This window comes from Lacerta agilis, chromosome 12 (genome assembly GCF_009819535.1).
Source record: "Lacerta agilis isolate rLacAgi1 chromosome 12, rLacAgi1.pri, whole genome shotgun sequence".
In the NCBI taxonomy this organism is placed as follows: Eukaryota; Metazoa; Chordata; class Lepidosauria; order Squamata; family Lacertidae; genus Lacerta; species Lacerta agilis.
Window position 1 is genome coordinate 53,077,370 of NC_046323.1, and position 69,880 is coordinate 53,147,249.

At 47.4% G+C, this 69,880-nt stretch overlaps 5 protein-coding genes across 5 annotated transcripts in view; 2 read left to right on the plus strand and 3 right to left on the minus strand.

Annotated features, from left to right (window-relative positions):
* The first annotated feature begins 8,108 nt into the window (after positions 1–8,108).
* Positions 8,109–13,951, plus strand: LOC117056158 (cathelicidin-3-like). The gene is made up of 4 exons (XM_033166330.1): positions 8,109–8,295; positions 11,314–11,421; positions 12,286–12,369; positions 13,808–13,951. Exons 1-4 carry the CDS (start codon positions 8,125–8,127, stop codon positions 13,895–13,897), a joined length of 453 nt encoding a protein of 150 aa, XP_033022221.1. The 5' UTR covers positions 8,109–8,124; the 3' UTR covers positions 13,898–13,951.
* A 5,047-nt stretch (positions 13,952–18,998) lies between these two features.
* Positions 18,999–33,521, plus strand: LOC117056149. The gene is made up of 4 exons (XM_033166316.1): positions 18,999–19,206; positions 23,548–24,213; positions 30,465–30,671; positions 32,406–33,521. The coding sequence occupies exons 2-4, from the start codon at positions 23,742–23,744 to the stop codon at positions 33,497–33,499; spliced, it is 1,773 nt and encodes a 590-aa protein (XP_033022207.1). The 5' UTR covers positions 18,999–19,206; positions 23,548–23,741; the 3' UTR covers positions 33,500–33,521.
* Positions 33,522–38,648: 5,127 nt separating this feature from the next.
* LOC117056022 (zinc finger protein 814-like) lies at positions 38,649–41,308 on the minus strand. Its single transcript, XM_033166040.1, has 2 exons — positions 41,305–41,308; positions 38,649–40,579 (listed from the first exon to the last, which is right to left on the minus strand). Exons 1-2 carry the CDS (start codon positions 41,306–41,308, stop codon positions 38,649–38,651), a joined length of 1,935 nt encoding a protein of 644 aa, XP_033021931.1.
* A 1,220-nt stretch (positions 41,309–42,528) lies between these two features.
* On the minus strand, positions 42,529–52,438 carry LOC117056160 (KRAB domain-containing protein 1-like). The gene is made up of 3 exons (XM_033166332.1): positions 52,362–52,438; positions 44,144–44,270; positions 42,529–42,723 (listed from the first exon to the last, which is right to left on the minus strand). The coding sequence occupies exons 1-3, from the start codon at positions 52,395–52,397 to the stop codon at positions 42,584–42,586; spliced, it is 303 nt and encodes a 100-aa protein (XP_033022223.1). The 5' UTR covers positions 52,398–52,438; the 3' UTR covers positions 42,529–42,583.
* A 9,131-nt stretch (positions 52,439–61,569) lies between these two features.
* Positions 61,570–69,880, minus strand: part of LOC117056151 (zinc finger protein 282-like) — a 16,752-nt gene continuing 8,441 nt past the window's right edge. Inside the window, exons 4-7 of the mRNA XM_033166320.1 lie at positions 67,373–67,492; positions 64,429–64,539; positions 63,277–63,396; positions 61,570–62,332 (exon numbers count right to left, since the gene is read on the minus strand). Coding sequence (XP_033022211.1) covers positions 61,608–62,332; positions 63,277–63,396; positions 64,429–64,539; positions 67,373–67,492 — 1,076 coding nt within the window. The 3' untranslated portion in view covers positions 61,570–61,607. The remainder of the gene's footprint in view (positions 62,333–63,276; positions 63,397–64,428; positions 64,540–67,372; positions 67,493–69,880) is intronic.

Genomic DNA, 69,880 nt, shown 5'->3' on the forward strand with positions numbered 1-69,880 from the left:
GATGCCAGCCACTCTCTCCAACAGTGGAGGGAGAGCCTAGCCCTCTTGGCTAGTAGCCTCGAGAGGTCCGGAGGGTGGCAATAAGAAAACGGGGCCTTTTCTACAGTGGCTCCCCGTCTGTGGAATGCTCTCCCCAGGGAAGTTTGCCTGGTGCCTTCATTATACACCTTTACGTGCCGGGGGGAAACGTTCCTTTTCAACCAGTCCTTTGGTTGATCTGATCAACACCCCATACCCTTTTAAAATGTGGCTCTTTTGGGGGGGGGGTTATTGGGTTATTCTTTTTATTTTGATTTTATATATCGTGATTTTTTTGTGACCTGCCCTGAGACCTCCAGGTATAGGGCGGTATTTAAATTCAATTAACAACAACAACAACAACAACAACAACAACAACAACAACAGCCACTGGTACCCTTGTTTCAAATTTAGAAAGATGACTACATTTCTGTTTGTGGTTCCAAAATTGGTAAATGTGAACTGTTTTGAATTTCTCCCCATTCCTAAGTGCCGCACTTTTTAATCTCTGACAAAAAATTTTTTTAAGAAAGCAGGGAGGCATTAGACATAGTTAGCTGCCAGAAACCAAGTCAACCCCTTGGTCCATCTACTGTCCAAGAAGTCAAGTAGGGGGTCTTCCCAGACCCTACCTTGAGATGCCAGTCAGGGCCGGCTTACCCATAGGCGCTAGGGGTGTGGGGCACCCGGGCATCGAGCTCTCAGGGGCTCCATGCCAAGAGTCCGGGGCTGAGATTTGGAGTCCGGGGATTGAAGAGCCAGGCCAGCCGACAGTTGCTGCCGAGAGGAGCGGAGCCCGTCGGAGCGCCGCATGCTTTTCTGCTGCGGACACTGAGGGTGTCGGCTGGCTCCGCCCTCCTGCGCACGTGGGATTGGCGGGCCATCGAGAGTCCCGCCCCCCCACACACACATTGCTCACAAGAGGCGTGCACCTTCCCTCCCAAGCCTCTGTGAAGATTGCTCTCCTCCCTCCACCCGCAGCGGCATGGGAGACAGTTGTGTGTGCCCCCCAACCAAAAAAGCTCAGCGACTCTGAGCTGCCCCCCTGAAAAAAGATTGGGGGCGCTGGGCGGTTTCTTGCACCCCGGCGCCACATATGCTAAAGACGGCCCTGATGCCAGTGAAGTTTGAATTCAGGACCTTTTACCCGCAAGGCAGGTGCTCTCCTACTGAGCTATGGCTAAGTACGGAAGCATGTGTCAATTGCGATTCTCATGTTTCCAATCTTAAATTCAGTTCCTCACATCTTGCAGAGATTTGTGGTCTTTTTGAAAATTCATCACCATTTTAGTGAAAATCTCTCCTAATAAGCAAATAGCAAGAATAATATTTATACATACATACATACATACATACATACATACATACATACCCTGGCAGCCATTCCTACCCATCAGTCTAGCATTTTTGGTTTTGACTGATGTACACAATTTTGCAATCACGTTTCCCTGATACGATGCATTTTTGTTTGTTATTTTCACCCATATCTTCTTTTTTATGCCACAAATACAGAGCTTTCCAAACATTTCATGTTGGTGACACACTTTTCAGACATGCGTCATTTCACGGCGCAGTAATTCAGTTTTACTAGCAAACCGGCGGTTAAACTTCCAGCCCCAGGAGTAAAGCGGGGAGCGTTCACAAGACACACCTACACACTGCAGCCAACACACTAATGTGTTTGGAACGCTCTGCCCTAATATACGCATCTAGTGTTTGGTGGGATAACGGCACCACAATAAGAGATGACTTTCGAAGGAGAGCTGTGTCTCAGTTTGTATATTATTTTGGAAAGCCCAAATTCAATTAGACTTAAAATGTGTATCGAATTGAATTTGTCCTCTGTCCCTCACTATGGTGCATCCCTAAAGCTGATGTGTAGCCATCAATTTGCTGAAGCTAAGCAAGTCTGAATCTGGACAGAATCTAGATGGATGGATGGATGAATGGAACCACCCAGCAACCACTTTGGCAAGATAGAGTGGTACCTCGGTTTACAAACTTAATCCATTCCAGAAGTCCGTTCTTAAACCAAATACATTCTTAAACCGAGGCACACTTTCCCTAATGATGTCTCCTGCCGCTGGTGCCCTTCCATCGTTCGGCTTCCGTTCGTAGACCGAGGTAAAGTTTGCCAACCAGAACATTACTTCTGGTTTTGCGGAGTTCGTAAACCGAATACTTCGTAAACAGGACTGTTCGTAAACCGAGGTACCACTGCACAAATGTAAAGGATAAAGGTAAAGGGACCCCTGACCATTAGGTCCAGTCGCGGACGACTCTGGGGTTGCGGCGCTCATCTCGCTTTACTGGCTGAGGGAGCCGGCGTACAGCTTCCGGGTCATGTGGCCAGCATGACTAAGCCGCTTCTGGCGAACCAGAGCAGCGCACGGAAACTCCGTTTACCTTCCCGCCGGAGTGGTACCTATTTATCTACTTGCACTGTGTGCTTTCGAACTGCTAGGTGGGCAGGAGCTGGGACCGAGCAACGGGAGCTCACCCCGGTGCGGGGATTCGAACCGCCGACCTTCTGATCGGCAAGCCCTAGGCTCTGTGGTTTAGACCTCAAAAATGCAAAATGATACAGAATTCCTACATGGCTCTCAGAGTCACCTTTAGGAACTGCAGCCAGTGCTTGCCAGATTTTCAAGGGGGTGGTGGGAATGTACCGTATCCTGCAACCAGATTTGCATAAATCCCGATCCTCCGCATATTTCACATGTAAACGTGGAGATGAGACCTTTCCCCGCTAGCCAGTAATTATTTTCTGGAACTTTCCCAGAGTATGTTTGGCCTTTCCAAACCCTTCATCCATCATTTAATGGGCTGGGCTCTGTAATGCAGGCAAATCGTTCCTCCGCCAGGGACACATTCTTCTCTCCAGAGGTGCTTGAAGGCACGTGAACACAGTTACTACAGAATCTCTGGGAGGAGGAGGAGTGCAACTTTTCAGCCCCTCCTGGGCTTTCCCCCACGCCATCATTTCCCAAGTCGATAGCAATGGCTTCCCCACCCCAAAAAATTCCACATTTATATCAGAAAAACAAGCTTCTTTGTGTTCTGTTGCATAATCAGAAGCCCTGTTCTCACCCTGGTGCTATGCATTCGTGACTGGTGTTTTCTCTTAAATCGTTGAGATTGAGTCAACAAGGAAGGACATGGCAGAGATTATCTGAGGCCACCTTTTGTTTTATATCAGTTAATGCCTTTGTCTGCATTTTATTACGATCTTCAAGTTGGAGGGAATGAGGAAGTTCCACAAAAGTGAAGTCACGGTAAATGTACAGATGGAGGTTTCCATTTGGCTGGATGGGGCTTGGCAAATGATGGGGTTTCCATTGAAGAGAACTGATCTGTAGAAAGGACTTTATGATCTGAAAAGAGAGACAATGCATGTACTTTTGTAACCCCCAAAAATCTTTAATGCAAACAGAGAAATTCCTCCTCCTCCCCTGACAATCAACAGTGAATATGGAGGCTGCCGTGCCATGACATATGAACAAACCACAAGGCGTGTAGAGAAGGGAGACCAAGATGATCAAGGGTCTAGAAACCAAGCCTTTGGAGGAATGGTTGAACAAACTGGGTATGTTTAGCCTGGGAAAGTATACCTGAAGGAACGTCTCTACCCACATCGTTCAGCCCGGACATTGAGGTCCAGCTCCGAGGGCCTTGTGGCGGCTCCCTCCCTGCGAGAAGTGAGGTTACAGGGAACCAGGCAGAGGGCCTTATCAGTGGTGGTGCCCGCCCTGTGGAATGCCCTCCCATCAGATGTCAAGGAAATAAACAACTCTCTGACTTTTAGAAGACACCTGAAGGCAGCCCTGTTTAGGGAAGTTTTAAATGTTTGATGTTTTATCATGTTTTTAGTGTTCTGTTGGGAGCCGCCCAGAGTGGCTGGGGAAACACAGCTAGATGGGTGGGGTATAAATAGTACATTTTTTTCAAGTTGTTGTTGTTGTTGTTGTTGTTGTGACTGAGAGGAGGCAGGACAGCCACCTTCAAATATCTGAAGGGCTGACCCATGACAGAGGGAACAAGTGTGTCTTCTGCTGTACCAGCGGGGAGGACACAATCCAATGGATTTTAATGGCAAGAAAGGAGATTCAGGATGAGCTTTCTCGTGGTAAGAGCTGTTCGACAGTGGAACGGGATCCCTGGCAAGGCGGCAGGCTCTGCTTCGTTGCAGACAATGTGCCTCTGAATACCAGCTGCTAAAAAACACTTGGAGGGGAGTGCTTTTGTGCTTGGGTCCTGCTTGCAAGCTTCCCTTTTGGACCCCTTGCGGTCAGCCACAGTGAGAACAGGATGCCGCTGTCAGGGACTGGGCAGAGGAGGAAGGGGAAGACAGTACCGATTTCCAGGGGGGGGGGTGAGGAAGGTCGCAGCTCAGAGGCAGATGAGGGGGAAAGCTGGGAAATAATGGGAAAAGCCAGAATAACATCTGGCTGACATGTTGTCATTTGAAAGCCAGTGTGGTGTAGTGGTTAAGAGCGGTAGACTCGTAATCTGGTGAACGGGGTTCGCGTCTCCGCTCCTCCACATGCAGCTGCTGGGTGACCTTGGGCTAGTCACACTTCTTTGAAGTCTCTCAGCCCCACTCACCTCACAGAGTGTTTGTTGTGAGGGAGGGAGGGAAAAGGAGAACGTGAGCCGCTTTGAGACTCCTTCGGGTAGTGATAAAGCGGGGTGTCAAATCCAAACTCTTCTTCTTCTTCTACTGTCGGAGACAGCATGCGTCTGAAATCACAAGTGGGAAGAGAGCTGTTGAGCTCAGACGCTGTTTACGGGCTTCCTGTGTGCATCTGCTTGGCCAACATGGTGCTCTCTACATGTGGCGGACTACAAATCCCATGAGGCAGTGATAGCCACCAGATAATAATAATAATAATAATAATAATAATAATAATAATAATAATAATAATATTTGTATCCCGCCCTCCCCGGTCAAAACCGGCCTCAGGGCTCAAGGCGGCTAACATCAAATATTTAACATTGGTATAAATTCTAACAATAATTAAATTGCCTCCTAAAAACAAGGATCAAATTAAAATCTAATTAGATGGCTTTCTGCAGGATTAGGGTTGGGAACAGTAAATGCTCATCAGTTTAAAGGCTTTGTATGAGTATTAGACATGATGACTATGCTCTCTGCCTCAGTGAGCATCCTGGATAGGTCAATCAGTAGAGGCTCTTAATCTCAGGGTTGTGGGTTCAAGCCCCACTTTGGGCGAAATATTCCTTCATCGCAGGGGGTTGGGCTAGATGACCCTCAGGGTTCCCTTCCAACTCTGCAGTTATTTGATTCTGACGGTCACAGGCAGCAATGCTTCTGAATACCAATTTCTGGACACCACAGGAGGGGAGACGGCTCTTGTGTTCGAATCCTGTTTGCCGGTTTCCCGTAATGGGCATCTGGGTGGCTGCAGTGAGAACAAAATGCTGGACTAGAGGGGCCCTTGGCCTGATCCAGCAAGGCCTTCTTACTTCTTAATATTGTACAATCCTTCAGCATACCGATGGAAATAAACAGTTTATAACTGGTTTGTTGCTCAAAGGTACAGGGAGCAGATCGCTGGGGGTCGTCAGCAGCAAACTTGACATTTCATTTACCACAACCAACCACCCTCCCTTTGCAATCCTGTCGCAAGGATTTTCTGCCAAACGATCTCTTGTCGATATCGTTGGAGAAATTTCCAAAGAGGAACGGGGACTTCTCCTTCCCAACTGTCACAATATGGAGAGAGGGGGCTTCGTTCTGTGGGATACCCACTAACCGAATAGGATGTTGCAACCGTGGCAGGGAAGAACCTGACTGTATATAGTTTTCTGGAACATTCTTCAGGTCATCAGACACACACACACACACACACACACACACACACCCCACCGGGTGAAACTTTGTGCCAAGAGACAATTGCCTTTATGTATTTGTTGTAAGAATTCTATATAGAATAAATGTTCGTAAATGTACAAGGCAAAGACATACATAAGTATATAAACCACGTGTCTGAAATAGGACAGGAGAACAGCCCTAAGGCCATTTTGACTCTCCCAAATTGAGCTCAAATATTTCTCTGCAAGGAGGAAGGAAATGGGAAAAGCTTTCCAATTGTCTTTCAACTGTAGGGGCTTACACCTCCCTTTCCGAATACAGTCGGAGTGACAAGTATCTGTTAAGCCGAGCACATGATCAATATGCGTGAGAGCATGGGTCGGCAAACTAAGGCCCGCAGGCCGGATCAGGCCCAATTGCCTTCTATATCCGGCAGGCGGACGGTCCGGGAATCACCAAGTGGATCGCCAGTGCGGGAGTGTTCTTTCCCTCTCCTTCACAAGGCGGCGCTTTTCTCCTCAGGGACGGAGCAATCTTGTCCCACGCTGGGCGCCGTCGACGGCAGGAGTCGGCTCGCCCGCCTGCCCGCCTCAGCAGGGTGGCGCTGTGAAGGGGGCGTGTGACGCCGGCTGCTGCTACGTTTTCCTCCTGCTCCTCCTCCCTCTCCCTCAGTCTTCCCTTCCTTCCTTCTCCGGGCCGCTTCCTCACACACTTTCTTTGCCACTGCCTGTCTGCCTGCCTCCCTCCCTCCTTCATTCCTCCCATGGCGTTCAGGCTGGTCGTTGCAGTGGCCGTGGCCGCCACTTCCGTGTTGGCGGGCAAATCTATCTTTCGGGAAGCAGCAGCAGCAGCAGGTAGTGGGTAAAAGCTCCGGCGATGCCCCGGTTCCCCTAACTCCGTCCGTGGCTCCTCTGCGGGGGCTGCTGCTGCTGTCTTCGCCAGCCAGCACAGCCTCCTGCCCCGCCATGGTGCCTGGCTGGCTGGAGAAGCCCAACTGCGGCTATTGGGATGACAACTGGGACAGTTAAAGCGAAGCATCTTCAGGCCTCTTTGCAGGCAGGTGAAAATCGTTCATCCCCCCCCCCCCAATATAGTCCGGGCCCCCCACAATATCTGAGGGATAGTGGACCAGCCCCCTGCTGGAAAAGTTTGCTGACCCCTGCGTAAGAAATTTAGGAACTGTGATAAGTTCAACAGTGTAAATAAGTTTTGGTGGAAGTAATAATAGTTTGTGTAAAATATGCAGTCACGAAATTAGAAGACGCCTGCTTCATGGGAGAAAAGCAATGACAAACCTAGACAGCATCTTAAAAAGCAAAGACATCACCTTGCCGACAAAGGTCCGTATAGTTAAAGCTATGGTTTTCCCAGTAGTAATGTACGGAAGTGAGAGCTGGACCATCAAGAAGGCTGATCGCCGAAGAATGGATGCTTTTGAATTATGGTGCTGGAGGAGACTCTTGAGAGTCCCGTGGACTGCAAGAAGATCAAACCTATCCATTCTCAAAGAAATCAGCCCTGAGTGCTCACTGGAAGGACAGATCCTGAAGTTGAGGCTCCAGTACTTTGGCCACCTCATGAGAAGAGAAGACTCCCTAGAAAAGACCCTGATGTTGGGAAAGATGGAGGGCACAAGGAGAAGGGGAAGACAGAGGATGAGATGGTTGGACAGTGTTCTTGAAGCTACTAACATTAGTTTGGCCAAACTGCGAGAGGCAGTGAAGGATAGGCGTGCCTGGCGTGCTCTGGTCCATGGGGTCACGAAGAGTCGGACATGACTGAACGACTGAACAACAACAACAAAATATGCAGTGATTTATGATATGCAAAATGAGCCAAGGGAAGTGGAGAAGGGAAGTCATGGATATTTTAAGGTTGTCAAAATGAATATTCTAAACTGTAAAACAGAAAATGTAATAAAAATTATATTTAGAGAAACCCCACACAAAGTAAATAAATAAAGCACTCTCTTTTCAAAAGATATCCCAGACCTTTGAAATGTTCCATGCACCTCTTGCACCCAACGGTCTCCCCTCAAAAAAAAAACCCACCCTGAAATAACGCTTTATGCCGTTTGCAGCCCACGTCTGAATATGGGCCAATCTATCTGCAGATGTATGTGGGGCGGGCAGGGGGGGCGAAACCACAGGTTTGAGGAAGCTCCCGTTCCCTGGGTCCCTCTGAGCCAACGGCTCCGCAGCCCCTATAAAAAACAGCATCCTTGCCAGGGCAACCTTCAGAACTCCCCGGCCTTGAACCCAGGGCTGAAAATGGCGAGCTATTGGGGCGTCCTGCTTCTGATCAGCCTGGCCACGGCTCAACCCCAGGGGACTCCGGGGGGCTTCCAGGAGGCTCTTGCCCAGGCCGTCTACTTCTACAACCAAGGGCCCCAGGTCCAAAATGCCTTCCGCCTCCTGGATGCAGCACAGCTGCCAAGATTGGTGAGTAAGGATGGGAGAGGGAGGGAGGGTCCATAGCCAATTCTGCTGCACATCTGGCTCAGAGCTAGGACTGAAAATAACTATTCCCACTTAGGACCAAAAGAAGAGCCTGCTGGCAGAGGTGTAGGAAGGTCAGGTGGTACCCGGTACGGAAAATTTATTGTCACCCCCCCCCCATTGATTCCCCACCCTTGCAAAAATGCTTTTACGTTATTTCATATTTTCTTACAAAGGAATAATAACAAGTAATAATAATAAAAAACCTTTTATTTATATCCCTCCCTCCCCGGCCGAAGTCGGGCTCAGGGTGGCTAACATAAGGTACATAACATTGGTATAAAAATCAAACAATAATTAAATTACCTCCTAAAAACATCTCAGAATCAAATTAAAGTCTAATTAGATGGCTTTCCACAGGGTTAGGGTTGGGAGCAGTAAGTGCTCCACTGAACTGAAATTTCACAACATAGGAAAACAGCCAAGTGAACAGCTATTTTGGTAGAGGAGGGTCAAGATATTAACCGGTATGCATGAAATTTCATATATAGCTATATAATCCCTAGTATAGTAAGATAAGACCTTTGGAGCAGGCATTTATTTTTTAAAAAAAGTTTTTTATGAACCGCCATAGTAGGGCAGTAATTGTTCCTTGATAATTTGTCACCCCCTCCATTATGGAATGTGGGGCAAACCGCCCCCTATGCCCCCACTTGCTACGCCCCTGCCTGCTGGATCAGGCCAATGGCCCATCTAGTCCAGCATCCTTTTCTCACAGTGGCTGACCAGATGCCCGTGGGAAACCCGATTTGAAAAGCCCTCTCCCCTCCTGCGGTTTCTTGGCTAGTAGCCATCAGTAGCTTCCTCCTCCATGAATTTATCTAATCCTCTTTTAAGGACACCTAAGGTGGCGCTGTGGGTAAAACCACAGAGCCTAGGGCTTGCCGATCAGAAGGCCGGCGGTTCTAATCCCTGTGATGGGGTGAGCTCCCATTGCTCGGTCCTTGCTCCTGCCAACCTAGCAGTTCGAAAGCACGTCAAAGTGCAAGTAAATAAATAGGTACCACTCCCGCGGGAAGGTAAACGGCGTTTCCGTGCGCTGTTCTGGTTCGCCAGAAGCGGCTTTGTCATGCTGGCCTCATGACCCGGAAGCTGTACGCCGGCTCCCTCGGCCAATAAAGCGAGATGAGCGCCGCAACCCCAGAGTCGTCCGCGACTGGACCCAACTTTGAGGGGTCCCTTTACCTTTAAGTTGCTAGCCATCGCTGCCTCCAGTGGGAGGGAGTTCCATAGTTTAACTATGCACTGTGTAAAGGAACTCTGTCTTTCCTCCATTCTTCCAACATTCAGCTTTAATTGGATGCCTGTGAGTTCCAGTGTTACACTGGAGGGGAATAAAAAATCTCTATCCGCTTTCTCCATGCTATGCAAAAATTTACAAAGTTCAATCGTTGCTCCTTATCTTTTCTCAAAACTGAAAAATCCCAAATGCTGCGAGTTTGCATCATAGGGGAGTCAGATGGGTCTGCCCCTGTTCCCCTGAAACTGATCATAATTCCAGTTACAGGTGGGTAGCCGTGTTGGTCTGCCATATTCAAAACAAAATAAAATAAAAAATTCTTTCCAGTAGCACCTTAGAGACCAACTAAGTTTGTTCTTGGTATGAGCTTTTGTGTGCATGCACACGAAAGCTCATACCAAGAACAAACTTAGTTGGTCTCTAAGGTGCTACTGGAAAGAATTTTTTATTTTATTTTGTTCTGATCATAATTGTCTGAGTATAAAGGACACATTTTTTGGCATTCGCATGCAGCAATGGCTCAGAGTCACCCTTAGGATTCCCAACCTTTAAACTGGACCTCGTGCCTTTGGCCGCACCCCGTCAGCCAGAAATTAAAGAGGAAAAGCTTTTCCTGACATGGTGATGAAAAAGCTTCACCTGTTTAGTTTCTGCCTGTCGGGCTGCTTTTTAAGACACGGCAGCAGGGCTTTGCGGGAGAGGAGGAGAGGTTTGGCCACTCTACCTGTAATTGCTGCAGGTAATACTGGTGTAAACGGTTTATGCAAAAAATGTGCAAAAGGCAGGATATACACATATAAACACATGCCTCTCTATGCACTTTGGGAAAATCGATTGGTCCAAGCAGTGCTTTTTTCCTGGGGGACGCAGGGGGGACGCATACCCCTAAACATTTTGTGAATCTTTGTACTTTTGTCCATTGACTGTATTTATTTCCCCCGATTTGGACTATAAAATGGTGATTCTCTTGAGTCAAATTGAGAGTACCCCTAAACATTTTTTTAGAAAAATAAAAAGCACTGGGCCCAAGTTGATACCTGAAGGAGCCTCTCCACCCCCATCGTTCAGCTCAAACACTGAGGTCCAGCTCCGAGGGCCTTCTGGCGGTTTCCTCCCTGCGAGAAGTGAGGTTACAGGGAACCAGGCAGAGGGCCTTCTCGGTGGTGGCACCCTCCCTTCAAATGCCAGGGAAATAAACAACTACCTGACTTTTAGAAGATATCTGAAGGCAGCACTGTTTAGGGAAGTTTTTAATGTTTGAAGTTTCATTCTGTTTTTAGTGTTCTGTTGGGAGCTGCCCAGAGTGGCTGGGGAAACCCAGCCAGATGGGCAGGGTAGAAATAATAAATTTATTATTATTATTATTATTATTATTATTATTATTATTATTATTATTATTTATCCAAGCAGGTGCTCTGCCGCTGAGGGACAGATCCAAAGGCAAACTTCCTCACGCGAGGCATGTTGCTCCTGTTACATATTTTCTTAGTTTATATTTCCCACCTTTCTTTCCAAGGAGCTTGGTGTGACATAGGTGGTTCTCTCCCTCCTCAACAACAACAACCCTGTGAGGTAGGTTAGGCTGAGTGAAGACAGTGGTTGGCCCCAAGCGAGATTCATGGCCGAGTGGGGATTTGAACCCAGCCCCTGCAAGTCCTGTTCTGACACTCTAACCGCCACAACCCCGTGGCTCTCGTTTCGCTTTTAATTTTTCCGCTCAGAATTCAAGCTCTGGAAATCTTCAGCGGCTGAACTTCACCATTCAAGAGACGGTGTGCCCAACCTCAGGAGGAGCGGCCGCGGAGCAATGTGACTTCAAACCTGACGGGGTAAGGAAGTGCTGAGGCAGATTAAAGCCATTGCAAAAACTTTATTTCCATTGCCCCTTAACAAAATAACGGGTTTGGTGGCTCAAGACAAGGCCTGCCTGGAAACCCTGTTCTCCCCCTTCCCCAAATCTCAGGCGTGTGTCAGGGGGAGGCTCCTGGTCGTTATTTGGTAGCAGGGGTGTAGCAAGGGGGCAGGGGGGGGCCTCTTAAGATTTAGTGTCAGGAGTATAACGTATTCCTGGACACAGCAGAGTTAACCGCAGACTTTTCTGGAAGCTTCTGGCTGTTGTGTAATTAACTGGACAGCACAACGCAGGAACTCAGCAACTCACTGGATAACTATATACAGTATTTATTGAAACAACTAGTATCCATAAGTTACTATGTACAGACTTTACAAATAAAAGAAACAAAACATAAAATCTTTCCTCACTGTCTCTCTCTCTCTACACTGACCACTTTCTCCACACTAACACAACCAACACTAACCACTAACCATACTAACAAGCTCTCACACAGAGCTCACTCTTTAGGAACTCACTGACCAATCACAGGTCGTTGCTAAGGGTCTAGAGAGAGAGCAGATCTGGGCTTTCTGCCAACTGGTAATTGCTTGAAGATGGACAGCTGAATTTCTGCACGTAGGCAATTTGAAATCTCTAACAGGGCCGCCCCGGGTTACATAATGTAGGGGGTGACAAATTATCAAGCAACAATTTTGGGGGGGGAAATTTTTTTTCGAAAAAAAAATGGGGAGTTGTAGTTCACAAAACGTGGAGAGCACCAGGTTCTTAGCAGAGGGTGCCTGAATTTCTGAAAAGGATGCCTTCCTAGAGGATTAACCCTTTCCTCTCATCTTCGCAGCTGGTGAAAGATTGCTCTGGGTACTTCTCTAACCAGCAGGCAAATTCTGTTATCGTCGTCACATGCGATGCTGCGGTTCGGAAGGTACGTTTTCCATTCGGATAATGCCAAGCGGCTGGCAAGGGAGAGCAGCGGTTTCCTATCCAAGGGGGCAGGATAGCACACCCTCCAACAGTTCTCCGATGAAAATAGGGACGTCCTATTCCATCATCATCATCATCATCATCATCATAACAATAATTTATACTCTGCCCCATCTGACTGCGTTGCCCAAGTCACTCTGGGCGGCTTCCGTATATAAAAACGTAATAAAACATTGAACAACTTCCCTATACAGGACTGCCTTCAGGTGTCTTTGGAAGGCTGTGTAGTTATTTATCTCCTTCTCACCAGGGGTGCGTAAACTCCATACCCTCCAACAATTCTCCTAAGGAAAAGTGGGACATTCCAGGATCAAATCAGAAACTGGGACTGGGCTTCTGTAAATCTGGGGCTGTCCCTGGAAAATAGGGGCACTTGGAGGGTTTGTGCTTGCAATCTTAGGTGCCTCTAGAGCAGGGGTCAGCAACCTTTTTCAGCTGTGGGCTGGTCCACTGTCCCTCAGAGCATGTGGTGGGCTGGATTATTATTATTTTTGGGGTGGGAGGGAAATGAATGAATTCCTATGCCCCATAAATAACCCAGAGATGCATTTTAAATAAAGGGACACACTCTACTCATGTCAAAACACCAGGCAGGACCCACAAATAACCCAGAGATGCATTTTAAATACAGTGGTGCCCCGCTAGATGAATGCCTCGCTAGACGAAAAACTCGCTAGACGAAGGCATTCGTCTAGTGGAAGGCTGCCCCGCAAGACGAAAAAGTCTAAGGGGCTGCCTCGCAAGACGATTTTTTTTTTTTGTCTAGTGAAAACCGCGGTTTACATTGCCGCTTCGCTAGACGAAAAACCCGCTAGACGAAAATACTTGCAGAACGAATTATTTTCGTCTAGCGGGGCACCACTGTAAAAGCACATATTCTACTCATGTCAAAACACCAGGCAGGCCCCACAAATAACCCAGAGACGCATTTTAAATAAAAGCACACATTCTACTCATGTAAAAACAACAGGCAGGCCCCACAAATAACCCAGAGATGCATTTTAAATAAAAGCACACATTCTACTCATGTAAAAACACCAGGCAGGCCCCACAAATAACCCAGAGGTGCATTTTAAATAAAAGCACACATTCTACTCATCTAAAAACAACAGGCAGGCCCCACAAATAACCCAGAAATGCATTTTAAATAAAAGCACCCATTCTACTCATGTAAAAACACGCTGATTCCCGGACCTTCCATGGGCCGGATTGAGAAGGCAATTGGGCCGCATCCAGCCCACGGGCCTTAGGTTGCCTACCCCTGCGCTAGAGGAATTCAAGTCAACACATTCAGGCACAAGTCTTTCCCCAGCCCTGGCCCAATATGCTCTACCACTGATGTCCCAGGCTAACATTCTGCATTTATGCCTTCTTGCCAGCCTACACCCGTCACCAGATTCCGATTTCTCGGCGGACTCTTGAGAGGACTCGGCAGAGGGTTTAAATTCTGGGGCAATAACAATAATTAATGGGGAAAGACGTCGTCCAGGACGGAAGAAGAAGAGCAGAAACGCTGAAGATTCCCTAAGGATAAGGAAGAAGGCAAGCTTTAGAAAGCTCCCCTTTGTAGATCTTGTTTTTGCTTATGCAGCTGCCGTCTCCCAAACTCAGTTGCAGCAGAATATTAAAAAATATATGGATTCTGATATTTTGCAGTCTCTAGTTCTTTTGCTTCGTAGATTGTGCCCGGTTGCGACAGATGCGCTTCTGATATTAGTGGTTGCACAAATTAAGGCTTGGGCTGTAAGTAAGAAACGCAAAAACAGATCTCCAGATCTCCAGATTCCTAAAGGTAAAGGGACCCCTAACCGTTAGGTCCAGTCGCGGACAACTCTGGGGTTGTGGCGCTCATCTCGCTTTTCTGGCCGAGGGAGCCGGTGTACAGCTTCCGGGTCACGTGGCCAGCATGACTAAGCCACTTCTGGCGAACCAGAGCAGCGCACGGAAACGCCGTTTAACTTCCCGCCGGAGCGGTACCTATTTATCTACTTGCGCTTTGACGTTCTTTCGAACTGCTAGGTTGGCAGGAGCTGGGACCGAGCAACAGGAGCTCACCCCGTCATTGCGGGGATTCGAACCGCCGACCTTTTGATCGGCAAGCCCTAGGCTCAGTGGTTTAGACCACAGCGCCACCTGGTTTTCCTTAGGACATCCCTATTTCCATCGGAGAAATGTTGGAAGGTATGGAGTTATGCGACCCCCAAGCCAAGGAGATAAGTAACTAGACAACCTCTAGAAGACATCTGAAAGCAGCCCTAGACAGGGAAGTTTTTTTAATGTTTTATCAAGTTTTTATACATGTTGGAAGCTGCCCAGAGTGGCTGGGGCAAGCCAGTGAGATGGGTGGGGTATAAATATTATTGTTGTTGTTGTTGTTGTTGTTGTTGTTGTTGTTGTTGAATAGGTACAGGGGTCAGCAAACTTTTTCAGCAGGGGGCCGGTCCACTGTCCCTCAGACCTTGTGGGGGGCCGGACTACATTTTGAAGGAAAAAAATGAACGAATTCCTATGCCCCACAAATAACCCAGAGGTGCATTTTAAATAAAAGCACACATTCTACTCATGTTGTGGGGATTCAAACCACCGACCTTCTGATCAGGAAGCCCTAGGCTCTGTGGTTTAACCCAGAGATTCCTACATCTCCCCTTATTTGGACATCCACATACATATTGTGACTGTTATGTATTGAAGTTCTCACCCTAGGCCACTAGGGGTGTGTGTATATAGTTCATTCTGCTGCAGTTTTCACTCAGGTCCGCACATGCAAATGAAGGCTTGAAAGTGACGTTCAGGGATTGGGTAACTACAGAAAGTTGTTACTGTGGCTTGTAGCTGAGTTCTATATAAGCAGGCTGCTGAGCCCTTCAGATCACTTCTGCTCCAGCCTGAGAATAAACAAGAGCTGCATGAAAATCACTGTGTCGTCTGCTGTGTCCACCTACTACCTAACAGTGACCATCCAGTGGCTGCAGTCTGCTGCTTCGACTCGCAGCATGGTCTCCAAGTTAGCTTTTCTCACTCGGATGTTCTCCAGAAATTTTCGACTGGAAGTGATTACGATGAACAAATAACGCAGACAAAATCTGGCAGAGCGAGGGCTGTGAGCTTGACTTCTCTGTCTGGTGGGGGAGGGCCAGGACACCTTCTCTGGAAATCCTGATTTCCCCTCCTCTCTGTGTCTGGCTCTGCAGCAGATTCGTGTCAGAGAGTCAAACATATTCATGAGGATAATAATCAAGGACCACTGTGCTCAAAAAAGATGCAGCTAACTGAAAGCATCTTGAGGTTTACATATCCTCTTCCTGTGGGTAACTGATAGTCTCTCTTCATCAAATGTTCTGCCTTTATATTTGTAAATAATAGTGGTACCTTGGTTCTCAAACACCTTGGTTCCCAAACACCAAAAACTGGTTTACAAACGTTTTTTTCGGAAGCTGAACGTCTGATGTTGCTGTTCTGGGGCACCTGCACCAATCAGAAGCCGTGCCATGGTTTCATAACATTTCGGAAGTCAAACAGACTTCTGGAACAGATTAAGTTTGAGAACCAAGGTACCACTGTATTTATAGAATCATAGAGTTGGAAGAGACCACCAGGGCCATCCAGTCCAACCCCCTGCCAAGCAGGAAACACCATCAAAGCATTCCTGACAGATGGCTGTCAAGCCTCCGCTTAAAGACCTCCAAAGAAGGAGACTCCACCACACTCCTTGGCAGCAAATTCCACAGCTCTCACTGTCAGGAAGTTCTTCCTAATGTTTAGGTGGAATCTTCTTTCTTGTAGTTTGAATCCATTGCCCCGTGTCCGCTTCTCTGGAGCAGCAGAAAACAACCTTTCACCCTCCTCTATCTGACATCCTTTGATATATTTGAACATGGCTATCCTATCACCCCTTAAGCTTCTCTTCTCCAGGCTAAACATACCCAGCTCCCTAAGCCGTTCCTCATAAGGCATCGTTTCCAGGCCTTTGACCATTTTGGTTGCCCTCCTCTGGACACGTTCCAGCTTGTCAATATCCTTCTTGAACTGTGGTGCCCAGAACTGGACACAGTATTCCAGGTGAGGTCCGACCAGAGCAGAATACAGTGGTACTATTACTTCCCTTGATCTAGATGCTATACTCCAATTGATGCAGCCCAGAACTGCATTGGCTTTTTTAGCTGCTGCATCACACTGTTGACTCATGTCAAGCTTGTGGTCTACCAAGACTCCTAGATCCTTTTCACATGTACTGCTCTCAAGCCAGGTGTCACCCATCCTGTATTTGTGCCTTTCATATTTTTTTAATGCAGGTGTTAAAAGCACAGCTGCGCTGCTTGGGAAAATCAGCTGGCAACCTGATGTTTTTGAGGGATAATGCCAGCAGAAGCTCGGTTTAAGAGGTGGGCTTATGGTGACACCTGGAGGTCATTCTAGAAAGTGACAGCATTGAAGTTTTAATAATCAATAAATAAATCAGGTTCTGGGATCATCTGGTCCTAGATGTTGCTGAACTGCAGCTCCCATCCTTCCTGACCACTGGCCATGCTGGCTGGGGGCGATGTGGTTTGTCGTTCGGCAACATCTGGAGGGCCAAGGATTTCCTAGCCCTATAAAGAGAAAGATGGAAACTTGGACTCGAGCAGATTGGAGACCAAGAGTGGGTCCGAGTCCGACAGTCAACAAGGCGGTTTCCGGGAATTGACGGGCAGGTGGGGCTCGTCCACCTGGAAAGGGAGCCCATCTAGGAGGGGGGAAACTCTGATCCAAACCTCTAGAAGGATACCTTTGGCAGAAGAAAAGACTCAGGAGTAAACCCTACACACCAGGGGTCAGCAAACTTTTTCAGCAGGGGGCCGTTCCACTGCCACTCAGACCTTGTGGGGGCCAGACTATATTTTGAAGGGGGGGAATGAATGAATTCCTATGCCCCACAAATAACCCAGAGATGCATTTTAAATAAAAGCACACATTCTACTCATGTAAAAACACGCTGATTCACAAACCATGCATGGGCCAGATTTAGAAAGCGATTGGGCCGGATCCAGACCCCGGATCGTATAAGTATATCCTGTTATTTTCTACGTTTCTCAGAGATAACAACTAAGTGTGTGAAGATCAACGTGCATCTTGAGCTTTTCTCTGAGAAACGTAGAAAATAACAGAATATACTTATACAATTTCTTCAAACTTATACGACCCTTTAAAACTTAGCTGCTGAAGGTGAATACATCAAAATAGGGCCCTGTCCTGGTTTCTGATCCATAACTGACTTCTGACTTCTGCTCTATAATTGAAACTAAGATCTTCATATCAAACCTGACTATGGACTAACATGAACTTGCCTCTATTCAAAGACTCTCATTTCCAATAGTGTAACAGATTATTGTGTTGTACATATCCCTGTGAGTTTGAGTTTGTAATCTCTGTTTGAGTTTGTAATCTCTGTCTGAATATATGTATTTGAATGGATTAGTTTTTGTTATAATTTACTATTGATTTGCGAGTAGGGACTACTCTCACTATTGAAACATATTGGCCAGAGTTCTTGGTGTGTTTTTTTTCCCTTGGTCCTCTGAGACCAAACACTCCAGTTCACCCATCTGGGCTCAGAGACTTCTAGCATTGTCACTTATATTCTTTATTTATTCAATTTATATACTGCACTTTTTCAAAAGATTCCGAGGATGGTGTGTGCGACATTAAAAAAAAATACACACCTTTATTTAAAGGTGGTATATAAATCAAACAAGGAAAGCTGGTATTGTGATGTTAAAATGGTTTATTTTAGAAGAAAACATTACCAAATAAGAAACAACAAGGAAATTAACAAGTTAAATGTTATACATGAATGTTATGTTTATATTTTGGTTAACTGAATATATAGTCATATGTATAATCAAATAAAATCTGAATAAACAGTAATAATAATAATAATAATAATAATAATAATAATAATACACGCAATAAAAATAAAATCCAGCATCCGTGCTGTGACATGGAAGGGGGGGGGGGAGCTTGTTTTCTCCAGCTCTGGAGGGCAGGATCCAAACTAATGACTTCAAGTGGCAAGAAAGGAGATTCCAACTCAACATCAGGAAGAACTTTCTGACAGCAAGAGCTGTTTGAGGGAGGAACAGTGATGGCCTCTCCTTCCTTGGAGGCTTTCAAGCAGAGGTTGGATGGCCACCTGTCATAGATCATAGAATTGTAGAGCTGGAAGGGACCCCACAGGGTCATCTAGTCCAACCCCCTGCAATGCAGGAATATGCAGCAGCCCCATATGGGGATCGAACCTGCAAACCTTGGCCTTTATCTGCGCCATGCTCTAACCAACTGAGCTATCCAGGCTGTCATGGATGCTTTAGCTGAGATTCCTGCATTGCATGGGGTTGGACTAGATGACCCTCGGTGCCCCTTCCGAATCTTCGAGTGTATGATCCGCGCACCCGCGTATCGTGTGAAGTCTCCTCGGGGCACCCAGAGTGCCGGGAGCCAAGGTGAGGGGTGGGGGGCGGGCCAAAGCATCGGCGGAAACCTCCAGGCCCCTCCGGATCCAGCAGAGGGCAGCGGCAAGTGGCGGCCGCGGCTGGGCGCAAGAGGAAGCGCCGCCGCCTGGTTCCTGCGCCTCCTCGACGCGCGGAGTCGGGAGGAGCCATTAAGGCGAGAGCCAAAGAAGGCGGCGCGGGCGAAGGGAGACGCGCGCATCCCTCCGCCCAGCGTTGGGGGCGCGCAGGAGGAGACGCGCAGGCGGCGGGGAAGCTGGCGCGCCCGCGGAGACAAGGAGCTTTGCGCGCGGGTAAGGAAGGGGGGCGCTTGGAGAGGCTGCGGTTCCCACGCCGCCCAGGGGCCCGGGGAGTTGCTGCCGGGGTCGAGGGAGAAGCGAGCACGAGGGCGGCTCCTACTCCTCCTCCTCTCTCGCTCCCTCCGCTCCTGCGCAACCTCCGCCCCTGCCCGGATCCGCGTTGCGCAGAGCGCGCGGTTTTGTTCGCGCGCGCGCGGCGCCTTCGCTCGCCCTCCGCTGGCGACTCTGGGGTCCCCGCGCGCCTCCTCGGAAGCAAGGCCCCTGGGCCGAGCACGGCAGCTCGCTCGCTCCCGCGTGAGTTTCCGCACCGGATCCGCGGCCTTTTCGGGGAGAGCCGGGAGTTTGGAAGCGCGCGACGTGGTTTGATCTCTCCTTTTTTTCGTTGTTGGATTTTCCCCAAACCCCAAAGGTGGGCGGGATCGCGGGTCTTGCATGCAGCCCCTGGTGCAGGCGCGGGGTTGGGGGTGGGATCCGGATCCGGATCGGGCAGGCAAGAGTTGTAAACAACTCCATACCCCCCCCCCATCCTTCCGCGCGCGCGCGCGCGCACCCTTCCGCAGGCGCCGAACTAAGATGTGGCGGCGTCTATTGTCCTTCGGTGGTCATCTCTGCAGGCTGAAGGACCTTTTGAAATGGACCAGGCCGCTGGAACTCGGACGGATTGCGCCCCCTGCTCCGCATCCCTCTCCGGCTTGGGTGGTTTTAAATCCGAATTAGATGCGTGCTGAGCGGGCTCCGCGTGGCCGAGGAAGGGGAGCCTTGCAATGGAGATCTTCTTAATTTCTGCATGTGCCATTATTAATTTCCCTTCTGTGCGGAAAGGGGTAGGCTAGGGCGCAACTCCGCACAAAGGAGCTTTTTTCCGTTTAGTTACTGCAAACGGCTTCTGTCCGGTTGCGCTTAAGGACAACGCGATCCGATCTTGGAGGTCCTTCCTAGCCGCCACCCCCACCCCCCAGTAGGATCCCGGGGCCAGTGCCACGCGGGGAAAGAAACGGTGGCGCACCGTTTTGGCCCTCAAGCGCCCGGGAGTGAATCCGAATTGGCACATGTGTGTGCAGGCAGCAAAATGAAATCTGGATCCGGAGTGGACACGCCTCTCCGGCGGGGAGATTTTTGTTTCCTTGTTAATCTTTTGGGAAGCAGAGGGGAGGCCTGAACCGGATCCAGGGAGCGTTTGGGCCTCCCGTTCCCCCTGTATGAGGAGGCAATGAGGCCCAAGTGTAAACACAAAACCCTGTTGCTGGTTGTGGGTTGATGCTGGAGGAGGCCTGGGGTGCTATTTTCAGCTGAGATTCAATCCCATGCTGGGAGGTCTTGCAACTGTTCCCCCCCAAAATTGACCCTGAGATGAAGAGCTTTTTGCTCTACTGATTTGAGCTACCCAAGGAGTCTAAAGTTTACTCGTAGGGTCATGGGTTCGAGCCCCTTGTTGGGCAGAAGATTCTTGCATTGCAGCGGGCTGGACTAGATGACCCTTGAGGTCCCCTTCCAACACTATGATTTTGTGACAGGCAGTGGCTCTCCTGGGTTTCAGGCAGGGAAATTTCCCCATTCCTACCTGGAGACGCTGCATACTCTGCCCCTGAGCTGAGGCTCTTTACCTTTGAAGCAGCCATTTAATCTCTCGGCAAACAAATCTAAATGGATACTCATCAGATAGCCGGTGTTGTCTACCTTTTGCTCAGAAGCAAGTCCCGCTGAGCTGTCTGGTTCTTTCTTAACTTTCTAGCCAGTGTGTACTCTTTGCAGACTTCCTCTGTGTTTTTCCTGTATCGGACATCTGAATGGAAAAATCTGTATTGGCTTACCACGGGCATTTGATATGAAATGTGCTTCTACTCTGGCTCTTTTTGAATTTCTACCCCACCTTTCCTCCTGAAGGAACTCGGGGTGGCAAACAGCAAGTGGCCAGAACAATAAAAGCATCTTTTTTAAAACATTCCAGTACAGCTGCAGACTGGAGGCCATTAACGGCATTCATACATGCAGAGGAATAGAGTGGTCGTTTTAAAAGGTTTTGTGGAAATGCCTAAAATGTAAGAAAAACAGCGTAGGGCTCTGAGTTCCTCAGAACTCTCCGCTCATTTCCAAAGCCCAATAGGTTAAAAGAGAAAGAGCATTTCTCCTGCCACTGATTTTGTATATGTTGCAGTCACGGTGGCAATGAGTGCCGGATATCAGTGGTGTGTACTGCATGAGGAAATCTTCCCTTCTTGCTGTTTCCCCCCCGGGAAAACTCACTCTTTACTGCTGAATCGGAGCCCCGATTCATTGGTAAAAGAGAGGGTTTTCCCCGGGGCAGGCAAACTGAAAACTGTTTGCACCCGTGCTTTCTAAGCACAGAGTCAGCGAAGTGTGTACGAGTCCTCTGTTGCATGCGTCTGTTTCCCTCTCCCTCTCTCATAATGCTAGAACTTGTGAACATCCGAATGTTGGAAGATTCAGGACTGAGAGAAGGAAGTCCTCCTTTGCACAGAGCGTAGTTAAACTATGGAACTGCCTGCCACAGGAAGGTGTGATGGCTGCCAAATTGGATAATAATAATAATAATAATAATAATAATAATAATAATAATATTTGTACCCCGCCCATGTGGCTGGGTCTCCCCAGCCACTCTGGGCAGCTTCCAACAAATATTAAAATACATTAAAATACCACAGATTAAAAACTTCCCTAAACAGGGCTGCCTTCAGGTATTTTCTAAATGTCAGGTAGTTGTTTATCTCTTTGGCCTCTGATGGGAGGGCGTTCCACAGGGCGGGCGCCACTACCGAGAAGGCCCTCTGCCTGGTTCCCTGTAGCTTGGCTTCTCGCAGTGAGGGAACCGCCAGAAGGCCCTCGGCGCTGGACCTCAGTGTCCGGGCTGAACGATGGGGGTGGAGATGCTCCTGCAGGTATACAGGACCAAGGCCGTTTAGGGCTTTAAAGGTCAGCACCAACACTTTGAATTGTGCTCAGAAACGTAGTGGGAGCCAATGTAGGTCTTTCAGGACCGGTGTTATGTGGTCCCGGCGGCCGTTCCCAGTCACCAGTCTAGCTGCCGCATTCTGGATTAATTGCAGTTCCCGGATCACCTTCAAAGGTAGCCCCACGTAGAGCGCATGGCAGTAGTCCAAGAGGGAGATAACCAGAGCATGCACCACTCTGGAGAGACAGTCTGCGGGAAGGTAGGGTCTCAGCCTGCGTACCAGATGGAGCTGCTAAACAGCTGCCCTGGACACAGAACTGACCTGCGCCTCCATGGGTAGCTGTGAGTCCAGAATGACTCCCAGGCTGCGCACCTGGTCCTTCAGGGGCACAGTTACCCCATTCAGGACCAGGGAGTCCTGAATGGATGCCAATAATAGAGGACTGGGCAAATTCATGGAGGAGGAGAGAGCTATTGGGGGCTACTAGTTGGGGTGTCTATGCTCTGGCTCCACAGGCAAAGGCAAAGATGCTTCTGAATACCACTTGCTGGAAGCCACAAGAGAGGAGAGAGGGCTCTTGGGTTTGGGCCCTGATTGCTGGAGATCAAATGGGCAGGTATGGGGTAAGGCAGTCGGTCTCGCAGGTAAACAGGTCCTGAGTTGTTCAGGGCTTTATACCCTAATACAGTGGTACCTTGGTTCTCAAACTTAATCGGTTCCGGAAGTCTGTTCCAAAACCAAAGCGTTCCAAAACCAAGGCATGCTTTCCCCTAGAAAGTAATGCAAAATGGACCAATCCGTTCCAGACGTTTAAAAACAACCCCTTAAAACAAAAATATCAAAATGGATTTTAGTATTTAACTAAATCCATAAAACGAAAGCAATAAACAATGGTTCTCTTGCCTTTGCTGCTTTTATCCATTTCCGCAGTCGCACAACCAACCAACCAACCAATCAGCAGCTGAACTGGCTTCCACACAGTCACAAAAACAAAGTCCCAAGTCGCAGTCACAAAAAACGCCACACAAACAATGCAAAAAAATAATCGCAAAAACAAAAGCACCAAGCATGAGCTCCAAATATCAGCTCAGAGCTCTGCAGTCAGAAACGGAAGACTTCTCTCGGAATGGTAGGGTGGAAATTAGCAGCGAAACACTAAAAACGGAAGCTCAGGACTCAAAATGGAGCACGCTCGACTTCCCAAACAAAGTTCGAAAACCGGAACACTCACTTCCGGGTTCGCAGCGTTCAGGTTCCAAGTAGTTCGAGAACTAAGCTGCTCGAAAACTGAGCTACCATTGTAGTAATACCTTGAACTTATCCTGGTAGCAGATGAGCCACCATTGCAGCCCACCACTCATGTCAGCAATTGTGCCGCAGCATTCTGCCCTTGACCCATCTCACTCTCTGCCTTCCCTTCCAGGTGCCCTTGGGACGAGACTGCATGACTCCGGAGCGAGTCCCCAGTCCTCATTCGGTCGACGACGACGCCCGCAGACTCCCACCGGCTTTTCCTTGCGGGGTGGGAGAAGCCTCGGCCCGTAAGCCTTGCCCCCGCGGACCCCCCAGCCGCTCTGGCCCCTGCTTCCTCCCGCTCTCGCTGGCTCGCGGACTCCAATGTTTTCCTCCGCAGCCGAGAGGGACAAATGGGGACCTCGCTTTGACTGTCCCCCTTCCACTTCCGCCGCCGCCGCCGCAGCCCAGGCCAGCGCGACAGGACGGAAGAGGAAAGCCAACTTCTCCAACGACGAGACGGAAACCCTGGTCTGGAATGTAGTGCGGCACTTCAGTGCCCTGTATGGGTCGGAATCGTTCCGGGCTCACCCCGTCCGCCGGAAGCAACTCTGGACCCAGATCCAGAGCCGCGTCAACTTCCTCGGTTACACGGAGCGCTCCATCGACGATCTCAAGCACAAATGGCGGGACTTGAGGCTGGACGTCAAGAAAAAGATCACGGCCAAGAGGCCACCCCCAGTGCACCGGCCAGGGCCCCCCCACAAGCCCCGCCTCACGCCCCTGGAGAAGATGGTGGCCTCCACATTCCTGCAGCCCACGCATGACTTGGAGCCCGAAATCGTCTTGGACCCGGGTAAGCTTCCGTTTATTATTATATACAGGTGAAACTCGAAAAATTAGAATATCGGGGAAAGGTTCATTTCTTTCAGTAACTGAACTTAAAAGGTGAAACTAATATATGAGAAGGGAAGTAATAGTACCACTGTATTCCGCTCTGGTCAGACCTCACCTGGAATACTGTGTCCAGTTCTGGGCACCACAGTTCAAGAAGGATACTGACAAGCTGGAACGTGTCCAGAGGAGGGCAACCAAAATGGTCCAAGGCCTGGAAACGATGCCTTAGGGAGCTGGGTATGTTTAGCCTGGAGAAGAGAAGGTTAAGGGGTGATATGATAGCCATGTTCAAATATATAAAAGGATGTCATATAGAGGAGGGAGAAAGGTTGTTTTCTGCTGCTCCAGAGAAGCGGACACGGGGCAATGGATTCAAACTACAAGAAAGAAGATTCCACCTAAACATTAGGAAGAACTTCCTGACAGTAAGAGCTGTTGGACAGTGGAATTTTCTGCCAAGGAGTGTGGTGGAGTCTCCTTCTTTGGAGGTCTTGAAGCGGAGGCTTGACAGCCATCTGTCAGGAATGCTTTGATGGTGTTTCCTGCTTGGCAGGGGGTTGGACTGGATGGCCCTTGGGGTCTCTTCCAACTCTAGGATTCTATGAGATAGACTCATGACATGCAAAGCGAGATATGTCAAGCCTTTATTTGTTATAATTGTGATGATTATGGCGTACAGCTGATGAGAACCCCAAATTCACAATCTCAACTTTGGGATTTTCATCAGCTGGACGCCATAATCATCACAATTATAACAATCAAAGACTTGACGTATCTCGCTTTGCATGTCACGAGTCTATCTCATATATTAAACTCCAGTAGCTAATGAAAACAATTGCTTACATAAATGGACTTTTCCACGATATTCTAATTTTGCGAGTTTCACCTGTACAAGCAAGACGGTCTGAGTATATTGCACCGATCCTAGTTCAACTGCACTGGCTTCCGATTAGTTTCTGGGCCCAATTCAAAGTGCCGGTTTTGACCTATAAAGCCTTAAATGGCTCAAGGACCACAATACCTCAAGGACCGCTTATTCCCATATGAACCTACCCGGGACCCTGAGATCATCTTCTGAGGCCCTCCTTTGTGTGCCGCCTCCTTGAGAGGTCAGGAGGGTGGCAACACGAGAACAGGGCCTTCTCTGCAGTGGCTCCCCGTCTGTGGGATGCTCTCCCCAGGGAGGTTCACCTGGCGCCTTCATTATACACCTTTAGGCGCCAGGCAAAATATTACATTAGGGATTCTGCCAATAAGAGATTTAAGCAAGGGGCACTTCTGTGCCAGGTTTGGAACACTTGCTGAAAACTTTTCTGTTCTGCCAGGCCAGTGTTTCTCAAAACTTGGGTCCTTGGCTGTTGTTGGACTACAACTCCCATCATCCCAAGCTAGCAGGACCAGTGGTCAGGGGTGATGTCAGAAATTCAGGTTTATAAGATAGGCGCCAAATGAGAGCCAGTGTGGTGTAGTGATTAAGAGCGGTGGACTCATAATCTGGTGAACCGGGTTCGCGTCCCCGCTCCTCCACATGCAGCTGCTGGGTGACCTTGGGCTAGTCACACTTCTTTGAAGTCACTCAGCCCCACTCACCTCACAGAGTGTTTGTTGTGGGGGAGGAAGGGAAAAGGAGAATGTGAGCCGCTTTGAGACTCCTTCGGGTAGTGAAAAGCGGGATATCAAATCCAAACTCTTCTTCTCCTTAAACCAGGGTTGCAGTCACCAAAACGGAATGCCTGGTTGCCATTTTGGGGCCGGGCGGCTCCTAAGTCGTATTTTTTTTTTTGTTCCTGAAATTCATTCTGGTTGCACAGATAAAATATAACAGATTCTGCAGGGTGTGTTGCTGGTGTGTGAAAACAGCCCAGATCCAAGGGTCTCTGGGCAGGCACCTCCAGGTGGTGGAGAAATCAGGCGCCACTCTGGCCCCCGGGCATCTTTACCTGGTTGAAAGTGGCCGATAGCCAGGAGCAAAAAGAGCCTGGTGAATTCCTAACGCTGCTTCCAGCCAGGGTGGATAAAAACCAATGGTTTTTTTTAAAAAAAATCAAAAAATTGGATTTTAAAAAATTTAAATCAGATTTTTTTTATTTAAATAGCATTTTTAAAAATAAAATGCTTTTTGGTGAAAATATATTACCATCCAAAGGTTATTCAATCATGAAATAAAGATTAGATTTTTTTTAATTATGTAGAATAAGGCTGTATATGTTTAATTTTTTTGGTAAATAAATTCCATTAATCCATTCACAATGTCATTTATGCTCTTCCATAGGTTTTTGTATGACTATTGGGCAGTTTCTCTGCCTACAAGATATTATCACGGATGCTCGGTTTACTTTTGCAGTTCTCAAAACTGAATTTGACTCAGCAGAGATCACATGCCTCTTCTTCACAGCAAAAATGTTATAACATGAACAGAGTTGAGAAAAAGACCTTAATCCTATTGTTCTACAAACCTATGAATACAGAATCAACCCGTTCAGTGTTAAGTTTCAAGAGGTTCAGTGAATAGAATAGAAACAATATTTTTCTGATTGTTTGGAGTGGAATGGATCTAATAAATTTATTTAAATTGCTATTATTAAGGTAATGATTATTTTTCTCCTTCCTAAGTAAAACAGAAAAGTTGTCCAGATATGAATGATTAACCTATTAAGCTGGGGATAAAAAAACTAATATGAAAAGTTGTTATTCTAAAAATCTTCATCTACTTGCATAATAAAATCGAAAATTCTTTCTAGTAGCACCTTAGAGACCAACTGAGTTTGTTCCTGGTATAAGCTTTCGTGTGCATGCACACTTCTTCAGATACACTGAAACAGAAGTCATAATAAAGTTATACCAGCAAGAATTAGTCTTTATGTAGAAAACTGTGATTTAAATCAAGCCTTACTGACTAGTGATTTAAATCGTGGTTTGAATCAGTTTGATTTAAATCAAATCCACCCTGCTTCCAGCTCTCTACGATTCTGCGAAATGAGCAAGCTGTTAAATACATTCGTTTATTTACATGACTTCCCTAATTGCAAACAGTCCAATGACCAGAAGTTTGTCTTTATTGCTGGGTGAGCTCGATTGTGTTTGCCGGGTAAAGAATTTATCTAGGTCTGTGTGTGGCGTTTGGGGGGGGGTGGCAGTTTATACCAGGGTGGATTTTATTTAAATCAAATCGATTTAAATCACTATAGTCCAGGCATTTCCTTTTTTTTAATAAAAGTTTATTGGATTTTCCAAATTAAGCCAATTACAAATACCCACATCCCATTGACAACACAATACACCCAACACACACAAAAACAACAATTATTTAAAAATCCTTCACTTCTTCCAAATCTTACTTGGGACCTCCTCTCGCCCTCTCTTGTGCGTTCATTTCAAATCTTCTTTAGTAACTTTATAACATTGTAAAATCTAAATCTTTACATCTAATCTTAATCTTACAATTACCGTATTTTTTGCTCCATAAGACGCACTTTTTTTCCTCCTAAAAAGTAAGGGGAAATACCTGTGCGTCTTATGGAGCGAATGGTGGTCCCTGGAGCTGAATTGCCCAGGAGCCAAAAGCAGATTGTGCTTTTTATTTTACAAAGAGAAAAGGGAGTGTTGAAAGGACCCCGCTCAGCAGCTGATCAGAAATAGATCAGGAGAGAGATAAGAGTCCAGGCTCCCTTTCAGCCCCGCCCTCCTTTGTTGAATGTGCTGCAGAGGGAGGTTGTTTGTTTCCCCAGGACATGTGACTGGCTGATTAGATTATCTGTCTGGAAACAGTAGAAATGGCTCCTTTTCCTTAAGATTTTTCAGAAATGTGAGTTAAACCCCATAAAAATGGGGCTTTTCCTCTTTGTTTTTCCCCCTTTGCAAAAGGAGCTTTGCTTTTCCCCCTTTGCAAAAAAAGCTGCAAAACCTTTAGCTGATCCTCAAAAAAAACACCAAAAAACAAACAAACCAGGGCTTTTCCCTTTGCAAAAAAGCTGCAAAGCCTTTAGCTGATCCTAAAAAAAGGCCTTTTGCCTTTGCAAAAACAGCTGCAAAACTTTCAGCTGATCCTCAAAAAAGCCAGGGCTTTTCCCTTTGCAAAAAAGCTGCAAAACTTTTAGCTGATCCTCAAAAAAAAACAACAACAAACAAACAGGGCTTTTAGAGGAGGAAAACCAGAAAAATGTTTTTTTCCTGGGTTTCCTCCTCTAAGAATGAGGTGCGCCCTATGGTCCAGTGCGTCCTATGGAGCGAAAAATACGGTATAGTCTACAAATCTTATATCATAAAACTTGTTCTTATCAACTACAAAATCATCTTCCAAATCTTAACTTCTTATATCCTTCCTTCTCTTAACTTAGTTAAGCTGTTGCTCTTATTATTTCTAATTCCAATCATCAAAAATATTATAATCAACAGTCCAGGCATTTCCAACAGGTAGATGGTGATGTACCGGTAGATCGCTGGACGTCTGTGGTAGATCACCGGTAGATCAGTGGCTCCCTCCAAAGAAGCTAAAAACCTTTGGCTCCCCTAAAAATAAGCTCAACATCTTTGCCCTGCACCCCTAAAATGACCTGAACCACCAAAAACAGGGCTCACCTTCCTAAAAAAAAAAAAAAAAAAGCTCACTGTTGCTTTCCTCCTCCCTAAAGAAGCTCAACAACTTTGACCTGAACCCCCAAAATGGGGGTAGATCACTGCCAGTTTTTAACTCTGTGAGTAGATCGCAGTCTCTTGGGAGTTGGCCACCCCTGCTATAATCAGCAAGACTTGTTTTAAATCATTTTTTTTAACAGAAAGGCTCATTCTTGCTGGTATAATCTTAATATTTACAAACAGATGAAAGTTTCATTTTTGGAATAATAAATTTTCAGAGTAGTTTTTTACAGTTATAATATCAAAAATTGTGGATTTGGTTATACTATTAGAAATACATGGACAGGGTAATTATGAAATTAATGGTGAGGTTTAATAAGTTAGCTCTTTATGTTTGGACAACTTTTCTGCTGTACCTTATTGGAAGGAGAAACATAATCATTTCCTTAATAACAATTTATTTAGCTAAAACAATAACATTATAGCATAGGTATCCATGTTTGTTAACTGATGTGGTTAAACAGTTCTTTTTTTAAAAAAACTTAGACTGAGTTTTAACACACATGAGAAACTTAAAACAAATCCTTATTTCCAGATGAATAGCCTTTGGACTATACAGTCATACCTCATGTTGCGAATGCTGCAGGTTACGCGTTTTCAGGTTGCGCACCGCGCCGAACCCAGAAGTTCCGGAACGGATTACTTCTGGGTTTCGGCGCATGCACAGAAGCGCCAAATCATGCTTTGCGCATGCACAGAAGTGCTGAATCGCAACCCATGCGCAGACGTGGCGCTGCGGGTTGCAGACTCTGTGGGTTGCGAACGTGCCTCCCGCACGGATCACGTTTGCAATCCTAGCGTCCACTGTAATGTACTTAAATAGAAAAGTATCTTTAGAAAGGTTTTTACTCCAAAAGCATTTTATTTTAAAAATCTGATTTAAATCAAGAAAATCCGTGTTTTCTAACTTAAACCAATCCTTTAACCAGCAAAAGGTTGCGGCTTCAAAGTAAATCCTCAGATCTGGCAAGGAAAATCCACCTCTCTCCTTAGAGTCTGTCAAAATCTTATATTTTATTCTAGGCTTCTTCCCCTGCCAGATAAATTTAGATAAATCCTTTTGCCATTTTGTAAAACAATCCAATTTATCTATGATCGGTATCACTTGGAATAAAAACAGCATCTTTGGTAATACATTCATCTTTATGGCCGCTATTCTGCCCATCAAGGATAGCTTTAACCTAGTCCATGTCTCTAGGTCTCTCTTAACCTCATTCCACAGTTTTTCATAATTATCCTTGAACAGGTTTATATTCTTAGGAGTCAAATTCACCCCTGGATATTTTACCTTTTTAACAAAGTTCAATCCAGTGAGATCTTGCAATTTCTGTATCTGCAATGGCATCATATTTTTTGTCAATACTTTAGTTTTGGCTTTATTCAGTTTAAATCCTGCTACTTGTCCAAACCTATCAGTTGTCTCTAATGCTTTGGGAACACTGCTTTCTGGATCCTGATTTTTATCCACCCTGGTTTATACCTTTTCTATGAGACTCTTCCTGCTGTTGACCGCTGCCTGCCTGACGTTGACTTCAAGGGATAATGCAACGCTTTGCTTGTTCTCTTTCCCTGCAGAGATTTTCTTCCCCGGAGCGTTCAAGCAGTCCTTTGTAGCTTTGCAGCCGGGCCTCAACCACCCCAGTATCTACATTGACACCAACGGGCAGCCCTCCTCTCTCCCTGACGTCGAAGGCTCCCTGGTGCCTCGCGTGGGGGTCCAGAGCCCCGACCCCTCCTCTATGCTTTGCGAATACAGCAGAGGCGAAGGGCAGAGCAGCTCAGGTGGGTATCGCTGGTGCCATTGCAAACGGCCTGGCCATAACAGTGACAACAATTATAATATTTGTATGCTACCCAGGGGCGTCTTAGCCATAGAGGCTAGTGGCACGGGGTGCCAGGGCACCGGGTTCTGGAGGGCACCAGGGAAGAGGCAGAGGCTGGACGCGGCACCTCCCGGTATCAGCTTGCCACCCTTGCCCGCCTCCGCCAAGCAGCATTGCGCCCAGAGCTCCATCTGCCATGGCCACCGCGGCATGAAGTGGCCAGCTGAGGCGGGAGGCGCCGCGGCCAGTCTCCGCCTCTTCCCCGCCGGAGGAGTGTTAGGATATTGGTACAGACCGAACTGCGATGCTGGTATGAGTTGTGTTTTTCCCATGAGAAAGACAGCTGTTTCGTCTTCCTCGCAACCATGTGATGTTACTGTATATCTTTACTTTCATTTTCAGTTCTGGCTCGAGAGAGAGAGATGCTTAGATGCATTATGCATAGCTCTGACTTACTGAGCTGGCAAGCAGAGACACACTCTGCATCTTATCCACAATGAAATAGTTTAGCCTTAATGGCTTGTGTGTGTCGTTCTTCACGCTGGGGAACAATCGCATTTCAATGTGCCACTGGACTCGAGTAGCCAGGAGTGCACCCAGGCTTCGTCCCGACCTTGGGGGGGCCAGTCTCACAACTTGCCCCAGCGGGACGTTTGCTGACAAGGAGCTGCCCTCCAGCTGCTGCCCGCCTCCTCCAGCCCCACCGGCAGAGCTGTCCTCCCAAAAAACCCTGGGAAAGGAGTGAGCTTTGCACCAGGGCGCCGGATATGCTTAAGATGGCCCTGATTCTACCCAACTGACTGAGACGCTGCAGCCACTCTTATAAATTATAAACTCACAGAAAAGCATCACATATTTAAAAAGCTTCCCGATACAGGGCTGCCTTCAGGTGTCTTCTAAGAAGAATCGGAGGGCTTTCCGCAAACAGGGAGCCACCACAGAGAAGGCCCTGTCAATGGGGGGGGGGGTCACTGGGTGCAGAGCTTGTTCTCTGCCCCTGAGCTTCATCGCTTCCCTGCTGCAGGTGCCGCTGGGAAATCCTGGGGTGTGGAAATCTGCAGCAGGTCAGATCTCATTATTTTGAGCCGCCTTCATGCAGGATGAGTGCCTGTCTTTAACTGCCCACCTCTTGGATTTGGAGGGGGAGACCGAGGAAGCGGCGGATGATGCAGACTAGAGGCTAAGAATAAATCCACGCTGCGTATTTTCCACTGTGTTTGAAACTTGCACGCCACTTAGAAGCCGCTTAGGAAATTAAATGCTATCTGAATGAACTTGCAGCCTCATACCCGGCACTGCTGGACAGTTCTAAGAAACCAGAACTTTTGATTTCGGCAGTTATAATCTGTTCCGTTTTGATATCCAGCGGTTAAAAATCGGTGCCCTTTTAAAAGGTTCCTTCTGCCATTTTAGGTTCATAATGGCGTCTGGTAGTACCCAAACATAGAGGGAAACCTGTTCCTTCATCTCTGGGACCGCTGTGCAAAATTTGGTTACAATATATTAATACATAGTGAGTTGACAAACTTTCAAAATGTATATCAGGCTGGCAGGGTGTATGTGGCGTTGCCCAATAATTCTTAAGACACGTGGATACCAAAAGGTTTTCAGCAGCTGCGTGAAAGTGCATGTGTGTCTGTCTTAGGTTTGTATTTCCTGCCTTGACGTCGTTCTCCCCTCTCACTCGTTGTAGCCGAATCGGGACCAGAGCTACGGACCCCGGAAATGTCCACCATGTCCCCCCAGCTCCGAAACGAATCCCTCGTCTCCTACGCTTCCGAGGAAGAGGATCGGGACGGGCCGGAGGCGGAGGGCAGGACGAGCCTTCAAGCGGCGCTGGAAGCTCGGCTGTCGGCTGAGGAAGACTCGAAGTTGTCCGGCCGGCAGGCCGCGATGCTTATCCGCAGGTGCAACTCTCAGGGGTCGGCCGCCTCCCTGCCAGAGGATGCCCTCAGCCACGCAGACGCCCACTCAGACTGGGACCACGAGGGGGGCCCTGACATCCCCGCCCTGGGCCGCTCCCTCGACCCCTCTCAGCCGGAGGAAGAGGAGGCGGCCAGCCAGGCTGCGGAGATGGGCTCCTTGCCCCGGGGGCTTCTGGGGCCTGCGTGGGAGAAGGAGGAGGAGGAGGAGCAGCACTCCCGGTCTCCTCTCCACACCGGGGCCCTCACCGAGGAGTCCCTGCCATCCTCTGCCTCACCTCACGCAGACCAGGCACCCGCCTCGCAGGCCTTGCCCAGGGGGGTGGGGTGCTCCCGCCGGCGGGAGGGTGGCCGGGAGACCTGGAGGACTAACATTCGGCGGCTGATGGACATGGAGGACCAATGGGACCAGCTGTACCACCAAGAGCTCGCCATGTGGCAAGAGGAGAGGGCGCAGCAGCGAGACGAGCGCGCCCGTGACAGGGAGCTCCAGTTCCGGCTCCTAGGGGTCCTCACCGACATCCGGGACGAACTGCGGTACTTGCGGCAAGAGAGGGCCGTGGCGCAGCAGGACAGGCCCGCGGCCCGCCAGGAGACGGCGTCGCAAACAGTCACGCCGGCGGCCCACACCTCCTCCTCTCCTCTGAAACCCGAGGCGGCACCTCCAGAGGCATCCCTCGAGTGCACCCCTCTCTTCTTCCCTCTGAAAGCCGAAGGGGGCCTTTCTGGACCGCACCCGGGGAGAGGCGGCCAGGGAGAGGCGGCCAGGGCGATTCGGAGCCCCCACGGCGTCTCCCGCCGGGGCCGGGGTCGTCCGCGCGGCTCCACGTCCAAGCACAGAAGGATGTTTGTGCCCAGCAGCTAGGGGGGAGCGGGCGGTTCCTAAATCAAATAGACGTTGTTTGTGTGTGTGCAGAGCTCTGGAATTTCCTCCAGGCAGGCAGGCAAGCTGAGGGCAGAGAGAGCAAGCGTGTTTGTGTGTGTGCCTGATGACAACGTTTTGGTGATATATATAAGGATTTGTTGCACACTGCACTTGGGCGGACCTGAAAAGGAATGGCGATTGTGCGCGACTGTTCGGCCCTTGGCGAATGAATGAATGCATGCGGTGGTGGTGTTTTGAGTGCGGGAAAGTGGCAAGGGCCTATGGCATCCCGCCCGGAAGAAACGTTGCCTGCATTGTCCCCTCCATCTACAAATACCGAAACATGGGTGGCGGGGAGAGGGCTGCTCGTTGTTGATACACCGCAAGAAACACCGTGCCTACCAGCGAGTGCCGTTCTGCGGTGGAAGAGGGTGCCGGCCGGACAGGGCATTCGGTGGGCAACCGGCTCTCGGATTTAATACCAGGGCAGCCGTAAGAAAGGGCAGAGAGGGGTGTTAGCTGGGAAGGACAAACTAAGTGTGCGTGTGATGGAGTGTGTGTGTGTGTGTGTGTGTGTGGACAAGTGCGGAACATGTTTTGTACGAGTAGGATTCTGGGTCACGCCCTTAGTTGCTGTTGTTCCGAGCATTTTCTGCAACTCATTTAACGGACTGATTTGCCTATGTATCTATAAACACTTTTTGGAAAGAAAAAGCAAACAAGCAGCCGACCAGTTTGTCTGTGTATTTTAGTTACTGGGGAAAAGACTCGCAGCAAACCCTTCAAAAAAAAATATTTAACGTTAGAGGTCACTTTTGACAATAATTCCCCTGAATCGTTTCTGATTTGGGACAAAGAGTTTACTTTGGGAGGAGGAGAGAGCCATAAAACATTGCCGTCCTCGGGGTGCCTTTTGCCTTCCCATTTTCATGATGCTTCAACATCTGGGACCCTCCAGATGTTTTAGACTTTTACATATTAGGATTATTATTTATTGAATTCATGTACCGTCCTATACCCGGAGGTCTCAGTACGGTTCACAGAAAAGATCACAATACAGTGGTACCTCGACTTACGACGTTAATGCGTTCCGGAGGCACCCTCGTAGGTCGAAATTTTCGTAACTCGGAAGTGAGCTATCTCCGGACGGAAAAAAAACTTCGTAAGTCCAGAAAACCCAACCTCGTAAGTCGAGGTATCGTGCCGCCGCTTCCCCTTCGTAGGTCGAAAAATTCGGAAGCGGCGGCCGTTTGTTTTCTTCCAGAAGTCATTCGGAAGTCGAAAACAACGTACATCGAGGAGCTCGTAAGCCGAGGTCCCACTGTATATAAAATCAAAATAAGAACAATAACACACACACACACTGGTTAATTAATCACAATTATATCCCACTTTTCATGAGTCTGACGAAACTGCGGGAGGCAGTGGAAGACAGGAGTGCCTGGCGTGCTCTGGTCCACGGGGTCACGAAGAGTCGGACATGACTAAACAACAGAAGATATCCCACTTTTATTTCAAGGAGCTCAAGGTGGTGTGCCTGTGTGTGTCCCCCACCCCCAATTTAATCCCCTATATTAACAGGGATGGCCAATTCCCAAGTGACTGCGATCTACTCACAGAGTTAAAAACTGGCAACGACCTACCCCCACTTTGCGGGTTCAGGTCAAATTTGGTGAGCTTTTTTTAGGAAGGAGGAAGGCACATTTGGGGGGGGGGTCGAAGTTGGTGAGTTTTTTTCAGGGAGGAGGTAAAATGTTGAGGTTTTTTTTAGGGGAGCCACAGTTGTTCAGCTTCTTTGGGGGGGAGCCAATGATCTACCAGCGATCTACCACAGACATCCAGTGATCGACCGGTAGATCATGATCTACCTGTTGGACATGTCTGCCCTATAACAACCCTGTGAGGTAGGTTAGGCTGAGGGGCAATGGTGAGCCCAAGGTCACCCGGCGAGTTTCACGGCCGAATGGGGGATTTCTCCCACGTTCAAGCCTGGCGCTAACCACTATGCCGTACTGCTTCTATGGACCACAATTCCCACCTGCCAGAATGGTGGGAAACTCGGGGCAGGGGGGAATAACACAGCTAATCCAGCCTCCAGCAAGGGGGTGCCTTTAATACCACGACTCTTGGCAGCCCCGGGTGTATGATGCTGGCTCTGACAGGATCTGTGGTCCACAACATCAGGGGGACGAGGGATTAGGCTGCCCTAATCTAATGGTAGGCCTAAGGCTGAAAGCTTTCCCTCCAAAAATGAGTAAGAGCTGCCGTTGTGGGCGCCACAGTTTAAGGAGGATACCGAGAAGCTGGAAGGAGGAGAGCGGACGAAATGGTAAGGAGTCTGGAGGCCACACCTTATGAGGAACAGTTGAAGGAGTTTGGGGGTGTTTAGCTTGGTTAAATAAGGCTGGGAGGTGCTATTGCAGGCAACTTTTCAAATATCTCGATGTGTTGTCCCATGGAAGATGAAGCGAGCTGGTTTTTCTCCTGCTCCGGAGGGCAGGACTCGAACCCATGGCTTCAAGTTACAGGAGATTACAGTGGTACCTCGCAAGACTAATGCCTCCTGCAACGAAAAACTCGCTAGACGAAAGGGTTTTGCGATTTTTTAGGTGACTCGCAAGACGAATTTTTCTATGGTTTTGCTTCGCAAGACAAAAATTTCAATGCTATGGGAAACCGCGCTTCGCAAGACGAAATTTTCGCAATACGAAACGACTCGCGGAACGAATTAATTTCGTCTTGCGAGGCACCACTGTACAACTTAAACCTCAGGAAGAACTTTTCTGGCAGGAAGATTTGTTCTGACTGCGAAATGGACTCCCTCAGAAGGTGGTGGGCTCTCCCTTTTTATTTATTTATTTGCTTTTCCGTCATACTTCGTCGTCAACGCATACTATGTTACGGTCACGCATAAACTACGTAATAAGAAAAAGATGGCATGGGTATAAAACCTAAACATACGATAGTAATAATGGATTCCCTTGGAGATTTTTAAGCAGAGGTTGGGTGGCCATCTGCCATGGAGGCTTTAGCTGAGATTCCTGCATTGCAGGGGGTTGGACTAGATGACCCCTGGAGGTCCCTTCCAACTGTATTTCTGTAGCATCACAAAGGACGTGAACAGCTGAGCTTTCCACCCTGCACTCCTCTGGAAATTTCCGAGGGAGCAGGCAGGCAGATGTTCTCCTGCTTAAGAAACCTTTAGCCCAGGCATAGGCAAACTTGGCCCTCCAGATGTTTTGGGACTACAACTCCCATCATCCTTAGCTAACAGGACCAGTGGTCAGGGATGATGGGAATCATAGTCTCAAAACATCTGGAGGGCCGAGCTTGCCTATGCCTGCTTTAGCCAACCTGGTGCCCCCCCCAACAGCTGCTTTGGACTACAACTCCCATGAGCACCCAGCCAAAATGCCAAATGGACACCAGTGATGGGAACTGTAGTGAAACTCGGAATATCCAGGATGGTGAATGATAACAGCATCGCCACGCCTAATGCTCTGCAGAGTATAATCTGCAGGTGGTTAAAATCCTGCGTCGTCCGGCTTATTTCCACTTATGAAAGTTGAAGGCATTTAAAGAATCCCAACTTGCTTTTTATTTTCATTTTATTTATTCAACTTACACACCACCCTTTATCAAAAGACCCCAGGGCGGGGGAAAACCATTAAAAACACATTACAGAACATCAATAATAATAATAAAAACACACTGACAAATAATAAAACGGTTAATAACAGTCCTCTGCTTTAAACACTGCACGATGAAATTCAGCACGTGGGAGTGCTGCCCATTCCAGGCAAATTCTGCTAATTAAAAAAAATTAATTGAGACAACTCGGGTGCACTGGTGAATGTTGATATTCACACACATACACACCCCCAAAAAAATCTACAGCGGATCTGTGTTCACATATTGACTGAAGAACATTCAAAATCTCAAAGCACCCCAAGTATTCCACAGAATTGATCACCTGAGATAATTTGGCCGTGACTTAAGCCAATTAAGAAATCAGCCACTAGTGGAAATCTTACTTTAAAGCAGATGGAGATTTATAGTTCTGCCTATCAGGGCTGTTAGGGCATTATTATTATTATTATTATTATTATTATTATTATTATTATTATTATTATTATTATTATTAATATACTGCCCTATACCCAGAGGTCTATGTGGGGTGGAGGTTGACCCGAGAGTCTCGTATGCAGAGAGAAAGGACACCAAACTAAGGTCATATCTGCACCCAACATGTAAAGCCCACTTAACGCACATGGAGCATCGTAGTTCCACAGAGGATCAGCTACAGTTCCCGGGTTTTTGTCGGAGAAGCAACATCCTCTAAATGCATGGCATGGATTCGAGTCCTGCTCACCCCTCTTCCAACTCGCTGCATGCTCTGAGGGGCCTCCTGCTATTTCCCCAGCAGCCTCTAGGGGCGCTGCTTCCCTGCGCTGAGGAACGGCATGCTCAGAGGCGCCCTGCACAATCACAGAGGATTCTGGGAGCTGCTCTCAAGTTCCCGGGCTTGAGGGAACCCTTCTTCTGCCCACCCATGACAAGCAGCCGGCCAGCAGGCACTCCCCTTCCTCCAGAGCCAACATGGTCACTCCTAGATCTAGGAAGGAAGAAATACCAATGAAGGAACAACGGCAAGAAAAATTGATGAGCTATGCGGAACTGGCAAAAATTAACATATAAATTATGTGAAAAGGACAACTGGGACTTTAAGGAGGAATGGGATCTATTTACAAACTATTTGAAAAGACTTAGACTCATTGGCAGGTTTTGAATAAACGTACAAAAAAAATTATTAGTAGAATGTGAACAATGAGGGAAGGGATATTTACAATTGTATAACATGCAGAAACAATATGAATTAAACAAATCGGATAAGGGAGCTGAGGGAAGTCCGGGGAGGGGGGAAAGGGGGGGAAATGTAATTGGTTGTATTATTGATAAATTGTATTGATTTAAATCATTCTTAATAAAAAAACAAAACAAAATACAAAACAAAACAAACACGGTCCCCTCTAGATATCATTTGGGCTCCCAACTGCCATCAGCCCCAGTTGGGGATGAGGACAGGAGCTGGAATCCGGGAAAGCCAGAGGGATGCTGTGCCGGCCGGCCGGCCCTGCTCCACAGGTGGTCATGCACTCTCTTTGGTGTGTATTTTCCAGTGCAGGCTGAGGTAACTGCTGCTGATGAAGGCCTTGCCACATTCGGCACACTGGAAGGGGAAGTCGCCCGTGTGTTTCTTGCGGTGTGACAGCAGGCGAGCTAGGTAGGCGAAGTCTTTGCCGCAGTCCCTGCACCTGAAGGGCCTCGGAAGGGTGTTCTGGGGAGATTTAAGCTTCCATTTCCGCCGCGGGCTCTTCCCACCCTCCGCCGGGGCCTCCTGCCGGAAGGGAAGCTGGCCGGTCGATAAGGCATCGCTGGGCTGCCCCGTCTCCTCTGGATTCTGCAGCTGCGGCCCCAGAGGAACGTACACCTTTTCTATCGTGTGGGAAAGGAGCTTGGAGCCCCTTCCCATGAGCAGCTGCCCCCTTTGGACGTGGCTGCGGCGATGCGCAATGGCTGAGCTCTGGAAGCTCGACAGCTTCCCGCAGAGAAGGCACATGTACCTCAGCCCTGCGTGGAACTTTTGATGGTTGGAAAAATGCAACTTCGACAAGCTCTTCCCGCAACAGCAAAGCAGCCTGGCCTCGCCCAGCGCGGCGCCTCCGCGTGCCCCTCCTGCCGCGCACGCACGGCGGTGTTTCCGCAAACCGTCCTTGAACCCGAAGCTTTCCCCACAGCGGTGGCATATGAAACTCTTCCCCTCGGCGTGGCCTTGCTGGTGAGCAGCCACCTGCCACTTGTAGAGCAGCTTCCTCCCGCACTCCTGGCATTTGTACAGCTTCTTTGTCGCGCGAGCCGTGGCGGGGCCGCCGCCCGTGTGGGCCACGCTCCTGCGGTGCTGCTTCCGCTTGTGTCTGCGGAGGCTGCCCTTGGAGGCGAAATGTTTGCCGCACTCCGGGCAAGAGTGCTGAGCGGAGGAGGCTCGCAAGGGAGGGCGAGGGAGCCCCGTATCGCCGCGGCTGTCCTCGTAGGCCGGTTGGGCGACCCCTTGCTTCTCGCTAGCCTCCCGGTGTTCCCCCGGCAGAGCGATTGGGGAGGAGTCGTTTAGCGGGGGCTTCTGCTGCCACTGCTTCCTGCAGTACCTGTAATGTACCTCGACGTTCTCTTCCTGCTTGACCAGCAGCCCACACCTGGTGCAGGGATACAGTGTCTCCTCTCTGGCATCTTTGCCCTGGTGCGGCCGCTCGGGGTCCCGCGAGGCGGCCTGGCTTCCCCGAGCGCCACGCCCAAGCAGCGATGCGAAGTGCAGCCGGAAGGCGTGCTTGCAGAGGCACTTCCGCCTGCGCCGATTGTGCCTCTTCAGATCTTCCTCCAAGTGACCCTCCTCGTGCACTGCGAGGTCGATCCGGTGCATGAACGAGGCCTCGCACTGGACGCACGGCCGGGGCCTCGCCTCCTCGTGGCTTTTCTGGTGCCGGAGGACGTCCAGGAACCTACGGAATCGGTCCCCGCAGTCGGCGCACTGATGCAACTTCTCGGGAGCGTGGACGCCTTGCTGCGCGCTCAGCCGGTTCTTCCCGGGAGAGGCCTTCTCATCGTCCGCCGTGGCCGGAAGGTGCATTCGCTGGTGCATCCTCAGAGACAAAGGGCTCATGAAGCACAGCCCACAGGCAGAGCAAGAAAAGGACATCTTCCTCGTGGCGATCTCCTGATGCATTCGAAGCAGCCCTTCCAACCGGAACCTCTTGCCACATTCCCCGCATTTATACTGTTTCGGTGCAACGGCAGGCCTCTGGGAGCAGGCCGGGCTTGCCGGGCTTTGCCCATGTTCGATGTGCAAAAGAGGCTCATCCTTTGCAGGGTCCCCTTGTGTTCTGGCCGACAAAGGCAACTGCTCGGGGGTGCGCCCCGTATCACCGTGTTGGGTCACAACCTCCTCAGACTCGTCACGTAGCGTCTCGAGATATTCCGCCTGCCCTGTGCGCTCCTCACGACATGCCTTTGAGGCCCCATCGTTTGCTGGAGGGAAAGAGAGAACGTGGGATTATTTCTCTTTGGACAACAGAACAGGTGATGTTATCTCGTTCCGGGAACTTTAGTTCTTAAAATAAATGCCAAACACGGGATTTAGGAGAAATTGAAAGTAAGCTTTTATTGCAATAAAAGGTCCAGGGAGTCATCTCCAAAAGACTGGACATCAATCACAGGTATCCAAAGGTTTTTATAGATCCTTCAAACGTTACATATTCATGCCTTGCATTAAGCATCAAGCCAATGAGTGAATGACAGCAACCCAGAAATCCAACCCTCTTGTCCCCAGAAGACTCTCTGAACTTCACCCTAGTTAGCTGAGACAAGGAGATTCACTTCTGCTTTGTTGTAACAACCTTGTGCCCCTGTGAACTCTCCTTTCGTTGGGCCATTCTTTCAGCTTGGTAAGCATATAGATCTCATTATGTCATTTGGTAAAACTCTATATATGTATCTCAGACACCCAGAACATTCTGCAGACATCCTCTTTCTCCCAACATCCTGACTCACTTGGGGACATAGGACCCATGACATAACTTATCTTCTGCGGTCAGTCTGCCTAGCTAGATACTTCTGCTTGGTTCAGCTGTAACCCACAAACTCTTTGTAAGAAGCATTCCTTACAAGGTACAGTCTTAACGCATAAGCATACAGAATAAAGCAAAGGTGAGATTATATATCTATTCCAGGTTACAACAGTGAAAGGGTTGCACCCATCAGTACTCAGAGCAGAACCATTGCAATTAGTAGGCATAAGTAATTTAGGTTCATCAATTCCTTTTTTTAAAGAAATCTTTCATTTGCAATTTTTCAACAATGCGGTAACAAAAAAATGTAGAATCCTAGAACTGTAGAGTTGGGAAAGGACCTTAAGAGTTATCAAGTCCCACCCCTTGCAATGCATTAACTTAAATTAATGGCTGGCCATTGTTCTTTCAGCAGTTATAATCGTCAACTGAGACCTCCCTAGAGATGTGAAGGCCCAGAAAAAAACCGGGAAAAATTCAGAAAAAAACCTTTTTTTCCCCTGAAGCCTTTTTTTCCAAAAAAAAAAATGGAAAAATTGAAAAAATAAAAAATAGATTATGGAATGTTTTATTTTAACATGATGAATAAAATATTTTAAGATAAGGGGTTCAAATATTTTATAAATAATTTCTAAAAAATATGTATGGTATCAGATTATTCTAATTTCTGTGAGGACAAGCAAGTCCTAGGTTACAAACTGAACTCTCCAATGCAAGAACAATATACATTTCTTCTTTTAGGAGGTGCTGTTGTCACCAGAAAAGAAAAAGGTTTCAGTTTTGTTTTTGCATGCGTGTGGTATGCATTGGTTCTGTTCCTCTTCACTAGGCCTCAAAGCACTGGAAGAAAATATAGAGCAACAAAAAGGGCCTGAAAGTATATACTTAATTACAGCTCAGAAAATTATTCTAATTAAATTTCATGCCCATTCATTGAAAATTAGTCCCACTTCCATCTTCAATTCTTTTTATGAGAATGTTTTTTTTTTAATACTGTGGAGAGGAAATATGAATTACTTCTGGATTTTTAAAAATTGTTTTGTGGAGGGGTTTTTTTGTTCCACATAAACTAGTAAACAGTTCAGGAGATTGTTGCTCCGTTTGTTACAAATACAAATAAATATTATTTTAAAAGTAAATTCTGTTTGTAATAATTGTTTGGATACACCATATTTTTAATATGCTAGTTGTCATAATTTTATGCCCATTAAAATTGTCCATAGTTACATTTTATTTTTCTAAAGTAACAGAATGACTTTCAGTCTGGAAAAGAAAAAAGAAGTACTAATGTAGCGGTTTTTTTCAATTTTTCTGAAAATTTTCAATTTTTCTGGGGGGGGGGAAACACGGGGAAAAACTGGGGTTTTTTTCGAGCTTCAAAATTTTAGGAAATTTTACATCTCTAGTCCTCCCCCTTTCGGAGCTTTTGCATAGATTTGGAGTCTTGGCACCCTGGCCTTCCAACTCATTCCACTTTTAATTTCCACTCACTTGCAGAAACATTTCCAGCAGGGTCTCTGACTCTAGATTCCTGGGTCCTTTCGATGTCCAGACGTTCACACTGCTCAAGCCACAACACAAATTCCGCTCTGGTGACCGGTCGCCCTGCTCGCAGTGGGAAATGAGGGAGACAGAAAACACAGCGTTGGAAACAAAATTTCAACAAAGAGGGCTTGTTCTCTGCATGCTTGCAATTTCCCCCCTTCCTTTATCAGCTCCTCTTTTAGAAACAATGAATTCAGACGCTCCATTTCATGTGCTGCTGCTACCTGCCCCTAAAAAAAACCACACTCTGATTCACTGGCAACGACTTTGAGGTTTTCCAGCCTGAAAAGAGACTAGTCAATTTTGGCTGCAGATGAGCAGTAGGTTTCTGGCAGTCAGCCAAAAAGAATTTGTAGGGGTGGCTTCCCTAGATCGTTTGGCAGTAGCAAGTAACTAAGGAATAATAATAATAATAATAATAATAATAATAATAATAATAATAATAATAATAATAATAATAATACAGTGGTACGTAATCCATTCCGGAAGTCGGTTCTTAAACTGAAACTGTTCTTAAACCGAAACTGTTCTTAAAACCTTCCACCGTTCAGATTCCGTTCTTAGACCGAGGTAAAGTTTGCAAACCAGGACACTACTTCTGGTTTTGCGGAGTTCGTAAACTGAATTGTTCGTAAACAGGACTGTTCGTAAACCGAGGTACCACTGAAATAATAATAATAATAATAATAATAATAATAATAATAATAATTTATTTTTACCCCGCCCATCCAGCTGGGTTTCCCCAGCCACTCTGGGCATCTCCCAACAGATTAAAAACAGAATAAAACATCAAATGTTAAAAACTTCCCTAAACAGGGCTGCCTTCAGATGTCTTCTAAAAGACAGATAGTTGTTTATTTCCTTGACATCTGATGGGAGGGCATTCCACAGGGCGGGCGCCACCACCGAGAAGGCCCTCTGCCTGGTTCCCTGTAACCTCACTTCTCGCAGGGAGGGAATCGCCAGAAGGCCCTCGGAGCTGGACCTCGGTGTCCGGGCTGAACTATGGGGGTGGAGACGCTCCTTCATGTATACTGGACCGAGGCCGTTTAGGGCTTTAAAGGTCAACACCAACACTTTGAATTGTGCTCGGAAATGTACCGGGAGCCAATGTGGGTCTTTAAGGACCGTTGTTATATGGTCTCGGCAGCCGCTCCCAGTCACCAGTCTAGCTGCCGCATTCTGGATTAGTTGCAGTTTCCGGGTCACCTTCAAAGGTAGCCCCACGTAGAGCGCATTGCAGTAATCCAAGTGGGAGATAACTAGAGCATGCACCACTCTGGCGAGACAGTCTGTGGGCAGGTAGGGTCTCATCCTGCGTACCAGACGGAGCTGGTAGATAGCTGCCCTGTCTACCTACAACACCTTTTATAGGGTACGGGCACTGGGGATGAGTTTGTGGATGGATCCGCGTTTTCTCATCCTCAGTCAAGTTGCAATATTTGCGGAGGCCTTTTTTCAGCCGCAGGATTCTCCTTACCTGCAACGAGCAAAGCTTCATAGTTATCTGTCAACACTTCCCAGTACAGTTCCTTCTGCCACTTGGCTAGGGACTTCCACTCGCTCTTGGAGAAATAAAGAATGACGTCCTCAAACCTCACTGTTGCCTGAAATGAGAAACATTTCCATTTTAGAATCACACTGTAAGAAAGGAAGTTCCAACTAAACGTTAGGAACAACTGTCTGGTGGTAAGAGCTGTTTGACAGCGGAAAGTGGTAGGATCTCCTTCGTTGGATTTTTTTTTAAAGAGGTGGATGTCACTGGTTCTTTCGCTGAGATTCCTGCATTGCAGGGGGTTGGACTAGATGACCCACAGGGTCCCTTCCAACTCTACAATCCTATGAAGAATTCTTGTCATTACTCATTTCATTTGTATACCCCTACACACACACACACACACACACACACACACACACACACTGTATAAATTTTCATTATTTTTCCAAATATATCAAATTACAGCCAATTCAACATTTTAAACAAATTACATTAACCATTGCTCTGCCGAGCTACGACTCCCTTCCCCCACGTCAGCAGGTTTTCTAGTCCAATCTCGTCGCACAGTTTTTACACTTCACTATTAAACTATGTCAAAGGTTTATTCCAGTCCTACTAGTGTCTTTAAACTTCCTCGATTCAATCTTAAGTACTCCACAAATTTACTCCAATCTCTCTGAAACCTCGAGTCATCCTGGTTTCTGACCCTGCCGGTCAGTTTAGCAAGTTCAGCATATTCCACCATCTTCGTCTGCCACTCGTCAATCGTTGGTAATTCCTGTAATTTCCACTTTTGGGCAAGCAGTATTCTCGCTGCAGTTGTCGCATACATGAACAGTCTTTTGTCCCTCTTAGCTATTTCTTCTCCCATCACCCCCAACAAAAAGGCCTCAGGTTTTTTTGCGAAAGTATATTTACACATCTTCTTAAGTTCGTTGTAAATTGATTCCCAAAACACCTTGACCTTATTGCAAGTCCACCACATGTGATAAAAATTCCCTTCCTCTTGTCTACATTTCCAACACAGTTTATCATGCATTCTATACATTTTTGCCAATTTCACTGGTGTCAAATACCACCTATGCATCATCTTATAAACATTTTCTTTCAAAGTTACACACGCGGTGAATTTCAAACTCTCATTCCATAATTTTGTCCATGCATCATATTCAATATTGTGCCCAAAATCCATTGCCACACACACACTCAAAGTGGTTTACAACCCACACTAGAACATCAAATAAAACAATCTAGAATAAAACGGTACTGAAGAAAGTCAAATATAAAGCATACGTTTGAAGCAACATAACTAACAGGAAACTAAAGTATTATCTTAAAGTTTTCAAAGCAAAGCATTGCAAAGGACGTCAGCTGCAGAATGCACACCCAACGCAGCCAAGTTAACAAAAGAAAATTTATCTTCAAACATTTCAAAAGGAAATATTATTATTAAAGGAAGTCGGAGATAAAATGCACATTTAAAACAACACAATTAGCAACAGAATAAGATATTATCACAAGCAGGGAACATACCTGCTGCGGCCAACCTTGCGAATGGTGGTTCGTGACAGGTGGAGGCTGTGGAAGTTCAGGCTCAGAGATCTGGGTCTGAACTAAGGCAGCCAAGGTGGTTTCATTCATTGATCAGCGAGCATAAAAAATAATAATGTGAATGTTTGTGGGATGGGTTTTAATTGGTGAGAGATATTAATTGCAATTTATCTCTCCAGGTTCCCACAGGGGTGAGCTGAACAGAGTTTCAAAATCCCATCCTTGGAAGCAAAAATAAAAAACATAGGAATTAGGCCCCTGTTGTAAACAAAAATCTGCCCTTATTCCCTTATGGGGTACACAAGAGCCCCTTGTAGGTTCTCCATCGGTAGGAGAAAACAACAGAGGCCAACCAGGTACCTTTTTTCATGTTTGGTGGGAGTGTAAAAAGGTGAGAATGTATTGGGATAAAATATATCTTGAACTAAGAAAAATGTTGAAATACAGCTTTGTTAAGAAGCCAGAAGCTTTTTTGTTAGGTATGATAGGTACAGACATTGAAAAGAAAGACATTAGACTTTTCCAATACGCTACGGCGGCAGCTAGAATTCTTCTAGCACAAAAATGGAAACAAGATGAATTACCGACGATAGAAGAATGGACAGTGAAATTGACTGAATATGCAGAAATGGACAAATTAACGGGAAGAATCCGGGAGCAGCGGGACCAGAAGTTCGTCAAAGACTGGTCAAAGTTTACGAACTATTTAAAAGACAATTTACAATTGAATACGTTAATAGGATTTCAAGAAGCTTTGTAGTTATATTGTAGAGTTATCATTGTATGTAGGATAGTAGTAAGAGAGAATTTGTTTTTTTTGTGAAATTTTAAGGCAATGGTTGATTTAAGAACTATAATATTAAGTTATACATGAGAAAGCCATGTGAAGGGGTTGAGGGAAGTCATGGCTTTTTAGCCAATGTTGAATGTAAGAATGTTTTTTGTTTGATTGTAGTATTAATAGTAGTTTAAATGTTAAATAATAAAAATTATATGTGGTTATATTCGGGGGGGGGGGGGAAACAACAGAGGCCAACCAGAGAAAATTGAGAAGCAAAATCTTTATTATAGTTGTTGCAAGAGGGTGACTTCCTTCACACACAGGAGAGCAGGGGAGGGACCTAGAACAAAAGTGTGTTTCCCCTTATGTTGTTGTTGTTTAGTCGTGTCCGACTCTTCGTGACCCCATGGACCAGAGCATGCCTTCTATAGACATTTAAATTTCCCACCCTGGAGTCCCAAGACCACCCCCAGAAACATCATACATACATCACAGAAGGGGTGTATCCCAGGACCACCTCCCAGATACATCATACCTACATCACACAAAAAGGCGGTCTCCAACAGAAATCGGAGAGCGTTGTTTTACTCCTGCCTGCCAGTTTACAGGTGAAACTCGAAAAATTAGAATATCGTGGAAAAGTCCATTTATGTAACCAATTGTTTTCATTAGCTGCTGGAGTTTAATATATGAGATAGACTCATGACATGCAAAGCGAGATAAGTCAAGCCTTTGTTTGTTATAATTGTGATGATTATGGCGTACAGCTGATGAGAACCCCAAGGTTGAGATTGTTAATTTGGGGTTCTCATCAGCTGTACGCCATAATCATCACAATTATAACAAATAAAGGCTTGACATATCTCGCTTTGCATGTCATGAGTCTATCTCATATATTAGTTTCACCTTTTAAGTTGAATTACTGAAAGAAATGAACCTTTCCACGATATTCTAATTTCACCTGTATATGATCATGCCTTATCTGATTGTCTTTCCTGGCCATCCCTTTGAGATGGTAAATAGTTCCTGAATCTCTTACACATATTGATAGTGTGCTCAGCTTAACAGATACTTGCCAGACTGTATTTAGAGGGAGGTGTACTCTGAAAGAGAATTGGAAAGTTTTCCCTATTGTCTTCCTCCTTGCAGAGAAATACCTGGGTCAGCTGGGAGCCAAAATGGTGTCAGGCCTGTCCCCCTGCACTGCCCCAGACAAGTGGCCTTGTTTGCTTGGCACACTTATGAACATTTATTATATATATATAAGACCTTAAAATTCTTATCACCCCCCCCCAAAAAAAAACCTTGTTTTGATTAAGTCTGGCTATGAAGTAAGTTGGCTTCCTTCTTCATACCCTGCTTAACAGGGAATCAGGCAACAACTTGGAAAGTAAGTTTAAGAATAAGATTTATTGGTTTAATGCATTGGTTCACAGCTAGGGCAGCAGTAAAAATGCTTATATTGACAACATAACCAGCTTCAGGCCTCTGCTTAAGGTGGAGCAAACAAAGGAATGTCTGCATCAAAAGAAGAGAGAGGAACAGGAAATACTCTATGCTCCTTCCTCTCCAGGAGAGGAGGGGAAATGACATCACACAGAGCCCTCTCTACCAACTGTATTTCTATGGTCTGAATATCTCCCTCTGTGGACTTAGTCTCTTCTCATGCTATCTAGCAAGAATATGCATCCGTTAGGTTTGGCTGCTGGTCTCCCACAATTTTAAGGTGAGATGTCCATGATGGACGGTCGGTTCCCATGGAGCTATGTGGTAAATAAGCAACACATATTTCTTTATTTAAGCAATAGGCGTAATTCACAAGAGTCTGAGGAGCATTGAAATCCCGCTGTTTTCAGCAGGACTGCAGCCTAGTTCACACAAACAGCTGAGGAGAGGTGGCATAACTTTTGGACTAGATGCAGAATATCACATGGTTGGATATTTCCTCACGAGAAAGAAACACCCTGCATGTAAACATCTAGCCTATCAGGCAGAAGGAAACTCTTCTATTTTGTTTGATGGGGTGGGGGGGTTGGTTTAATGGGCAGGAAGATTCCCTACACCCAAATCATTTTCCATTTAAGATGCTACACTACCAGAAATGATGTTCCCACCTCACCCACAGTTTGAAGGAGAATGTGCAAACGGTCTTATCTCTTGCAGTTAGTTTCTTGGGAACTTCCCTTCACAGACCTACAGTTCACAGAGTAGTTTCAATGATCTATCCTTCCCAGGGAACTCTGGGAACTGTAGTTTTGCAAGGGGAACAGAGGGTCTCTTAATGCCTCTCGGCACCCTTGCCGAACCACAGTTCCCAGGGTTCTTTGGGAGAAACCACAACTGTCTAAAGCAGTGGTGGTGAACCTTTTGGAGACCGAGTGCCCAAACTGCAACCCAAAACCTACTAATTTATTGCAAAGTGCCAACACGGTAATTTAATATGGGATAATAATTAATATACCATAATAAAATGAGCTGGGGGGGGGCTGCCCTGCGTTGTTGAGCTTTTGGGGGGCGGCATTGCCCAGAGTCTTTTGGGGGGGATCCAAAAGATCGCAGGCAGCAACCAGTCAACGAAAACCCTTCACAAAACCACCAATCACACGAACTACAGCCTACTGGCTGCAAAAAACAAAAAAAACAACCCACCTGCTTGGGGGGGGGGGCAGGAATACAGCTGCTTTGCGGAGATAAAGTGCCTCTAAGCTACTGCCGTTGGGGTGGGAGCAGTTTACTCATGAGGAGGCATGGGGGGGAAGCTGCTGCCCAATTTGAAAACCCCAAACAATGGCACTGCTGGAGTGATGGCGGGTGCCAACGGAAAGGGCTCTGCGTGCCCACTCTGGCACCCGTGCCATAGGTTCGCCACCACTGGTCTAAAGTGATATGATCAGTGCTTTTTTTTCTTTAAAAAATGTTTAGGGGCACTCTCATTTTGACTCAAGAAAATCACCATTCTATAGTTCAAATCGGGGGAAATAAATACAGTTAATGGACAAAAGGCTGCAACAGAATTGATGATTCACCATGTTAGAGAAGAAACTAAAACAATAATTAAAAAGGAATTAATTTTTTAATTAGTTTTACATAAAAGTTATACACCATAAATAAAACATTTTCACACATTAAAAAAAGAAAATGGTTCTTTCGAACCTTGAGACTTCCTTCCTTCCCTCCATGGGTTCCAATTCTAAATTTTATTCCTGCATCTTTTGCTGTAATCTATCTGTTATATAATCATAGCATCCAAAATCCATGTTACAAGCATCATTGTATTCCTGCCGGTGATTTCAACTGTGTACAGTGATCTCTCAAATATGTTAGAAAGTTATTCCAGTCTTTTAAAAATACTCGGTCTTCCTAGTTTCTGATCTTTCCTGACAGTCTTGCCATTTCTGCATATTCCATTTAAAAAATTGTTTGTGTTTCTTCTCCCGTTAGATTCACAAAATGTTTAGGGGTATTCGTACCCCTGCATCCCCCCCAGAAAAAAAGCACTGGGTGTGATAGTGCATTGATATGTCAAGTTTAAAAGGTGCTTGAGTGTTTGCATGCATGGATCCACATTTAAGTCTTGGCTTCATTAAAGGTAAAGGGATCCCTGACCATTCGGTCCAGTTGCGGACGACTCTGGGGTTGTGGCGCTCATCTCGCGTTACTGGCCGAGGGAGCCAGCGTACAGCTTCCAGGTCATGTGGCCAGCATGATTAAGCCGCTTCTGGCGAACCAGAGCAGCGCATGGAAACGCCGTTCACCTTCCCCTCCGGAGCGGTACCTATTTATCTACTTGCACTTTGACGTGCTTTCGAACTGCTAGGTTTGCAGGAGCAGGGACCGAGCAGCAGGAGCTCACCCCGTCATTGCGGGGATTCGAACCGCCAACCTTCTTATCGGCAAGCCCTAGGCTTTGTGGTTTAACCCACAGCGCCAGCCGCGTCCCGCCCTTGGCTTCATTAGGAGGTCCTCAAATGTTATCTATGTGGAATGATGTCAGTCAAGTCCAACTGTCTAAGGGAGGACCAACTGCCACTTCGTGTCAGTTAGCTTTGGTCCGTTGGTCAGTTAGGCTGCTGCTGCTTAAAGATGTGTTAAGAGACTCACTAATATAGTTTATACAAAATAAAAAATTAAAAAATTCCTTCCAGAAGCACCTTAGAGACCAACTGAGTTTGTTCTTGGTATGAGCTATCGTGTGCATGCACACTTCTTCAGATATCTGAACGCTCAGTTGGTCTCTAAGGTGCTACTGGAAGGATTTTTTTTTATTTTTTATTTTGTTTTGGCTATGGCAGACCAACACGGCTACCTACCTGTAACTGTAATATAGTTTATATCTTTTGTTTTGTAACCTAAATATGTACATGAATGAATCTGTCAGTAAATTACTTTATTTCAGTTATTAATCAGTTTCACGTGTATCTTTATTTTGAGGGAGGATAAAGGGATTGACAATCAAAAAAGGGCGAAAGACTCAAGACGAGTCAGCAATCCGCTTGTTGCTGTGCAGGTTTAAATAAGGAACGTTCAACTCTGCAACTATATTACATAAACGTTCCCACAATCTAAACTCAACACACTAGATTCCCCGTACCCCAAGCCCACATAGAAACATAATCAGTCACCAAATTAGGAAATTTGAAAATCTTGAGAAGTGGTTGATGGAAGTCAAAAATATGTAAAAGAGATGAATATTATTGGATGTTTAAAAGAATGTATGTAAAATTTAATTAAAAAAAAATTTTTTTTTAAAGAAGGAAACATACCAGTCACCAGAAAAACCGCTTACTAAACCTACCTAGGGGAGAGAGGAGTCCATTTGCTAGCCAGGAAGGCATGCCTGCAGATTTACCAATATTCATTTCTGAGCTGCATTTAATTTTTTTTTTTTTAAAGTAGCTCACTGGAAGGACAGGTCCTGAAGCTGAGGCTCCAAGACTTTGGCCACCTCATGAGAAGAGAAGACTCCCTGGAAAAGACACTGATGTTGGGAAAGATGGAAGGCGCAAGGAGAAGGGGACGACAGAGGACGAGATGGTTGGACAGTGTTCTCGAAGCTCCCAACATGAGTCTGACCAAACTGTGGGAGGCAGTGGGAGACAGGAGGGCCTGGCATGCTCTGGTCCATGGGGTCAGAAGAGGCGGACAACAACGATACAGTACTGGAAGCTGCAAATTACTTCACAGCCCTGCTGGCTGGGGCTGATAAGGAGCTCCAGGTTGCAAAATATCTGGAAATACAGTACATATGCAGATGAGCAAAGGCAGCGCTGGATTGCTCAACAGGCAAGCCAGACATGTGTTTAGGAACTAGCGTGCGGGGGCACCCCCAAAAAAGTATTTTTTAAAAAAAGAATTCTGCATTTTATAGTCTTGTAGTCGTCATGGAAGGAAACCCGGACTTGGCTAAGACTTCCTTGCACTCCTCCACACTTCCCCATTGATTTTATTTATTATCCCCAACTAAACCGGGTGGGTGGGGCGCGCGTCCCAGATGGCAATAAGGCGGGGAAACCAGAGAGACTGCAGCAACTTTCTGTTTTGTAATTATCCTTAAAATTATTTTTAGTATTGTTTTTGTTTTGAATTACATACTGGGCGGGGGGGGGCGGAGGGTTCGCCACAATCTTTCCAGCGTTTGGTGTCCTCCAAAGTTCTTTAAAAACCTGGCTAAGGAGGAGACTGGTCCCAAAGTCACCCTGCGTCTCCAAAAACTGCGCGCGCGCGCGGGGGCAGCCTTGAAAAGTGGATCTCTTTCACCCAGTAGCCTGAAAATGCCACCGCCCTCCCCGATCCAAGGATCTCCCCCCCCCCAAGTTTTGCAGACCAGGCTCTCCAGCAGCACCCCAACCGCACCGGTTGCCCTCCTACCTGCGACGCGCAGCCTGTTCCTTCCCGGGCAGGCATGGCGTCCCTCGCCGCCGCCTCTGGGCGCTTCTTCTCGCAGCACCTCCGGTTGGGGCGGAGCTCCAGGGCTTTCAGGGGCGTGGAGAAGGCGAGAGATCCTTCTCCTTTCTTCCCCTTCTTCTTTCTGGCTCTTGCCACGCGCGGAGAAGCCGCTTTGCGCTCGGATTAAGGACATGGGAAGCTCCGGTGCAAATCCCCTGACTCACTCACTGCCCTCATTGCGCGCCGCGTTCTTGGGCCGGTGGCGTCCCCTCCGCCGCACCTACCTCGCAGGGTCGTTGTGCAGAAGGGGGGGGAGGACGAGCGGGGCATGCAAACGCGCACACCTCCAGCCAGTGGATTCAAGAAGGGAGATTCCGGCTAGACACCAGGGAGAACTGTTCGAAAGGGGGGTGGTGGATTCCCACGAGAGGTGGGGAGGGCTCTCCTTCTTTGGGGGGTTTTAAGCAGAAGACTGATCGCCGAAGAACGGATGCTTTTGAATTATGGTGCTGGAGGAGACTCTTGAGAGTCCCATGGACTGCAAAAAAGATCAAACGTATCCATCCTTAAAGAAATCAGCCCTGAGTGCTCACTGGAAGGGCAGATCCTGAAGCTGAGGCTCCAGTACTTTGGCCACCTCATGAGAAGAGAAGACTCCCTGGAAAAGACCCTGATGTTGGGAAAGATGGAGGGCACAAGGAGAAGGGGACGACAGAGGATGAGATGGTTGGACAGTGTTCTCGAAGCTACCAACAGGAGTTTGGCCAAACTGTGGGAGGCAGTGGAGGATAGGGGTGCCTGGCGTGCTCTGGTCCATGGGGTCACGAAGAGTCGGACACGACTGAACGACTGAACAACAATGCAGAGGTTGGATAGTGTGAGAAATAATATATTGTTCATAAAATAAGATGTTTTATACAAACGTTTAGTTGAGCACACATTTCAGCCTATATTTCAATCCATAGCTTGGCCAAGATTTTGAATAAGTGCTTCTAAGCAATTCTTTATCTTACACAATATTTGTTGTTGTTGACGCACAGTGGGAATTATTTAAGCACAGTTTTAATTGAAACAAATAAAGAACTTTTATTAAGTGTAAAATAAACTTCTGAAAAAAAATAGATTGTATATAGAATACAGGCACACAGGCACACACTCTGAGAGAAACTAGTCACCACAGTCAAGGTAAGTAACTCACACAGCACTGACAGACAGTTACAGACTAGAATGGCAGTTAAATCTTAGAACGGCAGTTAGGCATCAACAGCTGTTCCTGCTTTCATGCTTCTTTGTCACATGACAGTTGTTTAGTCGTGTCCGCCTCTTCGTGACCCCATGGACCAGAGCACGCCAGGCACTCCTGTCTTCCACTGCCTCCTGCCGTTTGGTCTGACTCATGTTGGTACCTTCAAGAACACTGTCCAACCATCTCATCCTCTGTCGTCCCCTTCTCCTTGTACTGGAGCCTCAGCTTCAGGATCTGTCCTTCCAGTGAGCACTCAGGGCTGATTTCCTTCAGAATGGATAGTTTTGATCTTCTTGCAGTCCATGGGACTCTCAAGAGTCTCCTCCAGCACCAGAATTCAAAAGCATCAATTCTTCGGCGATCAGTCTTCTTTATGGTCCAGCTCTCACTTCCATACATCACTACTGGGAAAACCATAGCTTTAACTATACGGACCTTTGTCGCCAAGGTGATGTCTCTGCACTATTCGCAATCTTTACATTGATTCTCTGTTTTATGCTTTATTTTGCTTCTCATATAAGAACAGGTGCCTGCTAAGCTAATAAATGACAGCTTAGAGCTGATAAAAGTAACCACAAGAACCACAGGATATGAAGGAAACAGATTAGCAGAAAGCTAACTTGTGGTTGTGGAACATGAACACAGGAGCTGCACATATCTATGCCTGTTGGTTAACACCCGTCATTATCAGATAAGAAACTGACTTGAACTTGTATAAGGGAAGCGTGGAAATGGAGCAGCTTGCAGTGAAGGTAATTAAGGCCCCTGGCAGTAAAGATGATTCTGCTGATGCGTCAATAAGATTATCTAAAGGACCTTGTGACCATATTTGTACAATGATTTGTGGGATGTAAACAGAGAGCAGTCAAAACACAACATTGCTAGAGTGGACATGAAGGTAACTCAGTCCTCCAGGCATAACTTCCTGCTACCTGGACTGAGTTAACTTCCCCTGTGACCAGAAGTAGGTGTGGTCTCACCTGGGAACAAGATCCCAAGACCAGTCACCATTTTCTCCTTGTCTATCCAAGAAGGAACAAGCATGTTCTCCTGGCTCTCAGCCAAGAGAACAAAGGGAGCTACTTTTCCCTATGGAAGTAGCAACCACATGTAAATACATGCCTGCCTTCTGAGAAACACTGTGTAACTCAGGAAGTATGTGAGTAAACTCTTCTATTCATTTAAGATACATTGTGTCGTGTGCAGTCTTACAACACCAGTTTCAGAGATCTGCCTGCAACTCATTACCAAACTTAAAACCATGGAGAGACCTGGTCTGAATAGAGAAATTGGGTTCTTATCTCATTATATATGACAAAGCTATTTTTAGCCATCTCACCCCTTGCTTTTTCCTTTAAGACCAATTGCAGTCGTTAACAGTCCTCAACGGGTTTACCACACCTATCAGCCAATCACCCATTCCCACCACCCTTCTGAATAATAAAAAAGGGGGGAGGGGGGAGGAAAACAAGAAAAGAAAAAGGAAGAAGATAAAAAGGCTTCCGGTTCTCTGTCTGTCAGCTAAATACAGTATTTACTCATTAACATTCAACTATTCTATTTTCTACATTTTTTCAGTCTTCAAATCCAGATATTGCAAGTTCCTTTTCCGATCCTTTATAAATGTCAGTAATATTTTCCCCGTCTAATTAAACATGTTATCTTTGCCCTCTCGGCTAAGTCCAAGGGTCATTTAGACCAACCCCTTGCAAGGCAGGAATCTCAGCTAGATCATACAGGACAGATGGCTCTCTGTTACACATGAAAAATGGTCCATTGAGACTTAAGGTCTTCAATATCCTTAATAAAATGGTCTGGGACAAGTCTGGTGAATTAGGAAAGCTTTACTTTTTATTACATTTGTAACCAGATTTTATTTTTAAACCGACTCCCCAGATCAGTGCATGATTCTATATTAAGCAGGGCTAGAAGAGGGAACCCAGCATACTTGCTCAGAAGAAGGTTTTGCAGCCTAATGCCGATGCTTTCAATTTTTCTGCCAAAGACGGATTTTAGAACCCTTATTTGACCCCCATACGCGGGCAATTGATGAATTGCAATTCATGTATTCTCTCCTACCCATTAAAACCCATCCCACATGCAGGGCAGCCATTGTGTGGCAAAGGAGATCTGGGTGTTGCAGGAATTGATGTATGGATAGACATGTGAGCTCAGCTACTCAGCAGCTGGGGCCCCTCTGCCTGAGTGATAATCCCTGGCATCCTGAGTGCCAGACAGGTAGCCATTCCAGAAATAACAAACCCAGATGAAGACAAAAGGGCGTGAATAACTTGGCTGGGAAACAGGGAAATGTAAATATCTCTTGATGGGTGTGTGGTGGAGGGCAAGGGGAGGAATGTGGCAGGGTCCAGGATGCTCAGATTACTGCCGCCAGACCTCCCCTTTCATGATGTAAGCATGATGTATTAGAGATGTACTTTGGGGGGGGGTGTAACATGGGAATTAGGGACGCAGGTGGCGCTGTGGGTTAAACCACAGAGCCTAGGGCTTGCTGATCAGAAGGTCGGCGGTTTGAATCCCCGCAATGACGGGGTGAGCTCCTGTTGCTCGGTCCCAGCTCCTGCCCACCTAACAGCTCAAAAGCACGTCAAAGTGCAAGTAGATAAATAGGTACCGCTCCGATCGGAAGGTAAACGGTGTTTCCGTGTGCTGCTCTGGTTCGCCAGAAGCGGCTTTGTCATGCTGGCCACATGACCCGGAAGCTGTACGCTGGCTCCCTCGGCCAGTAAAGCGAGATGAGCATCGCAACCCCAGAGTCAGACACAACTGGACCTAACGGTCAGGGGTCCCTTTACCTTTAATTTACAAAAGTGTGTTTTCTTTTAGGTGTATGTGTGGGCAGTATAAATTAAATGCAGGCTAATAATGTCTGGGAACGTATTGTGCAAAGCCGCTGTAGCAAGCTCCAGTATCCTCTCAGACATTTTTTCTGATTTCAAGAGTAAAAACGCTTGATGGGGTCTCAGCCTCTCTGGTGATCTGCTGAGCAGCTCAGCGTTCCTGCAGAAGATCTGCAAAATGGGGACAGCAGCAATTAAGAATGCGAGAGCCCAGCTGGGATGCCTGCAAGCAACACTTGAGCACAGCAGTCCTCTCCCCACCTTTAGTTGCCAGCAACTGGTATTCAGAGGCGTAATGCCTTCAGCAGAGGAGGTAGAACACAGCCAGCACGTAGCCAGCACATAGTTAACCTATGGAATTCCCTTCTGCAGGAGACAGTGATGGCTTTAAAAAAGGATTAGATCAATTCATGGAGGAGACGGGCCATCACGACCACCAGTGTGGTGTAGGGGTTAAGAGTGGTGGACTCGTAATCTGGTGAACCGGGTTCGCGTCTCCGCTCCTCCACAGGCAGCTGCTGGGTGACCTTGGGCTAGTCACACTTCTTTGAAGTCTCTCAGCCCCACTCACCTCACAGAGTGTTTTTTGGGGGGAGGAAGGGAAAGGAGATTGTTAGCCACTTTGAGACTCCTTCGGGTAGTGATTAAGTGGGATAAAGGTAAAGGTAAGGGGACCCCTGACCATTAGGTCCAGTCGTGTCCGACTCTGGGGTTGCGGCGCTCATCTCGCTTTTTATGCCGAGGGAGCCGGCGTACAGCTTCCGGGTCATGTGGCCAGCATGACTAAGCTGCTTCTGGCAAACCAGAGCAGTGCACGGAAACGCCGTTTACCTTCCCACCAGAGCGGTACCTATTTATCTACTTGCACTTTGACGTGCAAGTAGATAAATGGGAGCTCACCCCATTGTGCGGATTCGAACCGCCAACCTTCTGACTGGCAAGCCCAAGAGGCTCAGTGGTTTAGACCACAGCGCCACCCGCATCCCTTCAGTCATAGCAGATAAGCACAGTGCTTTCCCCCCCATCATTTTAACTTTCTGTAAACTCATTCAAGGGCAAGGTAAAAGTTCCCATCTGCATTATACAAAGTTCATTTCGGGGGTGAGTGAGATTTGGCCCACCTGTGGTAGTATATTACCTGGGGTAAAATCCCGAAAAAGCTCAATAACTTTGGTCGGCCTTCATGGCCCTTCACTTCATCAAATCTGGCCCTCTTTGGAAAAAGTTTGGACACCACTGATTTAAAAGCATTCTTACGCCACATTTCCTCCCTCCCCAAAGAATCATGGGAAGTGTAGTTTCTTAAGAGTGCTGACGGTTCTTTTTTTGTGGGGGGGGGGGGAGTCAGGACTATTCACTGGTCTGGCACCGCTATTAAAGTGGCACGAGAGTGCTTCAAATTTATTCTGCAGATGAGGCCCGACTCTTTTGTATCTTTACCGAGATGACCAGAACTGGAATTCAACATAAAATCGCATCACACCCAAGCCCCCACAGGGAACCCTGCTGCCCTAGAGGGAACCTTCAGGATCTCCGTTTCATTGGAAAGCAAGCCGCTAGTCCTCTTGGTGGCTGAGACCACACTGAAAACACAGGGAGGGGGGGCACTGTTCCAAAGGCTCAGAAACCAGAGGATCGGGCTGCGTTTCCAGGATCCAAGAAAGGTAATTCCTCAGCAGTCATCCTGGGGGTGGGGTGGGTGTTGGGCAGCTCAGCAGCGAAAAGGTTTGGGGTTTTCTTCACCATCTGAACCTCTGCCTGCTCTCCTTTCCCGCTGTTATTGGTTGCCTCTCCCCCCCCCCCCGATATTCAATATTTACTCCTGATGTTTTGTCACAGCAGTGGTGTGGCTTTGGGGATGACGACATTGCAGGAGATGGGTCTATCCCCACCCACTGAACGTTTTCTCGCTGCATTTGTTGATAGCGTGCCCATGACTCCCTGCAAGCTTCCACCGTCAGGCAGGGAGATGCTGTGAAGTAATAATGATGATGATGATGATGATGATGATGATAATTTATACCCCGCCCATCTGGCTGGGTTTCCCCAGCCACTCTGGGCAGCTTCCAACAGAATATTAAATGCAATAACCTATTAAACATTAAAAGTTCTTGGGAGGAACGAGGGGTAGGGCTGTAAAATGGGCGTCAGGGTTGCAGGCAGCTCCCAAGATTTGCCCTGCTCTGCTCCCAACGTAATATCTCCTGTAAGTGAAGCATTTCCAGAAGCTGGTCTCTCCCTTCCATTTATACATGAGCAGCAAAACGTCACTGCTGGAAGATCCCAAAAGGGGAACAGCGATTTCCCCTGGGATGCTTTAGAAAGGACAGTCACACACACACATAATAATAATAATAATAATAATAATAATAATAATAATAATAATAATAATTTATTTATACCCCACCCATCTGGCTTGTTTTCCCCAGCCACACTGGGCGGCTTCCAACAGAATATTAAAATACAATAGTCTATTAAACATTAAAAGCTTCCCTAAACAGGGCTGCCTTCAGATGCCTTCTAAAAGCCTGGTAGTTGTTTTTCTCTTTGACATCTGACAGGAGGGTGTTCCACAGGGCGGGTGCCACTACCGAGAAGGCCCTCTGCCTGGTTCCCTGTAACTTGGCTTCTCGTAGCAAGGGAACCGCCAGAAGGCCCTCGGAGCTGGACCTCAGTTTCCAGGCTGAACGATGGGGATGGAGACGTGGGTGGGTAAGTCCAGTTTTGCATGTGCACCCAGTAAAAACTCAAGACAGGTCCTAGTTTCCTGAGGTTAGACTCAGCTGTGTGTTTGTGTGTGTGTGTGTGTGAGAGAGAGAGAGAGAGAGAGAGAGAGAGAGAGAGATCTACACACACACCATTTCAAACACTTTCATGTGCTCGTTTTTTAGATGTTTGGTTATACGGAATCATCCTAGGTGTGGACTGTGGCGGAATAATGCCTGCTGATGATTCAGGTTCATCATGGGTCAACCTATCACTCCCATGTTAGGTAGGCGTTCCCTGGGAGGCGGAGCTAGTTGGCATTCTAAAAGGAGGGGGAACAACCGTTGAAAGGCAGTTGGGGGTTTGGCAGTTGGGTGTGGAGGGTCAGAGAGAGAGAAAATGGGAGGTTAGGCTTTGGGGAATGGGAAAAAAGGTCATTACCATTGCTAAAGGGATGCAGGAAATATTATAACTAAGCTGAATTACATGAGAAGATTTGTACCAGTAATAACCCGAGACATCCATGTTTTCAAGTTACCTAATAAAGTTAAATGTGCTTAAACGTTCGCTGACTGTGGCAGTGGATCAGTGCCTTAAGAGGTGCGACTAAGAGGAGAGAACAAAGCTTTCCTGAGGAAGAGGAAACGGTTTGCTTATTCTCCTGTCATACAGTGGGCTGGACAGTGAAGCCAAGTGTGCCACTTATTTGCCTAAAGGGAAGGCAAACTGCAGTAGTTGGGAACCCTGGGAGGGAGATCCCATAGGTGGCAAGAGGGTTTCAAACATAGAGCCCTGAGGTACCCCAGAGACAACTCCCATATGAACACTGAAGGATTCATCCTAGTTGTCAGTGAAACTTAGGGAGAGTCACTGTTGGGGAAGTATTGAAGGGGAGGGAATAGGATCCCTCACATGCACCTTTCAAAAACACCCAAGAGGCCCTAAGCCCGAGTATGGGAAAAGCCAATCACCAAATCCTATACAGTCATACCTCGGGTTTCGCTCACTGCGGGATACGAACGTGCCGAACCTGGAAGTACTGGAATGGGTTACTTCTGGGTTTTGGCGCATGCGCAAAAACACTAAATCGCGCTTTGGGTATGGGCGCCGAATTGCGTCACGTGCTTGCGCAGGCGTAGGGGCCCAGGTTGAGAACGCGCCTCCCGCACGGATCGCGCTCGCAACCTGAGCGTCCACTGTACAGCCATGAAAATCAGAAGACCTCTGAGCGCCAAAACATGTTCCAAACTGCAGGGGGTTGGACTAGATGACCCTGGGGGTCCCTTTCCAACTCTATACAGTTCTATGATCCTATGAATAAAAACTGCAACCCAAGCAGATTCCTTTGCTTCCCCCCTTTCTATTTTGTCTTTATTTGCATTGCACCTTTGATACAAAACTACACCCAGAAATAATTCTCTTTTTTCAATGTTTATTTTTAAAAACAAGAGTTGGACTGCGTTGTCATGAGATAAAAGGAATTTCTTTTTAAAAAATAATAGCAACGGCATGGGGGAGGAAAGAGGGAAGAGAACGAATAAATATACTTGCGGTGGGTAAAGAAATGCGGGACTTGGGGGTTTGGGTTCGTGGGGGGGGGGTGAGTGAGACCTGGAAAAGGTGCTTTGCAGTGAAACTGTTCAGAGGCTGTGAACAGAAGCAGGCCCTGAGGGGAGAAGAGAAAAGAAAAGCTGGAGGCAAGAGGCCCAAACAAGTCCCGCGGAGGGCGAGAGGAGCAACGCAAACTGGCCACCCCGAGAGAAAGAGACGAGGGAGACGCAAACGTCCTTATTCGTACATACGAGAAGCCGCGTTTTAGCCGAAAAGAGTCCATTCCGGGGGCTTCTGCTCAAGGCTAACGTCCGGCTAAAATTGCAACCATTCCTTCCGGGTGGGCGGGGAGAGGGAAAAACCCATTCGAGACATGGAGGTTAGCGAGCTGGGCGTGGGGTTTGGAATTTGGTTTCTGAGCCTTTTAGAACACACATGCGCACGCTGCCGCCATGCTCCTGCAACCCCCTCTCCTCAATGAGGGCTAGAAACACCCCCAAGCAAAACCGTCAGATCCTCAGCGTCCGTCTCCGGGTAGTCTAGCGGTTCCGGCCCACGGCGCCGACCGCGTCCCTTGTAGGTTTCGCTCACTTTTGTTCCGCAAAGGCCAACTTGGGTCGCAAACCGTCTCCCTCCGGGCGGTGTGTATTTGGGGAACAAGTCGTGGCCGCCCTGTGGCATTCGCAGAGCCAAGCCGGCCTTGTTTCACGCCCACCGTCCAGCGGTCTTTACAGCGGCTATGCCCCCCGCGCCGGGCAGAATCAGGAGGCACTGGAGGGGAAGGAGGCTGAGGGGTTGAGCTTTATTTGGGGGAGGGAGAGAAGGAGTGCAAGAAAGAGCTGTTCCTCCTTCCCCTACCAGGCCTTACGGGAGAGGCTCCCCTCCCAGGGAGGGCAGCAGCCTCTGGGCGGGGGGCTCGGCGCTGTGAGTCCTCAGGTGGTCCTTGAGGGACTCCTTGTAGCGGAAGCTCCTCCCGCACTCGGCGCACTGGTAGGGCCTCTCCCCGGTGTGGATGCGCTGGTGCTTGAGGAGGTTCTGCTTGCGGATGAAGCGCTTGCCGCAGACGGGGCACTGGAAGGGCCTCTCGCCCGTGTGCAGCCGCTGGTGGTTCTGCAGGTGCTCCTTGCGGCTGTAGCACTTGCCGCACTCCTCGCACTTGTAGGGCCGCTCGCCGCGGTGCGTCATCTGGTGCCGCACCAGGCCCGAGTGGCAGTTGAAGCTCTTGCGGCACTCGGCGCACTCGTACGGCCGCTCCTGGCTGTGGTGGCTCCGCTGGTGGACCTTGAGGCTCTTCTTCACCCCAAACATCTTCCCGCACTCGCTGCAGCCGTGGGGGCGCTCGGCTGGCGCCTGCGGGGCAAAGAGGCCTTGCAACTCACTCTCCAACTCAACGGATTTACCCGCTCGGCTCCTGGCGGGGCTCAGGGGCGGCGCGGCCGGGCCGCCTGGGCCCACGTAAGCTTCCATCGCCGCCGCCGCTGCCCCGGCAGCTACGGGGGCCTCCCCGTGGAACATGGAATCCCTGGTCCGCGCCGGTTCTTCCGGGCACGAGCGCTGCGTCTCGGCTTTGACGGCCATCGCGTCGCCAGCTGGGAGGAAGAGAGGAAAGGGGCTGCAGTTATTCATCCCAGCCACTGGGGGGTGGCAAAGGAAGTCACTTTGGGTTTATTCGGTAGAGAGACTGGGAGAGTTTAGCCCAAGGGTAATGGAACCCCTGAGATCTCCCCCCCCCATGGCTCTCACAACACCTCCCATGTCTCCTTATCAAGAGGCGGTGAGGGCAGATACCCTTTTCTCCCTTGAGAAGGATACAGAGCTGAAGGAGGAAGTTGAAAGAGGGCCACTCTTTCCCACTTCCTCCTCCTGCTCTATGGGCTTTTCAGGTTTAATGCCGCTGGGTCCAACTTTTGCTCACCTCCCTTGAAAAAGCACATTCTTTGTATAGTACAAAGAGATTTAGGCAGAATAAATTAAATATGTACACACTCTTTATCTCTCAGGGGTCGGACTAGAACTAGATTGCAGAGGGTTGGACTAGGAGACCCTTGGGGTCCCTTCCAACTCGACAGTTCAATGACAGTTGTCCATGGGGTGTTTGCTCAGAAACCCAAATGTACCCACGTGCCTAAACTGCCTGGAGGCCCCAGCACAATTTATTCACATCATCGTTCCAGAATGCTTACAAAGCACCTACATTTTCTAAGGGATGTACAGAGACAGTTCCTGCTTGAAGGTTCACAATCTCATGCATGGACATGACACAAAAGGAAAAAGGAATGGGGAGGGAAGAGGAAAGAGGAAAGAGGAAAGAGGCTTCATATCGCAGAGTTGAAAGGGACAAGGGTTATCTGGCTCAACCCCCAACATGGGGCTCGGAAGCAAGCAATGAAGCAGATTCTTCTTCCCTGGCTGATAGCGTGGAGCCACGATAGTCTCCTCCTGGCCATGATTATGTTCCGGGGAGGGAGGGATTGTAGCTATATGGGTGAATGCAGGAACTGAAGCAGACATGGTCATCCTAAAGGCTGCTCACCTGTGCCGGGGCCCGTAAGGATGTCTCTCTCTGCCGACTCCCAATGCTCCCTGACGCACGGCTCCTCCTCTTGCTTAATCCACGATAAGAAGTCATGGGCAGACATGAGGCCCTCAGCGCCTTTGCGAAGAGAACCAAACAAAACAGTTCAGAAGGCGGCGGCCCTCGTGTCGGTCAGGCGAACGAGAACCTCAGCACGGCTGCCCAAATCCTGGCGCAGCCGAGGTCAAAGCCTGTCCATCAAAAAGATTGACCTGTTCTGGCCTTCCCCAACCAGACGCCCATCTCCAGCTGTTCTGGACTACAACTCCCATTAGCCCAGCCAGCATGACTGGGAGTTGCGGTCCAAAACACCTGGCACAGGTCGGCCTATTCTACTAGAAAGCGAGTCTCAAAAAACAAGGTGACAATGGAAGTCCTACAGAGCAGGGTTCCCCCAACCTGGTACCCGCCAGATGTTTTGGACTACAACTCCCATCAGCACCCAAGCAGTTGGGGAGAGTGACCGTCCAAAACATCTGGAGGGCACCTGTTTGGTTCAAATGACAAGAAAGAAGTTGCTGACTAAACGTTAGGGAGAACTTTGGGAGGCTATGAACTGTTCAGCCAGCAGTGGAAGGTGGATCATTGAAGGTTTCTCAACTGGGATTGGGCGCCATTTGTCAGGGATTCTTTAGCTGCGATTCCTCAGGACCACAACACCTCTTTCCATATGAACCTACCTGGACCCTGAGATCATCTTCTGAGGCCCTCCTTCGTGTGCCTCCTCCTTGAGAGGTCAGGAGGGTGGCAACACGAGAACAGGGCCTTCTCTGCAGTGGCTCCCCGTCTGTGGAATGCTGTCCCCAGGGAAGTTCGCCTGGCACCTTCATTATACACCTTTAGGCGCCGGGCAAAAATATTCCTTTTTTAACCAGGCCTTTGGTTGTTCCGATTTACATCCTATGCCCTTTTAAAATATGGTTTTTTGGGTTGCTGTTTTTATTTTTTTATTAAGCATTTTGTGGTTTTATATCTTGATTTTAGTCTGTGAACTGCTCTGAGACCCCCGGGTATAGAGCGGTATATAGGTAAATTCAATAATAATAATAATAATTCCTGCATTGCAGGGGGTTGGACTAGATGACCCTTGGACCCTTCCATACAAATCACCTGAACAAGGATCTGTTGGCATCCCTCTTTCCTCCGTGAACTGGCCTCCCCCTGCAAAAGGCTCCTCTTGCTTGATGCGGCTCAGGACGTCCGGCGTGCAAATCAAGGGTTCTGTTAAAAGGAGGGAAAGGACAGAGGAAGAGACTCTTGAACATGCTTGCCAACCCAAGGGAGATCCCTCTCCACCTTCTCCAAATTTCACGTCCAGAAAACCTAACCTAAAAATTCCGCATATGGTAAACATAAGGAAACCTCAATTGGAGTTTTTTTTTTTTTAAAGCAGAGGTTGGATGGCCATCTGCCAGGGATTCTTTAGTCGTGATTCCTGAACTGCATCGCAGCGGGTTGGACTAGATGACCCCTGGGGGTCCCGTCCCAACGCTAAAATTCTATGGTTGTATAAGAAGGGAGTGGTTGCTCCCTTCTGAAAGGAGGGGAAAGGTGACCACTCTCGCCACTATATGAGGTGCTATTGTGCCCGCAGGTATCTTGTTGGGGACATCAGCAGAAGAACATCTTTCTTTCTTTTTGAAGAATAAACAAATTACTCCTTCCGTGCTTGGATCTGAAAGCTGCTTTTCTGACAACGGAGCTGGAAGGAGAGGGGGAAGATTTACGATAATTGAGAGGCTGTACAGCCCATTTAGGCAGCAGGGAGTGTCCCCCGTGTGCAAATATAATTTATGACTCTTGGTTTTGAGAGGGGCTGTCAAGATGGAAGACCAGGAGAGAATTATGGGACCCATTATCCTGATCTATGCAGCTAATCAATATGAAATCAGTTTCTAATCGGTTTGGAAATTCCTGACCGGTATACAGTCGTAGCTCAGAAGTCGAACTCATCGGGAGTCAAACGTTTTGGCTCCCAAACGCCGCAAACCCGGAAGTGAGTGTTCCGTTTGCGAACGTTTTTTGGAACCCGAACGTCCAACACGTGTTCCGCGGCTTCCGATTGGCTGCAGGAGCTTCCTGCAGCCAATCGGAAGTCGCGCCTTGGTTTCCGAATGTTTTGAAGTCGAACAGACTTCCGGAACGGATTCCATTCGGCTTCTGAGGAGGCACGACTGTACTAAGAGAGAGGCAGTCAGGATGCAGTACTGTTATAAAAACCGTTCCAAAAGCTGGTAGCTTGGTAAAGATGCAAAAAGAATTAGGTCTCCCATCTGCGTTGTACTTTGAAGTTCTGGCTTCCCGCAAAAAAAATCCCGGGAACTGTAGTTTGTCGAAGATGCTTCAAGTTGTTAGGAGACACCGGATTCCCTCCTTGATATGGAAATGATATGCAAATGGGAGTTAAATGTTATGCAATGGAGGCTTGCAAATCAGCTGCAGCCCTGAGTCATTTGCAATGGCCCATTCTGCACCAGCCCTGGCAATGAACACAGGTTCCATCCCAACCAGGGTGGATAAAAAATCAATGATTTAAAAAAAATAAAAATCAGATTTTTTGATTCAGATTGGATTTTTTTTATCTAAATCAAAAAAATTTATTTAAATTGGATTTTTAAATTAAAATGCTTTTGAAGGAAAAATCTTTCTAAAGATAGTTTTCTACCTAAGTTACATTATAGTCCAAAGGCTATTCAGCAGGAAATAAGGATTTGTTTCAAGTTTTTCATGTGTGCTAAATAACTCAGTCTAAGTTTATTTTTTTTAATTGTTTAACCACATCAGTCAACAAACACGGATACATATGCTATAATGTTACTGTTTTAGTGAAATAAATTGTTTAAACTTTTATGAAGGAAATGATTATTTTTCTCCTTCCAATAAAGTACAGCAAAAAAGTTGACCAAACAGAAACAATACTTTCATAATTATCTGTCTATGTAGAAGAGTTTGGATTTGATATCCCGCTTTATCACTACCCGAAGGAGTCTCAAAGCGGCTCACATTCTCCTTTCCCTTCCTCCCCCACAACAAACACTCTGTGAGGTGAGTGGGGCTGAGAGACTTCAGAGAAGTGTGACTAGCCCAAGGTCACCCAGCAGATGCATGTGGAGGAGCGGAGACGCGAACCCGGTTCCCCGGATTACGAGTCTACCACTCTTAACCACTACACCACACTGGCTACTATTATTTCTAATAGTATAACCAAATCTGGTTGTAAATATTAATTTTCTTATGAAAATGAAACCTTCATCTGGTTGTAAATATTAAGATTATAACAGCAAGAATGAGTCTTTCTTAAAAAATAATGATTTAAATCAAGTCTTACTGACTAGTGATTTAAATTGATTTGATTTACAGTAAATCAAATCCACCCTGATCCCTGCAATAGAAAATACGAAGGGGAAACTCCTGCTTTCTTTAAAAGTGGTGTTTTCCCAACGGTAATAATGTCTGGCACATGATGGCCCAGATTTTTAGAACCGACCTACCCCTCCTTGCCGACAATTGACCTACCCCCATCACCTTGCCGACAAAGATCTGTATAGTTAAATCTATGGTTTTCCCAGTAGTAATGTATGGAAGTGAGAGCTGGACCATAAAGAAGGCTGATCGCCAAGGAATTGATGCTTTTGAATTATGGTGCTGGAGGAGACTCTTGAGAGTCCCATGGACTGCAAGAAGATCAAACGTATCCATCCTTAAAGAAATCAGCCCTGAGTGCTCACTGGAAGGACAGATCCTGAAGCTGAGGCTCCTGTACTTTGGCCACCTCATGAGATGAGAAGACTCCCTGGGAAAGACCCTGATGTTGGGAAAGATGGAGGGCACAAGGAGAAGGGGACGACAGAGGACGAGATGGTTGGACAGTGTTCTCAAAGCTACCAACGTGAGTCTGACCAAACTGCGGGAGGCAGTGGAAGACAGGAGTGCCTGGCGTGCTCTGGTCCATGGGGTCACAAAGAGTTGGGCACAACTAAATGACTGAACAACAACAACCCCTCCTTGTCCACCATTTCCCCATCCCCAATCTCTTCCAAATTGCCTTCCTCACCTGTGCAAGGATCCGTGGATATCTCCCTCTCCTTTGTGCTCTGCTGTTCTGGAATACATGGCTCTGCGCTGCGTTCAATCCTGGGATGAGCCTCCGGTTTGGAAATGTTAACATCTGCTCCTGGAGAAATAGGGACAATGTTTCTCTAAAACGTATGTCCCCCCCCCCATTGTCGTATATTGAAAGACTTTTGCCAGAAGGTAACCGAAACCATCAAGAGGACTGTACGGAACAAATTCACATTTACTGATCAAAACATCCTCCTGAATTATATGCCCAGCACATGGAACCTTACAAAAGGAGAATACGAGTGGACTCTCCGTGCCCTTAAAGGTAAAGGGACCCCTGACCGTTAAGTCCAGTCGCAGACGACTCTGGGGTTGCGGTGCTCATCTCGCTTTAATGGCCGAGGGAGCCGGCGTACAGCCTCTGGGTCATGTGGCCAGCATGACTAAGCTGCTTCTGGCGAAACCAGAGCAGTGCACGGAAACACCATTTACCTTCCCGCCGGAGTGGTACCTGTTTATCTACTTGCACTTTGACGTGCTTTCGAACTGCTAGGTGGGCAGGAGCAGGGACCAAGCAACGGGAGCTCACCCCGTCGCGGGGATTCAAACCGCCAACCTTCTGATCGGAAAGCCCGAGGCTCTGAGGTTTAACTCACAGCGCCACTCCGTGCCCTTACCATGGCAAAAAGACGGATACTGATGAACTGGAAAAATAAAAAATGCGGCTCCCTTCTGCGAATGGATTGAAGATGTATACAAACTCGCAACATATGAACAACTTGCATATAAGTGCAGACTTGCCATGGACAGATTCAATGAATCATAGAATCTTAGAGTTGGAAGAGACCCCAAGGGCCATCCAGTCCAACCCCCTGCCAAGCAGGAAACACCATCAAAGCATTCCTGACAGATGGCTGTCAAGCCTCCGCTTAAAGACCTCCAAAGAAGGAGACTCCACCACACTCCTTGGCAGCAAATTCCACTGTCGAACAGCTCTCACTGTCAGGAAGTTCTTCCTAATGTTTAGGTGGAATCTTCTTTCTTGTAGTTTGAATCCATTGCCCCGTGTCCGCTTTTCTGGAGCAGCAGAAAACAACCTTTCTCCCTCCTCCATATGACATCCTTTGATATATTTGAACATGGCTATCATATCACCCCTTAACCTTCTCTTCTCCAGGCTAAACATACCCAGCTCCCTAAGCCGTTCCTCCTAAGGCATCGTTTCCAGGCCTTGGACCATTTTGGTTGCCCTCCTCTGGACATGTTCCAGCTTGTCAGTATCCTTCTTGAACTGTGGTGCCCAGAACTGGACACAGTATTCCAGGTGAGGTCTGACCAGAGCGGAATACAGTGGTACTATTACTTCCCTTGATCTAGACGCTATTACTCCTATTGATGCAGCCCAGAATTGCATTGGCTTTTTTCTGTTTCTCTTTTTCTCTCTTTTTTCCGTTTGCATCTCACCATTTCTGGTGCACATATATTTACCGTAGGTACTATTTGAACTTTCAATAAAGATGTTGCCAAAAAAACACCCCCCAAAAAAAACCAAAAATATCTCCTCCTTCTGGAGAAGGCATGGAGAACAGAAGATAAAGGATGATCCTTAGCTAGCCCTCTTCTCCCTCCTCAGCGAACACAAGGCACCCTTCATCGCTCCTTGATTTCTCCTTACAGATCCCGAAAAATCCCACCATTCTGAGCACAGCCTCCCCTAAACCTCGTGCTTTCCAGATGTTATGGAAAAAAAGGTTGCAGCGCTGGGACTTTTTTAGTTTAGAGAAAAGGTAAGAAGAGGTGACATGATAGAACATTCATTCACGCCTGACAAGGGACCCCGACCTCTTGCCTTTGACTACAACTCCCATCATCCAAAGCTAGCAGAGCCGGCGGTCAGGGATGATGGGAATTGTAGTCTCAGAATTGTAGTCCCCCAGTGATTAAAAAAAATACCCTTAAAATAAGAGAAAGGGGTGCGGGGACACAGTTAAGCATCCTTTAAAATATCATTTTAAAATAATCAGATAGGTCAACATTGCCAGGAAAGTTGCCCAAAATTGGGTCTCCAGCTGGCTTTGCACTATGACTCCCATCATCCCCAGCTAGCAAGACCGGTGGTCAGGGATGATGGGAATTGTAGTCCCAAAACAGCCGGAAACCCAACTTTGGGAAACAACGTGTTGGAAGTTCATAATGTCAGGGTGGAGAAAAGCTGTCCCTCTTTCATAACGCTCGAACCTGTGGGCCTCCAATGCGAAATTCGGGACCAATAAGAGAAAACGCTTCTTCGTGCAGTGCGAACTGTGGAACTACCTGCCACAGGAATCCGCTTGGCCACTGTGAGGACACAGGATGCTTGGCTAGAGCCTGGCTAAAATCAAAATGAGCGTCCCAAACGGTGGCTAAATGCTGTAATCTTCGAAGTCTGCTTTCTGAATCTTGCTTCTCCCCAAAAACCCAACAGGCAAGCCGCAATCCGTTCAGGAAATCTCACAGGTCA

Bases quoted from the DNA above. Each gene is read 5' to 3' on its own strand.
- LOC117056158 (XM_033166330.1), top strand. From the start codon at position 8,125: ATGGCGAGCTATTGGGGCGTCCTGCTTCTGATCAGCCTGGCCACGGCT. The intron at 11,422-12,285 runs GTAAGGAAGTGC...TCATCTTCGCAG, and splicing joins GTGACTTCAAACCTGACGGG to CTGGTGAAAGATTGCTCTGG. The intron at 12,370-13,807 runs GTACGTTTTCCA...CCTTCTTGCCAG, and splicing joins GCGATGCTGCGGTTCGGAAG to CCTACACCCGTCACCAGATT.
- LOC117056149 (XM_033166316.1), top strand. From the start codon at position 23,742: ATGTTTTCCTCCGCAGCCGAGAGGGACAAATGGGGACCTCGCTTTGAC. The intron at 24,214-30,464 runs GTAAGCTTCCGT...CTTTCCCTGCAG, and splicing joins CGAAATCGTCTTGGACCCGG to AGATTTTCTTCCCCGGAGCG. The intron at 30,672-32,405 runs GTGGGTATCGCT...CACTCGTTGTAG, and splicing joins CGAAGGGCAGAGCAGCTCAG to CCGAATCGGGACCAGAGCTA.
- LOC117056160 (XM_033166332.1), bottom strand. From the start codon at position 52,397: ATGCCTGCCCGGGAAGGAACAGGCTGCGCGTCGCAG. The intron at 44,271-52,361 runs GTAGGAGGGCAA...TTCTCATTTCAG, and splicing joins GAACAGGCTGCGCGTCGCAG to GCAACAGTGAGGTTTGAGGA. The intron at 42,724-44,143 runs GTAAGGAGAATC...CACTGCGAGCAG, and splicing joins TGAAGCTTTGCTCGTTGCAG to GGCGACCGGTCACCAGAGCG.